Raw genomic sequence first — 71,459 nt, 5'->3', positions numbered from 1 at the left:
AAACGAATCTTAACTTTTAAAAGTGAGTTAAAGAATAGAAAATTTTACTTCTTGAGTCTTCACGTGTTCTCTGTTTCCCTCTGCTGCCCTGACCTTCTCCACTTTGCTTTTTCTGCTCTCCATTTCAGCCAATTTCTGAAAATTTAACAAAATATTTTGAAAGTAAGCATCCCCAAAATATAACTGCTGGAAACTTTACATCTTCATATGCAAAAATTGAGCATGAGAAATTTTCTCTTGAAAAATTATGAAAAAGATGATTGTGCTATACAGGGTGTCTGGAAAAAAAGTGTCGATTGTACCACTTCTATAGGAAGAAAGTTCTTGTGTGTATTTCAATAAAATTTGCAATGTTTATCAAAATTTCTTTCTGTGTCATTTTGTCATAAGACATTTTTCAGAACTTTAAAAAACAATTTTCAATAACTTTAAAGTTTATTCCTTTTAATCATAATGACTGTAAAGAACATCATTAATGTGATAAAAAAATTCAAAAAAATTCATTCCATCGAAAGATACAGTCCAAAGTTTATCTATGATTGACTTTAAGAAATCATAAAAATAAACACAAAACTGTTACTTAATTCAAATTGTATCAAAAGTTATCGAGTTTGAAAAAACACTGCCAGTTAATTTGAAATTGACTTCAGTACCCCTGCTGATTTTTGAATAAATTTTTGCTTTTATGGTATAAATGACTGACTATAGTTACCTCTTCCTTAGTCTTTCCTTAGGTTTCGCTTTCTTTGCGGGTCTCTTCACAGGCTTTTTTCCTCTCTTGCCAATCTTAAAAAAAGGACAAAAAATTCTAATAACATATCCCCACGCACTAACTGATTGAAATTTCTGCTTCCCTTCTTTTAAAGGATCGTAATATGAAGTTATTCGCAAAGTATTCTCGGAGCGGTGTCTAGATTCATTAAAGAGAAAATGAAAGTCTATTCACTGAAACTTGGATTCTTTGCACCAAAAGCTGTGCTGAATCTGAGTGTCAACATTGAATAAATTTGGAAAAAAATTACCTTTCTTGTGTTTTTTTTCTTTTCCTCTTCGTAAGAACTACTACTACTGCTGCCTTCGTCGTTTTCAATGGTGTCTTCTCTGTTGCTGTCCCACTCGTTCAATTCCTTCAATGTCCCTATGGTAATAAAATAATATACTTGAAATTAAAATTGATAGAAGAGGTTTAGGAAATAGACATATACTCTTAGGTGCCAAATAAACGGCCCTCCCCCCACCGTTGATTTATTTTTAAGAATATTTTCAGTTGGTAAAAAAAAGTTGCTCCAAAAACCTGATTTAGCCAATATTTACCTTAATTTTGGGTTTTCAGTAGTACAATTTTCAACCCCCGGCAATTAAGCCCTCCCTGTTTATTAAAATTTTCCAACCACCTCCCGTTTATTTGGCACCCAAAGCAAGACTAGAAATGATGAGAGTAATTTGGGAAATAACCTTTTTAAGTTTTTTTCACGAGCATGTAAATTTTTATCGGTTGTCATAGCAGTCTCGCCATATAAGGAAGAAATCCTTTTTTGTTCTCGATATTATGTAAAGTTGATTTATAGGCCTATCCTTGGGGTAATTCCCCATATTTTTCCTTATCTGGTTAAAATTTCTTTTTAAATCGACATTGAGTTTTTTAGTCCTTATAAAGTGAATGCATTTAGGGGCCGTCCATATAGTACGTACGATTTGTGTTGGTTCAAGTTGGATTGCGTTCATCAAGTCTTCTGTTGGTGAAGACTTATTATATTGGTTTATATTGCATCCAATCAAACAAGGATCAGCAATCACTAGGTTGGTAAATACCTATTTAACAGTACACTTCTTATTAGCCTTAATCCTGTAAATTATTTTTTATTGTACCGCAAGATATCTGTTACAAAGGAACCCCTAAGGTTAAAAAAAATGGACCCTACGTGGGACTTGATTTCTAGCAAAATTAGGTCAACATTACCGAAAAAACAAACCACTGAATGGCACTGAATTTCCTAAATATTCTTAAATTTTTTCCTGATTATTTTAATGATGACAACTGGATACACGCTTTTTTTTTATAAGAATACCTTTTATAAGAATATTAGGGTGAAAATTGGCCAAATCGTAAGAATACCCTAAGAATACCCTCCAGGGTGAGTTTTAGTCAATTGATAAGAATAAGACTGTCATTTTTCAGAAAATGGTAAAACAAAAGTGACACAGATAATTAACAAAAGAGATATTGTACTTTCTTTCGTGTGTGTTACGTTTCGTGTGAAAATAAACATGGATGAAAGATAAACAAATGCTACAAAATAATGCTACCCTAAACTAGTAAATGAAAAATATCAAAGATTCCTTCTCTAGGGTTCTCAATTTCTTGTGGTTCCTGTTGCTCGGGAGAAGATTCCAAGTGATCAACGAATTCGACTTCTTCGTCCTCGGTGATATCTTTCACAGAGTCTTGTTGAGCATCGAACTCGGCAAGTGAGGTAGCCCTTTCTGGATTAATAGTGCTAGGAGTAAGTTGTGCTGGCTCAAGGATGGATGGTGGCGGTACGCTATATTCTTCGAGACCTTCGGGCAAGATCTTGCTATCTTCTGATCCATCAGCCGTCATTAGGCATACGGTTTTCTGCTAAATATTCTCTGGGAATTTGTCATATTTCTCATCCGAAAGCTTATCCCAAGCTTCTCCTGCCCATTGGGTGATCAAGATTCTTATCTCTTTAGCGGTAAAAGACTTCTCATTGCCAAACCAGCGATCTGAATTTTCTTCGACGTCAAGCCAATTTTGCTGCTCTTTAGCAATGAGGCTTTTCAGCACTTGTGCGTAGCCGGCGTCAACGGGCTGCCACAGATCAGTGGCATCAGCCAGGCCAAACCACACAAGACCTTTTAAATCGCTAACAGATTTCTTAAAGCTTTCTTCTGTGTGAGTCGTCAAGTTGTCAAGGAGAAGAACGAATCGTTCAAGTTTTTCACTTTCGATAAAGCCCTTCAAAGTTTTATCTACCCACTTTTCGCAGACATTGATATCCATCCAGGCGTTCGGTTGGAAAAACACGTGAGTGCTTGGATGCCATGCTTTTTGCTCATCTACACTGATTCGAATTCCTTTCCCTCTAAAAATGATTCCAAGGGGTGGTTGCTTGCCTTTTGGACGGGACATGACTTGTAGGGAGCACTGCCGTTTCTCAAGCCCACTTCCTATGAAGATAAGAGGAGAACAATGTTTGAAGTCATACAACAATAACATTTCAGAGTAAGGTAATACAGTAGAGAAGGAATAGAGGAACAAGGAGAGTTCTTCATCATGTACAGAATGATAATAATAATACTGTCTAATAAATGATATAAAAGTAAGAGCAAGGGAAAACGCTCACCTGGTTGGCTAATCCACGTGTTGTGCTCATGCCCTTTACCAGGCTCAACGAACTCATATGTTTTCTTTGAATCTATGACAAACGGCAAAGGTGACTGATCGACGTTGAGTCTTTCTGAAGGTAGAAACCGTCCCCACTTTTCGTCATATCGATCATTTGGCTGTGTGCGGAGACATCGTTCTCGAAAGGTGGCGTGCCATTTTTGTAACGGTTTTACTTTCTCCTTTTTGCTCTTCTTCTTGCTTCTTTGTTTGGCCCTCATTTTGATGTTTCGGCGATTTAGAAAGGCCACAATGACGTGTTTTCCGATGACAGCATCCTTGTCGTTGGTTAGTTCCCTTTGGATGGAAGTTGCTTTAGTCATAAGCCATTGAAAGTTGACGCGATGACCCTTTGATCGTGCGTTGATGAATTTATCCCATAGATGATGGTAGAGAATTTTATACTTTGTTGATGGACGACTCTTCTTGTACAATTTTCGATGAGAATCAGCAGCTTCTTGAAAGATCTTCTCCTTGTTTTTTACCCATTTAGACAGCAATGATTGCGAAATCTTGTACTTCTCTGTGATCTCTACTTGAGAGGATTTAGTGTACCGAATTTCAGTTATGATGTCGGCTTTTTGCGACGCCGAATAAGATTTCCTAGCTCCCTTTCCTTTTCCTTTTTGATTGAGGTTTTTCTCAACCTGGGTAACCAATCCATCAACAACACTTTTAACCACATCTCTGCGAAGTTCTTCTGACAAGTCCTGGGCGCTTTGCTTTTGAACGGCTGACTTGGATTTTGTCTTTCCATGAGTCAACAAGTGAGTGCTAAGACCTTGTTGGTTTTTAAGTTTTTTCCCACAGTAGTCACACAATAAACTTGTTTCCGTTGGCTCGTCGGGAATGTGAACTTTTGCGAACTTTCCTCGGTGTTTGATTGACTTGGTCACACCAAAAAACCCAAGAGTTTTTTGTTTCTTTGGTGGAGATGCCATCACACACGCGTGATCTCTGTTACACAACTGAACATCAAACGATTTTTATAACATATACAGCACTGAAACAAACACATGCCAGAACGAGAGAGTTGAGATTTTTCACTGTGACTTTTAAAACACGAAGGACTTTGATAATAAAACCACCCGTTATATTTGTTTTGGCAGTGCTGCAAATGAGGATTCAGTTAAATAAACTGTGCGAAGGACTTTGATAATAAAACCACCTGTTATATTTGTTTTGGCAGTGCTGCAAATGAGGATTCAGTTAAATATGCAGCTGATATTTTTTTTAGAATTACTCACATAAGCTGTCCAGGAAAGAAATTTTTCTCTGAAATAATAAGAATACGTTAAGAATATTTCACCCTCAATTTTGGCAATTTCTTAAGAATACTTGACCCTCAGTCAAAGTACACTCTTCTTATAAAAAAAAAAGCGTGTAGCATCCTACGACTGACTAATTTTTCTATTTTGGTGTTTTTGGGCCTCGCTTGCTAGGTGTTGAATTTTGCATTACATACAACCTTTTTTCTTGGCTTTTCATGTTTTTTTGATTATTTCAAATGGTTTGAGATGTACACCCCTGTGTCACAGACCCGCTGGGACCCCAGCCTCACTGGAAAATTTGGCAAAAATTTCGTCGCCGGTGGGAAAATACCCTGAAATTTCAGCCCCACTGGGAAAATAACTTTAATTTTATCCTCATTCGAAATTCAATGTTTAAAAATTGCACTAAACCCATTTCCACTGGGTTTTTTAACCTTTGAACAATAAAATTTCTATCCCCATTGGGATTTCAATAAGAGTTTATCCCCACTGAGGAAAAAAGTTTCACCGGGGCTGTGACACAGGGGTGTAGATGGTTATAAGGAAATCTTTAGGAAGTTTTGCTTTTCTTGGTGTAAAGTTTTAAAAATAGGGTTGTGCCACTTTCGCTTTCTAGGTATTATTACTTACTAGGTGTCCTAGCCCAAAAATTTACAAATCATTCCAAGAAATTCTTGTTTGATTTTGAACTTCTTGGATATCAAGACAATCTCTGTCATGTCAAGACTTTCGGTAAAGTTTTGAATATAAATTTAAAATTTAAGGACTTTGCAGGGCTTAGGACTTTGCAGGAAAAGAAAACACGTTTAGAGCCTGAGAATTTCGACAGGATTGATGAGAGCGATTGAATGACCAAAATTTGCGGGTATTTTTTATTTTTCTACACTTTCGATTCGTTTTGTGACCTCGATTCCCAGATAAATACAAAGTTTTTCATACATCAAAATTGTTTCAATGAGAAACAAAAGGCTCAAGACGTTTTAGAATTTAAATTTTGGTCAAAGTATTTTTCTGTTGATGATATCGTACCTTTCTTTTTGGTTCTATTTTGTTGGTGCATAATGAAAATTAATCTTATTGGTAAGGTTTTAATACAAATTCAGTGTCAAATTTTTAGTAAAATCATCTTTTTTCCCCCTTTTTCCTTCAGGAGTCAAGGCACCATAACTTTAAAAGCGTACCTCTGGCTTACTTCTATAAATAGAAATTAAAAGCTTTGCAGAAAGATGACACAAATTTAAATTCTAAAAACTTCAATCAATCAATCCTTAAAAATTTTTGCGTGTACCAAAAAATTTTTGCGTGTACCAAAACAACTGTCTTTTGGCCTTATTTGAGATTTTGAATTTCTTAACACTTTTATCACAAGTGAAAAACTTATTCGACTCTTGAAGTCTATTTGATACTTGTATAAGTGGACTTCTCGAATTCCTAACCATTTTCTTCAATGCTTGCAAAAGGTTCTCGAATGGGAATGCTGAAATTTCATTCAATGTACAATGAAACTGCTCTACATCGTCGGCTATATGTAGAAGGTTATGGACGTTATAGACAGTAAAAGTTGATCCATAAAGCTTACGGCAATTTGTAACAAAGTAACTGAATAAGTCTCTTGAATATTTTATATAACAATTATCCTCTATTGCTTCTGCATTCAGCAAGATTTTAGACTGTGATACTCAATGATAATAAGTGAGCATATAGCACTTTTTAAAGTTCCAATTAAAACAACAGGGCCGGTGTATAATAGAAATTGGCGGAGCTCTGTCGCTTTCCAACGTTTCAGTTCTTTTAACCCTCTTGGCTGACGGGCAAAATCACTAGGAAGCTTTCCATTGAGATTCTCCAAACGATCAGATATCCTGTCCAATTGAGATACTGACAATCGACATCGAAATGGTCCACTTTTAAGAAACGTTAAAACTCTTCTAACAACTCCTAGGCATATCAAATGCATATAATCTAATGGGAACTGAGATATACATCTAACATCGGTACGAATAAGTGGAGTCATGCCGCGTTGACGGTGCTGCTTGTATTTGTATTGTGAGAACATTTCATCAGTACTTTTTTCCGTCTCTCTATTCGAGTTGAAAACTACACGGCCATCGTACGTTCCTTTTATGCAGCACCTTTCACACGAGTAATAACCTAAATAACAATAATATGATGTCAGGATATGGAAGACACCCATTTTGTCATTTTGATTATTACCTGTGAGAAAGGTGCTGTTTTCATTATACCAAAAATAATCACATTCTTAGTTAAAAATCTAAAACTCACTGGGATTTACCTTACACACTACATACAGCTTCATTTCATTAATTTCATAAAATAATGTATTACTAGTGGGTACACCTTGAAACAGGTAGCATGATTTAATGGGTCAAATATTTGCTATATCTACTCCAAAAAAGGAAATTTGTATTTTTCAGGTCCGAAAAAAGATTCTGAATGGTAACTTTATTTAATAACTTAGAGATTACTTTAAAACTTCCATTAAAATTTATAGATATTTCATAAAATAACAATAGGTTTTCTGAAAGCAAATAATATCATGCGAAATTAAAAATGTAAGTTGTTTTAAAGTGCTCGTTTTGATGTATCAGTTGACTGTCTTTAATTCGATTTTCATCGACTACGGGAGCGTATCGACTAGTACGTCTCCTATATTCGATAAACATGAGGCAAGTATCGAATTATAGAGCTGGGAAAGAACAATATAAGCAAAATACTTTGAATGCGAGTCAAGGCAAATATCGAAGGTCTTGCTGAAGACCGAAGTTTTTGTACATGTTTTTAGTTATTTTTTACCTGTATGTAATATAGTCTGTTTGATGAATGATCTTGCAGGTGCGTCGCATATGATACACTTCAGTGTGACCTAGTTAATTCAAAATTAATCAGTTCAAGATCCTTTTTTAGGAAAACTCAAATTACACTCCAAATGCACTAAGCCCCCCTGCTCAGGAAAAAGCAATCTTGAAAAGTGCGAAAACAGGACTTTGTCTGTAGCCCATCTGTAGGCCAGTGGCTATTACCTCAAACACAGAAATATTTGCAGGAAGATTATTTTTGGTATATTTTAATGATGAACATTTTGAGGCAATTAATCAGGGAAAATTCCTGGGTAATAATTAATTTCTAGCAGAAACAATGTAGTGTCTAGAATTTGATCCGGGAGGGGGTACTTTGGTAAAAATGGTTGCTGGGTATGTGCGGACGGTAATGATTGGTTTTTCATCGTTGAAAGTCTCTCTAATGGTAGGGAATTTTTCAAAAATTGAAGAAAATTTTTCAAAAAAGTCTCTCTTAGGGTCACCTTTTCAGCAAAAACCAATCTCTCTAAGGGTTGGTTGTCGGAGGTTCCCTCAGCACATACCCCTCATCCCCGGGACTTTGACTTCCCCCTGATTTCCCAACACAATGTAAGAAACTTTTTTAATAGACTACCTTTACACGTTTTTGCATGAAAAAAATGCCATTCTGAATGAGATACACCAACTCTTCCAGAAAACCACGCAGGAAGTCTGCTAAATTATTCGGTTTTCCTTTACCAAAATACAATGCTATCACAAAAACTGGCGAGTGAGTGAATTTTCCAAGTATTGGCCAAAATTGATGAGGACTAGATTTCCAAAGTGGGATTCCGTCAGTATTAATCATCAGTGCAATAGAGGTTGGGGTTTCCTTTTCGTTCTCTGGTAGGTATTCATATCTTTCAAATAAAATAGATTCATCACTTGATTCAACTCTCGATGATGAAGTAGATACAAACGACGCATCAGAAATTAACTCGTAAAGTTCATTTTGCTCTAAATCGTCAAGAGAACTTCTACTCCTCTGCTCATCAAAAGAACCATCTAAGTCATTTAATGGAGCAAGCTCAAAAAACTTTTTAACTTCTGTATTAATTGTTTTGTACCGCTTCCAGTATTTTTCTTTCATCAAAAACTACGCCATTGAATTTATATCTATGTTTCAGACCTATGAATTCGTGAATATTGTATTCGATTAAAGATGTACATTTTGATTTAGAGAAACACCTAGTTTTGTAGTAGGAATCATAGCCAACAAACAAAGATTTTGTCATAAAGCTGGATATCTCAAGAACTATAAGTGGTCAAGTTGACGTGAAAGCTTGGAAATGGCAAAATATTTTACTATTCCTTTGACCAAAAACAGAAAAAAAATATTTTGGAAATAAACGTTTTTTATAGGAATTGTGTTTTTCCATTTCATCATGAATATTCATCTTAGAAAATACTTGTTAGTGACAAAGTTCAACCCATAGAAGGTTAAAAAATATCTAAAAAATAAATGAAAAATTAATCCTATCCTATGTGAAAAATATTTACATCAATGTAGAAGGGTAGTTTTCTCTGCTTGGCACTGGGCCAACTCTATAATTAGATACTTCAATGCTGGAAATTTGAGTGTAAAAATTATTTGACTTTTCAAAATTCCAAAAACTCAGACAACAAAAAATTTAATTTGTTCTGTTCATTTTCTGGCCATTTTTAAATTTTTTCTAAAATTTTCAAACCTTACAATTTTCTTAAAGGCAGCAATATCAAAAGAACTTTCAAAGAAATAAACTAAATCTCATCAGAAAGTCCAATGACTTTTGGTTATAGCTCACTCACTCATTCTGTGTCAGTAGAAATCTTTTTATTGGCAATAGCGTTTGCTTCTGTATCAACAGCATTTGCTTCTGTGTCGGCAGCTTTTGGGACTGCTTTCATTTCAATTACTGTGCCATTTGCTCTGTAATGTATGTCAAAACGGTTTGAAAGCAAGAAACTTCAACCTGATTGTTGGTCATTTTTGGAACAATATCCAAGGACAGGTCCAATTTAATGCACTGACAAAGATTGACCAATACCTTTACTGGTTGGCTGTCAGATGCCTTAGAATTATCCTTGGAATTAAAAGACTTGATAGAGTTTCCAATCAATAAATCTACGAAGCCACCTCATCATCTCCGCTAATGTCAACTGTCAGAATGCGTCAACTTAAGTTCATTGGCCACATCCTGCGAATGGACAAGAACGAACCAATCAACATTTATGCTCTGTACCTTCCACCACACGGCAAACGACCACCTGGAGGCCAAATGATGTCTTTCGTCGACTCAATTTTAAAATCAATTGACCCAACTGGTGCTCTGACGGCAAACGTCGTATCCCGAGCTGCTTAAAACAAAGATGGATGGAGGAAACTTGCAGTCGCCTGCTTCGCAGCCGAACGATGATGATGACTGGTTGGCTGTGATGATAATTTAAGTGTCACATGTGGATTATGGACATTTATTTGATAGTCGATTTGGTTGCATCCTTGTATGATATAGCAGTCCAGCACAGAAGAAACATTTGGCAATGTGAGTAAGCTTGGCAGCAAGAATTTTGCGTCAGTTTATTGTCTATTTATTTGTTATATATCATGTAATTATGTGACACGTATTCCCTTAGGCTAGCCTGGGAATCCAAGCTCATAATCTTAGAAAAAAAAAACAAAAAATGCCTTACCTCACAAAGCTCTAAGATTATAGAGCCTGGTGTAGGTAGATTAGTCGGACACAGAATGCTGTAAGCAGTCTGTGTGTGAACCCTTGTTGACAGACTTTCTGAACTTTGGAAACTCAGGCAAACACACATAATCAACTTACCATAAAAACTCTTTCACAAGCTCTAAAGACTTTCAAAACTACTAAAAACCACATCAAAACATCAGCCACATGTATTTAGACATCCAGCCAATAGGAATTTTGTTTATAAATGAATCTATGTTTTCATTTTCATTTGTTTTCCTTTTTACTGCAGAGTCAGCTTTTTCCATAAATTATGCGCGCGTATCGAAATTATCAAAATGCGCGCTAAAGTACTGCTAGTTAATACGCCGAAAGCTGGCAAATGACCTCGAACCTGCATTGGAGGGAAAATGACCTTGCAGGTGAGTTACCTGCGCCAAGCGTTAAACAAGCAGCAAAAATATCATAAACTAGACTGTGAACAAAGTTTAAGGCTTGGATTCCCAGGCTACCCTTAGGCTCGCTCTCCTTTGCGTGTTTCTCTTTGTCTAGCGTCTGTCCCACGGGACTTTATGTGCTCTGTTTCTCCCTTTGCGTTCAGATGAACAAAGATCACTCTAGAGTGAACTCAGAGTTAAAATGTCGAAACGGACAACCAGAATGCTGTAAAGCTTATAGTCTGAAGAGACGCCCAGAAGAATAACATAGAATTTTTCTACATATCTCACTGCATTAGAGCTTATGGGACCAACTTATTTTGTAAGTAGTATTTCCTTTATTCTAATGCTGTTTTTTATATTGTATTTTGATTTATTGAGCCTTATATTGACATACTATTCGCCTCTCAGGCTTGATTTGTACTTAAGAACTGTACCTTTATCTATTTTAGCAAAATATATTACCGTCCGAAACCGTAAACTATCACGTCCGGCTCTCCTGCAGTAACATTGTCAATTTATTTAAAGACTGCGGTGGAAGAAGATTGGAGCTCGATTTCATTATTCCCAAGTACCTTTTTCAAGTTAATTAGTGCATACGAATTCTTATTTTCCAAGACAGTGCTGTATTCTCTCCACATAAGTAAATTGACATAACCAAGTAGCATCACAAACTTTTCCACGTTGAACTGGTTTGATCATTTGATTGTAGAACTGTTGGCTTTTCTAAATGGACAACACCTTCAACATTAAGAGCCATTTTCTGTAAGAATCAGACAGGTCGAGGAAGTGATATCCTCAGATTTTGCCAATTTTTGGATATTTTGCTCAAATACATGAAAATAACATCCTGTGAAAATTTTTTTGAAAAATCTTTTTTCGTTCCCAAGATATGGGCCTTTAAAATTTGGGCCAATTTGCCCAAAAAAGTGCATTTTTGATAAATCTTTGACTTCAAGAGTAATTTTAGACATGATCAAGCTTAAGATTCATTTCAAAACATATTTTCCTGGAAGAAATCCATGGGTACTTTGAAAAAATGGCATTTTGAGAAAAGTCTTTTGACCCTATGGCTAGAAATCATTGCCTGAAATCACAACATTTCTAATTTTGAATAGATTTTGAGAGCAATTAGCTGCCTTGGCCACAAGTGTCACATTGATATTTTTGTATATTTCTGAAGTCTTTATGGTCATCTTTAACTTTCAATTAAAATTGTCATGTGACACTTAAGGCCACGCCCTAAAATGGCGGTTAAACATAGCTTTTCGCTCAATTTTTAGTATTTTCAATGAGCTTTTAAAGCCATGGCCCTAAGTTCCACCACTGAAACAAACCATTTTTATTTAGTGTTTTGGCCATATTACCCAATCCTAAAATCAAACCCATGTGTTCTAATACCATTTTTGCACAATTTATCTTTAAAATCTTTTTAAGTCATCAAGACTTAGCCAATTTTTCCCTTAGCAATGCATTGTTTTTCCCTAGCAACCAGGCATCCAGCTTTATCAAAATTTTCCAAACTGTTTCCTAGTGGTTCCAGACCATGGTAAATGTCTTAGATTGCAATATCAAAGTCTTGGACACAATTTTCACTGAATTTTAGGGCAAATTAGGGTCGCAGAGACAGAAATAGCAGACCCCAACAGGTAACGAGGAAGCAACTTTGGCTGATGCTTGTTGCAAAACCCTAAATCAAATCAAATTGATTCTAATGTTTTTAACATTATTGCAGAGGAAATACTAAGAGAAAATTAAGTGGGGGTACTTAGCATAGAAGTTGAAGGTTCTTTTAACAGGTGAAATGAGGCTTTTGACAAGAAATTTCACCACTAAGGAAAAAGCTAAGTCTCTTGTTTTTTCTTTGTTTTCAAATGCTAAAAATTATTTGCAATTGATCTTTGAAGGGAAGTCTCTTCTTGCATTTCATACCTTTGTACTGTTTTATCATTATAGAAACTATACAGACCTAGAAAAGAACTTTGAAGAAAGTTATACTGCCTTACAGATGGACTCTAAGAGGAGGAGAGGATACAGAATTTCATTGCAATACTGAGTTTTTGGAACCACTTTAATTGAGTTTCATCAAGCATGATCATTTCAAGTCAAATTATTTCAATATTTTGATCAAAACTAATATCAAAGAGTCAAAATTCAACTAATGAAATTTGGTGGAATCTAGCATAAATGGTTCTAAAAAATCAATGTTGCACTGAAATTCTGTACGATCCTCTGTAAAGTACTGTAGTTAGAGTTCATCTGTAAGGCAGCATAACTTTCTTCAAAGTTCTTTTCTAGGTCTGTGTAGTATCTATAATGATAAAACAGTACAAAGGTATGAAATGAAAGAAGAGACTTCCCTTCAAAGATCAATTGCAAATAATTTTTAGCATTTGAAAACAAAGAAAAACAAGAGACTTAGCTTTTCCTTAGTGGTGAAATTTCTTGTCAAAAGCCTCATTTCACCTGTTAAAAGAACCTTCAACTTCTATGCTAAGTACCCCCACTTAATTTTCTCTTAGTATTTCCTCTGCAATAATGTAAAAACATTAGAATCAATTTGATTGATTTAGGGTTTTGCAACAAGCATCAGCCAAAGTTGCTTCCTCGTTACCTGTTGGGGTCTGCTATTTCTGTCTCTGCGACCCTAATTTGCCCTAAAATTCAGTGAAAATTGTGTCCAAGACTTTGATATTGCAATCTAAGACATTTACCATGGTCTGGAACCACTAGGAAACAGTTTGGAAAATTTTGATAAAGCTGGATGCCTGGTTGCTAGGGAAAAACAATGCATTGCTAAGGGAAAAATTGGCTAAGTCTTGATGACTTAAAAAGATTTTAAAGATAAATTGTGCAAAAATGGTATTAGAACACATGGGTTTGATTTTAGGATTGGGTAATATGGCCAAAACACTAACTAAAAATGGTTTGTTTCAGTGGTGGAACTTAGGGCCATGGCTTTAAAAGCTCATTGAAAATACTAAAAATTGAGCGAAAAGCTATGTTTAACCGCCATTTTAGGGCGTGGCCTTAAGTGTCACATGACAATTTCAATTGAAAGTTAAAGATGACCATAAAGACTTCAGAAATATACAAAAATATCAATGTGACACTTGTGGCCAAGGCAGCTAATTGCTCTCAAAATCTATTCAAAATTAGAAATGTTGTGATTTCAGGCAATGATTTCTAGCCATAGGGTCAAAAGACTTTTCTCAAAATGCCATTTTTTCAAAGTACCCATGGATCTCTTCCAGGAAAATATGTTTTGAAATGAATCTTGAGCTTGATCATGTCTAAAATTGCTCTTGAAGTCAAAGATTTATCAAAAATGCACTTTTTTGGGCAAATTGGCACAAATTTTAAAGGCCCATATCTTGGGAACGAAAAAAGATTTTTCAAAAAAATTTTCACAGGATGTTATTTTCATGTATTTGAGCAAAATATCCAAAAATTGGCAAAATCTGAGGATATCACTTCCTCGACCTGCCTGATTTTGTCTGATTTTTACAGAAAATGGCTCTTAAATGCAATAGCACTCGTAAAAAACCCTGTGAAGCATACGAAAGCGAAGCATATTGATATCCTACCATTTCATTCGGGAATGTTATGATTTCTAGATGCTAATGTCTGAAGTTTTTGTCTAAATCAACCTCCTTCGAATAGGAATTAAACAGATACTCGAAATCGTACTGTGATAGGAGCCTCAAATTGGAGGATAAAACTGTCTGGAGAGTTTTTTGTCACTCTAATGCCAAACGAAGAATATTGGAGGAAGGAGAACGAAATGAAATGTAGTAGGAGTATACATCACCAATGCAACAGAGTATGATGATAGCACCATTAAGATTGACAACAATTTTTGCGTAAAGCAGCAGAAATTGGGTTGTAAACAAGAGTGTAAAGTTAATGCCACAAAAATAGACACTGCTGTCAATGAAATGGCGTTAAAGTCTTATTTCCTGATTGTCATTTTTGACGATAATTATTGATAAACGACAGACGACTGCTTTTTAGACTTCCAACTGACAGCAGGACCTTCTGGGTTGAGACTGATTGAGTATCCGGTAACGCTTCGGCGGTCTTCCACAGATGTAGCCCAATCGGCGTCGCTAAATGCATGAACACGGAGAGGGGTTGACGACTTTCGGAATGTCAACTTGTGATCAACAGTCTTGTTGATGTACTGGAAGACATGTTTTATCATTGCACAATCTCCAGGATCCGGACAGGAAAGATTTTGAGATAATTTGGTTACGACAAACGATAGATCAGGTCGGGTACAGTTCATCGCATATATTAGGCTTCCAACCATCTGACGATATTGGTGATTGTTGTATGTTTGGTGTGTGGCTTCATCGTACGAATTGATGTTCTGTTCACACGGTGTCGTTTTTGGTCTACAGTGATTAAAACCAAAAATTTTAGAATGTTCTCTAAGTAGTGACTTTGAGACATAGTGATAGTTCCATCTTGGTGTTCAAGATCTTTCATCTCGAATTTCGTAGATAAGCTTTCTTTGATTGATTTCAGGAGCTGCATTGTATTTGTTGCTATAATAATATAATCGACCCAAACTAGTAGAATGACTGTGTCTCTCTCTCGTTACGTTTTGAGAAGAGACATGGATCGGATTCAGACTGTTTGAAGTTAAGTTCATTGACAACATAATCATGTAAGAGTTTGTGCCAGTTGCGGCCACTTTGCTTTAGGCCATATACTCGGGTGAGTTAGGGCATGTCTAGATTTCTAAAAATCACAAATCCCGAATCCGCGACCAATAGCACCCATTCTCAGGGATTCACTTATGGATTTTTAGATGACCTAATCCATAAGGTTTCAGGACCTGGTTGTTAAGTAATTAAATATCAACCTAAAAATTAATCATTAAAGAAAGTGTAAATTATGACGTCATCAAATTATGACATCATAAAGCGTAAATTAGCTCTAACTCTATAAGTACATGTCGAATCTTTGTCAAATTTGGACCAAAGATGCATCTTAATTGTGCCAAACTTTTCATTGAAAATTTTTTTTTTAATTTTGATGACGTCAGCAAAAAATGCAAAAAAAAAGAAAAATGCATTTTTTCGCTGACGTCATCAAATTTTTCCATTTTTCTAAAAGTTACATTTCAGTTAGATGCATGTTTGGTTCAAATTTGGGAAAGATTGGACATGTACTTATAGAGTTAGAGCTAATTTACGATTACTGTTACTGTTAGGTTTTTGAGACTTGCCCTAAGTCACTCGAGTAGCGATTTCTGCAATTTCCAAACTTTGTTTTTGACGGCAAAACCGGTTGGTTGACATACTTAGATGTCTTCATCGGTTGGTGCGTGTAGAAAAGCTGTTTTGACATCTATTTGATGAACGGTGATGAACAAAAATCAATGTGGACGTGGTTGACAAAATCCTTGTCTTCGACTTTGGGTTGCTGCGGTCTGTTCTTTAAAGGATACGACTTTGGTTGTGATGGTTCAGCTCTGACTGGTTCTGCTTTGATTTCATGATTTTCGGCATCGACCTTAAAATCAGCTTGGTTGGCTGGTTCAATATGGAAATCAGGCTCAGATGCATCATCATTGTGCTCGAAACGATCTGTAAAGTCTATGTTTAATGACTGTTCTGTTTTCAGGGTAGTAGACGAGAAAGGATGGGCTGTTTCGATCGTAGCCCACAAAATAACCTTCTTGCAACGTGGATCGAGCTTCTTCACGTAGTTGTGGTTGTATGAGTAACACACGGTACCAAAGATGTGTAGCTGGGAAACAGTTTTCGTCCTGTGATGAGGCTGCGAAGAGTGGTCTTGATGCGTTGAACGTAGCATCGATTTCTGATGTGTGTTGCGGTCATCAATGCGTAGGTCCATAGATATTTTGGTAGGCCTGAATCGATGAGGAGTGCAGGGGCCATCTCGAACAGAGTACGCCAATTTCTTTTGGAGATACCATTTTGGTGCGGAGAGTATGGTGATGTAAGCTCATGTTTTATATTACGAAAAACTGAGCAGTGTTTTAAATTCTTCAGAGATGTACTCCCGTCCATCATCACTTCGAACTTGTTCCGTATCTCCATTGGGAATAATTTCTGTATGAAAGTTCAATGGCTCTATCTTACCATATGGACTGGTGTCTGCAAAGAACTTTTCGGTGGCTTTCATAGCATCTGACTTCTCTTTGAGAAAGTAGGTAAATGAACAGCTTGAGTAATCATCGACGAAGATCAAGGCATATCAGTATCCCTCTTTGGTGACTGGGTCCACAGCAAGAACAGTGTGGGTTTGGTTGCTCTGATGTCTGGATTAACATTTCGAGTGTTTGTTTGTTTAGATAAAGCACATGTTTCACAATGGAATGGCTTTGACTCTGTAATGGTCATTCCTTGAACCACATTTTCTAGACTTTTGATATCAGATAAATTACAATGTCCCAAAATTCTGTGCCATGTTTCAAGACTTTCTTTACGACTGGTATTTTCTGACGATTTGCATAAGTAGTAGAGGCGAGCATGCTGTACAAAGGGAAAAGACATTCCATTGCAAATAAGGGTTGATTTGTCACCATTAAAAATTACTTTGGCTCCTTTTTCAAGTGCTCGTCTAACTGAAAATATGGATTGTGGAAGTGAAGGTACATAAAGGGTATTTTCCAGTGTTGCTTAAACAATCTTATTGTCAAATGTACGCAAAAAGATTAACACTGTCCCTCTTATTTTTGCTAAATTATTGACAAGAGATCCATCTGAAAGCTCGATGTAATGGTTTTCTGGCTTGAAATTGTCATCGGTAGATATAAAATTTGCATCGGTTTTGACCATGTGTGATATGGCACCACAATCCACTAAAAAGGTATCAATATCAGACATAAGTTTCAAATTATTGTTGTCGTTATCACATTTAAATGCAAAACTATGATCGGCTTTGTCAAGATTTCCTGCTTTCTTGGATGAATGCTTTTTAATTTTTCGACAATTTGATTCGGAATGCGTTGAAGACTTGCAGTGGGAACAATATTTTTCATTCTGCTTTGCAATTTGGTGATTTGTGTCCTGGGATTCCACAACTGTAACATGTAACTTTAGAACGATGATACTGGTCGTTGATTTTCGTGACAGAGTTTTTATCAGGTGCTTGTCCAGAAGCAGAACGTTGAGATCCGGCATTTTCAGTGTTTATGTCCCGGGGGGGGGGTACTAGGGTTGGCGAATGAGGGGTGTGTGCGGACGGGACCTCTGAAAACCGACCCATAGAGAGACTGATTTTTGCTGAAAAGGTGACCCTTAGAAAGACTTTTTGAATTTTTTTTTTCGATTTTTGAAAAAAGTCATACCCTTACAGAGACTTTATTACAATTTTTTCTCTGAAAATCAAAAAATTTTCTTAAAATCTTGAATTTTCTGATTTTTCCGACCCTTAGAGAGACTTTGAAAGGTGAAAAAACCGACCCTAACCGTCCGCACATACCCATCATCCATTTTTGCCTAAGTGCCCCCCCCCCCGGGGTTTGTGTTTGTTTAAATTTTCGAACATTTTAGATGATTTCTTCGGATTGGGTTGTGATTGCTATGAATGATTGGTTCTCGTCTGGTAGCCCTTTAACGACCATGGCAACAAGAAGGCCATCGCTTACCGTCTCTTTTGACATACGTAGTGCATTTGCTGCAGATTCTGCTCGTAAAACGTAGTCGGTAATGGTTTCAGTAGGTTTTTTCTTCAGAAAAGTGAGCTGGGTATAAAGTGTGATAATTCGAGGCTTACCACTGCCTGCATAATGTTCTCGAAGTATTTGGAATGATTTACGTCCATCATCTCTCATTATCAAGGATATAAAACGTTTATCAAGTACTTGAATATGCTCAGCAAAAGCAAGTTCTTTGTTCAGAAATCGTGCTTATATTAACTAGAATATTCTGCGCAGTTAATATGCTATTATGGAAATAAAATACGGAACAAAAACTTGAAAGATATATTAAACAACGTAGATACGGTGTAACCTGGTATATATTAACAGTATCTTGACAATTTGACTGGTGAAAAGGTCATCGATATATCCTTTGAGTGTAACACCTGAAAAAGTAATAATATTTGTAAATTACCAATATTATGCCAGAAGCCCTTATCTTACTCCCTTATCTTTAAACCTGGGTCAGATGAAGCAGAAGTTCTAAATATAAGGATTTCCTTTGTGAATAAGCAACAGATGATGATAATAATAGAATAGAAATATACTGTAACTTTGAGTTGTTTTGTGAAATACACAATATTTAAGATTGAAACTCTTGTCCATTCTGAAAAATGTACACTGTCATAGAAGTCAAAATGCCCAATTTTTCAAAGTCAAACTGCAGCAATTTTCCTAGGAGGGGGGGGGGGGTCTTTTAATTTTCAATTTCCTTTGAAGGCTGCAATTTAGGGGGTTTCTACAGATACCAGCAAAGTTTAACTGCGACCGCCATTTAACAATGCAAATTGTAAAATTTTTGAATGTGGCGCAATTTTTCCACCTTTTTCGCTGTAAATTTGTTAAACTTTTGCCTGTGATACTGCTATTAAGCAGATTTATGCCTTGAAAATTGCTTACCATGTACAAACTTTTTTTGTGGCAATGTTTAAAACGGCAGTAAGAGTTTAGCTTAGCCCTATCCGTACTTAGTGGGGGGGGGGGGGCTGTTTCTGTTTGGGATGATAATGTTATAAGGTCCTGAAATAATAGACCTTTTTTGGCATGAAATTCTCTGTAAATTCCTAACTTTTATCAAGCTTCAAAATTAAAAGAAATTGACACCTAAAAACTTTAACACCTTAAGCATGATGACATTTCTGACAGTAAGTTGTCACTAAAATTGACACATTTCTAATACAAGTTTATTTTTCATGTCAACTCATGGAGGTAATAAGAATATAGATAGAGATACCACTCCTACTATTCTATTGTATTGTATCATTGATAGCAAACTGTTGCTTTGGGAGAAAGCCATTAATTTTGCTTTCACTTATGGGAATACTTAAGTCGAAGAGAATTTTGATAAAATCATGCTACACTTTTAATTTGTTCATGGTGTGGTGACAGTTTTGTTGAGAAAACATTAGAAAACCTTGCATGAACATCGCACAGAACATCGAATTTGAAATGTTCGCTGCTCAGGGAATCCTCGGCGAATTTTATTAATTTATAAGAATTTACTAATGCCAACCTTTCCACTTTATTCTATTAAAATTTTGAGGCAGCTGTTATTTTAGATATTAAGATATTTATAGCAAAGAAACTTCCACAAACAACAAAGAATTCGCAAAATTTTAAGAAGTTTACCTCTCGAAAGTTTACTGATAAAATGTCAAACTTCTTTTAAAACTATAAAGAAATTGTTACTCGAAAAAAATTCGGTTTCGTTGGACAGAATAACTTTACTACAGTTCTTATAATCTATATCCTGACTGATTTTTGCTATCAATGATTAGTAATCAAAGAAGGCCGATTTTAAAGAAATTTCTATAGAGTTTGGTTAGCTATTACAGAAAAGTTTTATTTCATCTAACTTTTTATTACTTCTGTGGTCAAATATATCGTTTAAACCGTAATTTATTGAATATTTAGGATAAAATAAGCATTTTAGACTCAGGGAACTTTTTTCTAAAGCCTTTGATAGAATGTAATAGCTATTCAAAAGAACAAAGGAAACTTTCTGTTTTTGTTCACTTTGGGGATGATTAGTGATGTCATCAAAGGAATTTTTTCTCAAAAGTAACCTAATATGACAAGGATGTCCAAAGGAGATACCATTTTTGAGCAAACAATTTCTTACCGTCTAATTTACCAAGATAAACGTGGTCTTTCCAACCAGGGTTGGTGTAAGTTATATCCAGTCTTTCAAAAAAATCGTCAAGGTACTTAAGTTATTCGTCACTAAGGACCTTTTCTTTCCGGCCCCTTTTCTTGTTCGGCTGGATACGCATGATTTTTTGCGAGGGCTTTCGGCAAAGCCTCTCGACTTTCTTGGCACTTCTTTGTAGTGATTGCTTGATGCGGAAAGCTGGCGGACTGCTAGAAGATGAGGAAGCTTCATCATTCTGCGGTTGTGCTTTCTCTTGTTCACGCGCTTGTTCACGTTTTTTCTTCTCCCGATATTCTTGTTTCCTTTGTCTGTCCTTTACCAGATGTTCTTTGTACTTTCCAGGCTCCACGTATGACGTAATTTTAATTTTTTTCGTTCGTTGTCATGTTTCTTGTATTTCTCTGCGTTCTTTTCACGATAGCGCTTCAAATACTCCTTACTTTAATGGGATAAACTTTTGCGGGGACTTATTTCGCGGTCGGCAATATTATCACGATTTTGTTACTTTTACTGTCAAATCATGCATGTTGGTTGTTGAAATACATATGTTTGGCGCTTCTTTGATGCCAGTAAACATTCAAAAAGTATCTATTGGACATATTTTGAGTTTTGTTTGGAAATATTTCGCGGATGATGCCCTTCCAAATTTCCATTGGGTCTTAATTTCGCGGATGACACCCAAATACGCGAAATACGCGAAATTTATCCCCGCTAAGGTTTATCCCATTGAAGAATTCAATTCGGATTTGGATTTACTTGACTTTGGTCGACCCATATCGACACTCTGTTTTACCAAAAGTTTGCATGAGTTTGCAACCTAACATTTGGAAGATTATGAATTAAAAAAGTGCAACTTAGTTTTAAACACGTAGAAAACATTCGAATTTTAGATCGAATGTTTTGAATGATTGACTGTCCCATTTGATGTTAAAGCCCTGAAGACATCGATACAAAAAATATATTGGATTGCCACAGCTTTTTCGAATAAATCAAGGCGTAATACTTCAGTTGCCATATGCTTGTCATTTGCTATCTGAAAGTGATAGATAAATGCTAAAAATACCCGGTGGTCCAACAAAAACGCAACGTAAATTGAATTTAATTTGAAGTTTTGAAAAAGAAGAGTTTACCTATGAAATTTTAGCCAATAAATCCTTACCGTATTTCTAAGATAATTTTAATGAGTTGAGTTCATTATCATCAGATTTTATAGCTAGCATGAATTGCAAAAAAAATTGACGTCATACCAAATAAAATTACAAACTTTTCTTCTTTTTATTAACCCTTTAAGTGCCAATGTCGTATATATCAGACATAGGCTATGTAGGAAGGCGAAGCCTTCCTGTAATGTCCAGTTTGAGTTTAGAAATCTTCATTTTTGGTTTAACTCATAGGAATCGTATTGGGCTTCAGGGTCAAGCAAAAAAAATCAAAAGTGAGTCTTTTCGGCAAGATTTTAAGCTAAAAAGTCAAAAAAATGCAAAAATTTGACAATTATCCACTTTTTTAAGATTTTGATCGTTATGACGATTTTTGGTCAACGAGTGATCCAAGAACCTCCAAATTTGGCCCTGATTAACTTGATTCTGTCTTCCAGCGAATTAGTTTAAAGTTTTACCACTCGGCACCTTTCTATCATTCAGTCAGGTCCCCCCCCCCTTAGCCACCGCCCACCCCGCCCTTCCTAAATCTAGCGGCGTCTAAAAGAAAGGGGAGACTCTAAGCTATCCAACGGACTATAAACGAGTTTCTAACTCCTTCTAGATCTGGAGATATAAGCCTTTAAAGTTTGAACTAGCGATTTTCTTTAAAAAACTTAGAAAAAAATTAACGTGGCACTTTAAGGGTTAAGAAGCCAATGATTTTACTGTTTAAATAAAAAAGATATATTTCTTTTGGATACACAATTGAAAAATAATATCGTAAGTAAACAATTCAGCCAAAATGCATCTTGATACATTCACCATTCATTTCATGTACAGTATTCAAACGTGGGGTGAACTGCTTCAAAGCCTTACGAATTTTTTTCACATTACGGGCACACTCGGGCCAAACATTTTTAATTCTCTTCTTTAATTCATCCTCACTGGCGAATGGGTTATCAAATCGATCCTCGTAGCCTTTATCCTTGACAAGATTCGAAAAGTGATAGTCAAGTGGACTACAGTCTAGGGATGCGGGTGGCCATTTAGGAGACTTGACTAACTTTTTGCTTGGCTTTTCTTCCAAAAAGTGTTGGACTAGGTTCGATCTATGAGACGGGACACTTTTTTTGATGAAAATCCACGATTTATTACCAACGAGGCGATCAGTTTCAGGAAAGAGTTTTTTCTCAAGATGTTTTTTGTAACAGGTGGCATTGACTTTCAGACCTTTCTCATTTCACGAATATATATTAGCCTAGTTGCACCATTCCACACATGCGGATACCAATGACCTTTATGGACATATTGTTTCAATGACGCGAAAGGCGTTTGGCTGATATCTATTTTCTTTTCCACCAGCATCGTAGACGCGGTCTTTTTGGTGATTCAGGGGTACCTGTAGGGTGTAATCTTTCGCATCTATCGACCAATCTTTTGTGAGAGAATCGCTTAGCTAACTCACCAGCCTGCTGTGTTCTTCGTTCTTTGTAGCAGCATTCATTTGTGGCGTCGCAAGTTTTATTTCCGTCAGCGGACTTGATTTAGCGGCCGAAGACCTGATTTTACATTTCTTCACGATTTAGCGGCTGAAGACCTGCGCTAACGGCCAAAGACCTTAAAATTTTTTATTCACAGATTTTCTTACCGGCCGAAGACCTAATTTAGCGGTCGAAGACCTGTACTTTTTTCAAACAAGTATGTTATTAGCAGTCGAAGACCTTTTTAGAAATTTTTCGATTCCCGCGGAAATTCTTCCGAACCAAATTGTTTTTCAAACTAAAAAGGTTTGTTGAAGCTACTGCATTGCGACTTTTTCAATCGAATGTTTTGAAAGACATATGCAGAAAAAAAAAACACTCACACCATCCTTTCTCTCGCTTTTTTTTATTCATACAGTGAAGATGTTGTCTGCAAAGGTAAGGAGTTTTAAATAGTCTTTCTGGAATACTTTCATAAAATTTTTTAGAGAGCTTCTCAAAATCCACACATTTTTAATAGTTAGTTAATGTTTTCTTCTATTATGATGTTGGGAAAGATCTTCCGGCTTTCACCATAGATATCATATCGGAATAATTTCAGCTGTATGATCAATGATTCGGAAACATCTGCAAGAAGTGACGCTTTGGTACAGTGGCCACGTTTACCACATCCACCATAGGGTTGGTCTAAAAAGCAGGGTAGCCAATGGGGTAGCCAATTGGGCTAGGTTATGGGGTACCTCTTTTTGCCTAAACTTTTGAAATCTGAAACCTGTTTAATGTGGAAATAACTATTACAACATCTTGTTAATGATTCCATGTAATAAAATTTAAGATTCCTTTCGAACTTCAGCCACAATAGCCTTTTTTCCAAATGTACTGAACTTTGTTACTTCTCAAGAGACCTGGCGCCATTTTGTCTTCCTTCTTGGCTTCGATTGAAAATTTACAGACCCGAATAAAAAATATATACAAAGCAGTTTTTAATATTTTAGATTTAGATTTTATTTATGTTTTTAATTGTTATTTCCGTGGAGCTGTAATTCGATGATAATAGCTTTGGAATCGCCTTTAGGCCATATGATCTCTAATCTTGTCATATCTTAACAATCCTTTGTTATTGAATCTATTGTTTAATTTAAATCATGTTTAGATGTTTCAAACAATTAATTCCTTTCAAAATTTTTAAATATGGCAGCTTATAATAGGTACAAGAGGTCTTTTGAAATAGCTCTATTATAATGAAGCTCTATTTCTTACTCCTCGTGCATTAACACGTGGTAATTTATATCTTTGTTTATCTTTGGAATCATACATGATCAATCTAAGTATCAATCAGATTCATGCTCCCTGGTCAGTAAAATGTGGTTCTATGCATTCATTTTCGGTATTTCTATTCTGGTCTGTAAAATATTTAGGTACCCCACAACCTAGCCCAATTGGCTACCCTGCTTTTTAGACCAACCCTCCACCATATCGCATGTCACAAAAATAATCTTCTTGTGGAAGTCCGTATGGGTTGAAATGGATGTCCAGTAACTCTTGCACGGATTGCTGTTTGTTGGTATCATTCGGAATTAATTATAAAATGTTCTCCTTCTCGTCTCTCTCAACTCTTTTGTTACACCCTGTATCCAAAAATGCCAGGCCTGCTTTCACATACAATAGATTCCTTGATGGTGAAATCAAACATGCTAGGTAACGGGAAGAAAGAGGTAATTAAGGCACTTCGGAACGTCACACTGAGTTCCAAATGTGTAGTTCCCAAGATTTAAGCTCCTAATGTGCACATATGTTTTGATGATTGTTTGTGTTTTCATCTTGTTGTCCAAATCTTTTATTGTTCTTGTGATGTGATTTTCATTGACACTTTGCTCCAGGTAATCACGAAACCCCTTTATCGACACAAGTCCTTGAAGAATTGCGTTTAAAAAACAAACATTGACTCCCTCGTTCATCAATTTTACTGGCACGTTTGGAATTGATGAGTGGCAGGGGACTCTACTCTCTTATCCAGTTGTCGATTGTTCTTGAACAGGCTGCTGATGATTGAAACCGATTTCTTTTGAACGCTTCTTTTTTATATCAGTGAGTTGGTGTAACTTGAAGTTATTGATTTTTCTTTTCCTGCTTGGCGTAACCATTGTGGAGGTCTCGCCTTATGTGAACTCCTAGGAAAAGTTTGCCATTATTTCAAGTATTGGTATGGTTTGGGGGAAAATAGACAATCTACAGGTAAAAATGTCTGGAGTGGCATTCTTAGGGTTCAGTTACCAAATTTCATGATGGTGATGTTATTACCAATTTTTTAAGAGAAATAACCTAAAAACTATTTTTTTTGCTGCGAAAAGGGTCATCGTCTGTTATTGTATTAGCAAAACATTGGGTATTTGGAACAAGTATGCATTTCTTGATTCAAAAACGTTCCATACCAAAACTCATAGATTTTAGTTTATCTTGACTCAAATTGACTCAATTTCTTTGTTGACTTGTAAATTGTCAAAACATTTAAAAGTTTAGGTTCGGTGAAATATACGTACAGGGTGGACAATAAAAAGAATCAAAGAAAAATTCTTCTAACTCACAGAGCAATTGGTGCTATAGATTTAATATATGTAGAGATTCTCTTTTCCTTTTCGCGTCATTTCATGATTGCCCAGTGTAATGCATGGCATATAAAAATTGGCATGACGTAAAAAATCCATTGTTCAAGATATTTTTGAAAACCATTCTTGAGAATAGAAAGATTTAAACTTGCAAGGGCGTCAAACAGAACAACGAACAATGGTTTGGTTCTTAAGGGTACATTTAAACCTTTAGACTATCCAAACAGATTCTTTTTTGAGTCTTTTTTCTTTTGCTAAAACGATTTATATGATTGGATAGCAGAAGAACTTAGCAAAAGGATGATATAGTTATTTTTTCAAAATGACGCCGAAAATAATAGATGTGACGCTTTCTACAAAAAGTACAATAAAACTTTGTGGAGTTAACATGCCAAATTGAATAAACTTCGTAGAATGAAATTCATGTTTTCTTGAAGCGCCCTCCTTCTGAGGAGCAAAACGGTACTTCATTTTGTTGAATTAGTGCCCCGTTCAATAATTATGCCTATTTCAATTTTTAGAAGATAAAAGGCTGTTTCAGCTGTGAATATTTTATCAATTTTAGCGACAATGTAAAATTTTTTCCATTTAACACTATATATCATTGGAAAGAGCGTCAAATTTTACATTTAAATCAAATCAAAAAAAATCTTAATTAAATTTTTTTCAGCAAAATTCTTCCAAAAGACCTAGTGTATCCTTAAATGACAAAAATACTTCAGGAATACATTGTCACTGAACATTAAACAAGCAACATGCTGAATGGACCTACCTAATGATTAACATCAGATGAAAATAAGAAAAAAGTGACAATAATTGTACAAAAATTCAGAATGGAAAAATAAAGCTTGTGTGTTGAATAATGTAAAATGGTAAAAAGGAATTTCCCCAAATACGAAAATCACTTAAACCATTCAGGCTCAAAAACCTTTTAAGCTGTTTTTGGCCCAAATTTGCCCAAAATAATTTTCCTTAAAAATCTGGCTCCGTCACATTTTGAGCATTGCCATTTTGCATCATTGTGCAAAAAATCAGAAAAAAATAATGAGTCAACATTGAGAAAAGCTATATTTTCTTATTTGGTCAAAGGGAATTTCCCCAAAATACGAAAATCTTTTAAGTCGAATAAGAATTTCCCGGGAAAAACCACTTCAGTCATTCTTTAGAGAATCTTGCACCCCATCTTTGTACAAAAAATCAGAAAAAAGTAATAACAGGATTTTGCACAAAGTCCAAAAAACCCTATTTTAGGCAGTTTTTGGCCCAAATTTGCCCAAATATATTTTTTTTCGAAAATCTGGCTTCGTCACATTTTAGGCATTGCCATTTTGCATCATTGTGCAAAAAATCAGAAAAAACTAATGAGCCAATCCTGAGAAAAGCTATATTTTCTTATTTGGTTAAAGGGAATTTCCCCCAAAATACGAAAATCCGTTTTTTAAGGCGAATAAGAATTTTCCGGGAAAAAACACTTCAGCCATTCTTTAGAGAATCTTGCCCTCCATCTTTGTACAAAAAATCAGAAAAAAGTAATGACAGGATTTTGCACAAAGTCCAAAAAACCCTATTTTTAGGTAGTTTTTGGCCCAAATTTGCCCAAATAAATTTTTTCTCAAAAATCGGGCTCCGTCACGTTCTGGGCATTGCCATTTTGCATCATTGTGCAAAAAATCAGAAAAAACTAATGAGCCAATCCTGAGAAAAGCTGGTAACAGACGGACGAACGAACGAACGGACGAACGGACATGGGTTAATTTATAGAACCTCCACCGGGGCACCCGGAGGTAGGTCCAAAAATGCAATTTGAAGACAAAGACAAACTGGTATTTTCAAACTTTCTATGAACAGTGTTTTGTGACATTATTTTTGTCCACCCTGTAGTTCTAAGAAATTAAAGACAAACTGAAATCAGAAACATTTAATTACAGTAGTAAATGTATATTTTCAAAATAACAAAAAAGTGTTATGTATAAAAATGTGCTTAATTAAGTGTACATGTTAAATGAAAACAAACACAAGGAAAGAAGTCTATCTAGGAAAATATTGACCGAGGGCACTTGTGCCGGAGACCAGGTGAAGACCAGTCTAGAAGGTTAATAATCCATGTACGGCCATGTAAATATAAAATGATTAAAAGCAATTAACAAATATATCTTATTGTTTACATTGTTAAAAACTGTATTGTCAATTTCATAATCGGTCTTTTTGATAAAATATTGACCACCTACATGGCATTAATCATCAAATCAATTTTCTGTGAAGTGATTGACAATTGTATTACAGGGTTGTGATTAAAGATCAAGAAAAAAGGTTATGAAAGCAGACTACAAAGAATTGGAATCCCAAGTCTAAAATATAGGCGTGCGGTAAGTGATATGGTTGAGATCTTTAAACATTTAAATCACTATGAAAAATCGTGTGTTCCTAAGAAATTTAACCAACGAATAAGACCAATGAGAACACATAATTCTGAGCTGGTAAGAATTTTCGGGAACGATGGTGTCCGTGGACCACAGAGCAACTCCCTTTACTATCGGGGCATTGAACAGTGGAATAGCCTACCTGAAAAAGTAGTTAAATCATCTACAATACAAGAGTTTAAAGAAAACCTCGGTCTAGCTTGGAAAGAGAAAATGTTTGAGTATGATTGAAACTGTCACTATTGTTGCATATCTGTTTGAAGTTAACCTTTGTAATAAACCAAACCAATGTATGAGCGATTTATAGAGGCCCATGTGCTTGCACGGTGGCCTGGAAATCTGTAAAACATTATTATTATTATTATAAAAAATCAACGAGAGGGTTGGACACGACGTTAGCCTTGACAATTGACCTCAAGTCCGAAGTCATTTACCCTATACTAGCCCACCGCACGATTTTTCATCACTTAGGGTGACTTGCATACACCAAATTTGTCTACTTGCGCAACAATACTGCAACAGCCTCAAAATTAAAAGTGACGTCAATGTTCCCACTGGAGGGTCTGTGAGAAAAAAATCTAAAAAGTTAAAGACTAAATTGCGCATGAATCTACTACAGGCTGAAAGTTATTGTTACAATTATCTAGGCTAAATTCGCATCCAACCCTCTCGCTGTTTTTATCTTGACAGGATATATTTGTAGAGAAAATTAAACTTAGGAGAATGACAATATTCCAGAAGATTGCATTAAAGTACTCGCAGGAAGAAAAAAAAAAGTTGAAAACACATGCCTTTGCTCATATAACTATAGCGTGTCAATTATCATTTTGGTTATCGTCTATGACAAAAGATCTGGAAATAGACAATGTAAAGGCGCGAAAAAAGCCTGTTCACGATAAGATATAAAGACCCTCCAAACAGCATTCATAGATATTTGACATGATTTAACCGATCAACTTTTCCCCAAGGTAGTTTGATTGCTCAGCAAAGACCCTCCCTACCAAGATATCCCCTATAATTTTCTAAAAGATACGGTCCAAGTAAAAAGAAATCTTCATTTAAAATATTCGCAATCACTAATATCTTTCCAACGATACCAAATTTCTTACGATTGAAAAATCGCTTCAAAAGTTATAAGCACAAGAAAAAGAGTGCGTACTTATCGTGAACCAACTTATAATGGTACTTTTCTAAATACTAAGAGAACCAATTTCGCAGAGATCTACTAGTAAGACCTAATTTTTGCGCTTGACAACTCCTTTTTTGTCAAAATTCTTTTATCGTTCGTGGTATGTTAAAAATTGTTTGAGAAAAAAAAGACAGAAAAATACGCAAAAATTAGCTCCCATTGAAATTAGTTCTCTTGCCATAGTACTCAATGTCATCAACTGGAATATTTTCAGCTTTTTCCCAAGTTTCATTCTTATAGCCGACCCATCTGACCAAATACTCCATCCCAGCAGAGGTTTCCCGATGTTTATTGATTGTCTTCACCATATAATCTCCATTGGAGGCTTTTTCCAAAAGTTCTTTCTTTGTCACTTTCCACCCTCCATTGTTCGGAACTTGTTCATCTGGTAGCAAGTTCAAAAAGTAGTCATCGAAGGGTTCTTGTTGCTGATACTCATTTTCTTTATTTTTCTTTGCCTCCGGTTTATTCCGGGTTTTGTATTTTCTTTTTCTTTTGTTCAAGTTTGAGTCAGGAGCTAAGTTAAAGTTAGATTCCGAGGTCTCATCCAACACCTCGAATGTTATCGATGTTAATTCCGAGGTCTGTACTTGGTGGTTGTTTGATGTTCTTTCATTTGACGAAGCATTTGACGAAACAATTGACGACACAATTGACGATACATTTTCTGTAGCATCACTTGATGGTCGTTTGATGATACATTAGCAGGTCGGCCTAGAAAACAAATAAAAATATACATTGGGTAAGGCTAATTCGATAGTTTTTTCTAATGAATTCAAGGACTTTATTTATTTAAAAAGAAACTAGTAGCAGATGCATTGGTAATGCTGGAATTCTTTATGAGTAATATTATTCTGTGCTTTGCAATTCAAAATGAGCTTTCTAAGTTCTTTAGTCATACCATTACTATGGGCATGCATTTATCTCAGTTTTTAAGTATGCGGTAAAATCGAATTGAGGTTCAATTTGCTATTTATATGCCTTCAGTAACCTTCAATAATAGAACTTGAAAATAAATTTATATAAAATGAAAACGGGTTTATGAAAAGAAAAGCATACAAAAACTTTAAAATAAATTTATTTTCATAACCTACCAGCAGTAAATGTTTTAACTTCCCTGATAATTTTTATGCATGTTGTTTAATAACTGAAGATATGCAACTTGAAAACAACCACACAGAATACACTTACATTTCATGAAAGTTATGTCATCCATGTGCTGCTTCAATAAATCCAGTTCCCAGATGGCACAGGCAGAGGGTTTTTTGAAGTAAAATCCATTGGGAAGACCACGCACCTCGAACAGCCCCTCCGAAATCTGCTTATACGGTACGGTGGATCTTGTGGCAATTTTCATGCAACCTGAAAAGGAATTCAACTGGTTAAGTGTGTGAAATTAAGAGTCAAAACCGACGAAAAGTTTTACTTAGATTGTGAAATTTCCAGAAAATCTGTTTTTAGATTCCAAAGTCCATTTTTCGATAAAGGTGTAAAACAATAGAAGTCTTGAAAATTGAAATATTCTTTTTCGTTAAATTTATTTCTTCTTCAATGAAATTTAGGTTGCAATATTCAAATCTTTGAGATGCAGAATTGATTGGCCTAACGGAAAATGTACAACATTCAATGCCATCTATATAAACTAATTTTGGTGCAAATTTAAAAGCATACATTACTGTATGCAATTAAATATAGTATTGACTTACGGAATCTATTGTTAAGAAGGTTTGCAACTTCCTTTCGCTCACTTAGAAGAGGTCGATTTTCTTTTGTTGATACTCCTGAAAATACAAGAGTTTGATAATAAACCTGGATTGACTGTTATATTTTTCAATAAATATAATAAATAATTAGAAACGTCAAAAACGCAAGAACTTTCCCGTGAAGGAAGAGAAAGGTATCAGTTAAACAAGGGTGAATTTTTTGTCTATACACGAAGACCGGAATAAAAGGCACTAACCATTCATAAAACAAGAAAATTCCCATTCCAAATCGTCATGATTGTCCCAAAAATCGTATGCCTTTTCACTGCCATATGCAGTGATGTTTTTGCCTCTGCGCTCTTTATCTGCCTCAAGCACAAGGAGATCAACTCCGTACGATTCCATTTCTTTGCACTGAAATGAAACAAAGAATTTCAGCAGGGAAACGGGTACACTACGGGACACTAGTATGGTTTCTACCAAATTTCCTTAGCAACTTCTCCCTTTCCCTTAAAACTGTAGGTTTAGATTGATGCCCCCTTGAACAAAATTTCCACAGAATACTCTACATCTTGTTCACCCCTCTGCAGCTTTTTCACTCCTAACTTGCTATTAGTGAGTTTTGAAACTATTGGAAATAGATCAACCAGTTATTAACAATTGAAAACTATCAGCTGAATTCTCCCTTCAAGGTTTTGAAGTATCAAAGGGCTCATGAAAACTAACCCCTTATTTTAAATTCTTTTAAAATTTAAAGGCATTTTTGCCTTCCCTAATTCTAAGGGGCAGAAACTGTGTGCCATGGACTTTGGTATGACTTGATGGGTGGCACGATTCGAATCTCACTTCAGTCCTCAGTTTAGTAGTTTGCTATTAAACTGAGGTCAATGCACATATATACGTGTTGGCACAATTGGCACCATTAAGACCCGGTTTATATTGGTAGTGTTTTCCACTAGCCTGTATGTAGAATTATAGATCGATCCAGACTTGGATTTGAGTAGAGCTGATTTAGGACTCCCGGTTAATTATTTTTGAAAAAAGTCTAGACTTTACAGGGAAAGTCCTTGCTTGGCTCTAACTAGCCATATCTCAGCCTAAATTTACTAGATTGAAGGGCTTCGATCCATTCCCCCGGCAATTACTCCCCGTTCATTGAATTTGAAATTATCAATTCCTATAGTGTGCAACGGTGTCTGTACCCGTCCCTTTTAAAATTTACTCCTCCTTTATTGAATACCCCTCCTTTTTCCAAAAAAACCTCTACCCCCATATGAAATCAAAATTAAAGCAATTTTAAAGACAGCTTCCAAAGTTTTACGAAATTCTAACGCTTTTTATTAAGGCTAAAATGAAGCAATCAAGTCAATTTTATCATTGCTTTCCATAGAATTGAGTATTATTGGATGACATTTGTTACATTTCATCAGACTATGTACAGTTTGTCATTTGACTTTGAAGTCTTATTGTGATAAGATTGATCTAAAATCATACAAAAAATTATTTAGGTCAGTTACATACCAACGCGATAATCTTCCTCCTCGTCATTGAAATTTTAACCTTTTGAGCCTCGGCTGAAAGTTCATCAAACTTAGGAGGTATGATATCAACTGCACGGGAATTATAATTTTCCTTTTCATCGCTCGACAGTAGATTCCACTCGATGGTAGCTCTAGTGAGAGCTTCGTTAGGGTTATACATTTCTTCATTTTCTAAAATAGAGGAGAAAAGAGTATTATTACCAAAAGTTCTCATTCTCAATGGAACAATGTATTAACTATTAAAATGTCAATTGGAGGGAGAGATAGAGGGAGGGATAGATAGAGGGAGGGATAGATAGAGGGAGGGAAAGAGGGAGAGTGAGATAGAGGGGGAGTGAGATAGAGGGAGGGTGTCCCTCATCGAAAGATTTTATCATATGAATAAGCTCTAATTAATCCAGCTTCTTATTCTGGGATTCAGTTACCAAAATAAATATAAAGTTAATGTTAAATAAAACCAAAGCTCGTGCAGCTCGTGTAGGATTTGCAAATACATAAAAAAGACAATTTAGTAATGTTATACTTTTGGCATCCTGCATGTATTCTGATTTGAATATATCAACACCTCTAGCCTTCCTCGTCCTGATCTTAACTTTCTCAGTTGGTTTCTTCTTTTTACTGTCGATCCAATGCTAGAAAACAGTAATACAAAATTTGATTAACAGATACAATTACAAAATCAGGCAAATAGACATAGGAAGGTCATCTTCTCATGTGTAAATGAAATGTGTAGAGACAGATTAAAGGACTCTGACTGTGATGAATTTTCAAAATTTGGTATCCCCAAATGCTAATTTGTGCGTTATATTTTGAAAGCATATCATGTTATATATTTTCTGTACGGTCAATCAATTCTGCATCAAGATAATTAAAAGTCTAATGAACTTAAACTTGACATGATGAAAGAATTTTGTTTTGATAGAATCAAGCTTCCTACATACCTTCACTTGACTTTCAGATAACGAAGTCTTGATGACTGCCTCTGATAACAGACTTCTCGCCTCCAAGTTGTCCGTTCGGTAATTCGTCATTCCTTGATCATAATATGATTGTAAAATCTCAAGTTGTTCTGGTGTTTTTTTATAATTTTTTTTTTGTTTTTCAGACATTTTCTCAACAATGAACTAAAAATAGAATAATGAAGGATATCTATCACCCCTTTGCAATTCTGTACTGTGAAAAAAGTGAATCGATCCCATTGTAAAGTATAAATTGGAGATCCAAAATGCTTAAACTAAGTTTTGTGAACTTTAGTAATCGAAGTCCTTAATAAGAGATTTCGGTTGCAAAAAGTTCCACTTTTCATCAATTGAAATGTAGCTAGCCTTTTCATAAATTATTTTGAGTACAACGACTGCCTCGCTTTGAAACGATTACCAAGGTGATTAAATCCCTTGATTATTTAGTGTTTCTTTGATACATAGAGTAAACTTTTTTTGAGCACCTCTGGAAATAAATTACAATAGGAATCAATATCTCGAAAATGAGGCAAGCGTTCCTCGTGACATAATTTATGAGAAGGCTTATTATAACCTGGTATTTACTTTATAATTCACTTTGGTATATAGATTAAATTCCTTTAATTTTTTTAGAATTTGAGTATTGAAATACCTTTTTTATATTTATAAGAACAACTTAATAAGAACACAAGGCTGAAAATTAGCCAAAACTGAAGAACAATTTAAGAACAAGCTCAGCCTCAGAACTTTCTGAACATGTTTTAGAATAAACTAATTCTGGTTCTGAATGAATCAAGAAATGCATATCTCTTTCAAAATACCCAATATTTTGCCAATTACAATCGAAGTTATTGTTTATTTATTGCAGCAAAAAAGTACTTCTCACATCTCAGTTTATTTCTCTTCAAAAATTGAAGTTCGGAATTGGGACTGATCAGGGTTACAAAGTTGAAGACAAGAAATTCCAGATCTTAAAAACAGCTAAAGAATATTTAAGCCTGAAAACTTTGAAAAATTAAGAACAAGTGAGCCTCAGCCAAAATTTACTGGTTCTTATTAAAAGAAAACGCGTAAGTTCTTAAATTTCAAAATTTTTTGCTGGTCACTTAAACTAGTTTGTGCTAAAATAAGTTCCTTTAATATACTTTATAAACTCCTTGATTTCAGTGGAATAAGGTTGAAAAATTGCTTAACGAAAAAAAAATCAAAAATTGCGTCAAACTCACACTTAAAGTTCCCAAAAAATATAAATAGTTTAGTGATTTTAGCCTGAAAAATGAAATACTTGGTGTTATGTAGAAATGATCCTAAATGTGTAAGTATGATTCTTACAAAAAACAAGTTACTAAATCTTATAGTACAGCATTTGTTTCGTTTTTGAAGCTAAAAATTTGTGCGGTGGTCTCAAGTCTGCAGTATACATACAGCTATCAGCATAGCAATCTACCCTTGATCTGAAGAATGTGTTCATGGTGAAGGCAAATTTCATTTCTAACATCTTCATCAGCAACATACCAAATGCATAAACATCCGAATAAAAGCTCACAGGTGAACCATGATATAATTCTGGGGCCAAGTGATTCGCATCTTCGAACTTGCAGAGCACATTTTGAATGTTTTTTTTACAAGAATATACCCTACAAGCAAAAGTGAATCCAATGATTTTAGAAAATCCTTCCCTGACAATCACATTTTCAGGGACAAGATGGTTGTGTATAACACCTTTTTCGAATAAAAAGTTCAGTCCATTTGCAACACCTTCAATAATGGATTTGAATTCTGCAAGCGAACTGACTGAAATAGATTTTTGAGTCATTTCAAACAAAGTCATACCAATCTCAAAACTCATAACATGAGAGAACGACCCATTTGAATTTACCAAACCAAGTGTTGAAACTATATTTGAGTGAGTTCCAACAAATTTCAAGAGACGATGTTCATGACTCAAAACAGCTAAGCTTTGGAGACCAAAACTATCTGGTTTCAGAGTTTTCAATATTACAGATTCTTTGGTTGAAAAGGATAATTTTTTGATGGAAGAAAAAGTACCACAGGGTAATATTTTTACTGCTAAATCCTGAAAAGTCGAAGGGTCAAGAATATCTGAACTTTGCTGCTGTAAGATGGCATCACCAGAATGAAAGGAGTTGGAGAAAAGGGAGGCGTCTACCATTAACGAAGAGCGTGTTTCTCCTAACTGCTCGAGCATTCTCAAATGCGTGTAATTAGCATTTCGCAGAGTCAAAGAAGCATTTTTTTCTTTGAGTAAGTCGATTGTATAAGCTTGGCTTGCATTTACTCTTTTGAGCCTGTCAATTTGTTTTTGTTTGCCGTCTTTTGAAGGATCCTCTTTGATTGTCCATCTGAATCTTTTTCGTGCTCCAGTGGTCTTAAAAATGCAAAATTAATTAATGCTTTTGTATGTGCATGAGATATTGAACTCAAATTGCCTGCCTCTTGTCAACATAAAATATGCCTCTAAAGCATGAAACATGAGATTAATTATTTTTTGCTTTTTTATGTCAGTTCTCATTGAGTGCTAGATGTTTAGTTCACCAAGCTCATGGTCAGCCATATCTTCCTCAACGCGATGATAGAAATATTGCCTATTTCTAAACAATAAATAACTTTGACAAGAAAAGAATAATAGGTGGGTAATAACCTCGATGTCTTCAATTTCTTCATCTGGAGTTATCTCACTTTCACTTTCTTGGTCCATTTGGTGATCAGTCATCTTAGATAAAAAAGGCTCAAAATTCAATAAATAAGACAAAGAATGCCTTTGAATGCATGGAAAAGAAACAGATTGTTTGTTAATAAAAACTTTTTTTGCTAAACATTATCAAATGAAATTTTTTAAAAGAGAATAAAACCAATAAGCTTAGATATAACCTGGATGTTTTCATCTGCATTTATCCAATTTTCCTTTCCTCCACTCATTTGATGTTCAGCTCTCTTTAAAAAAAGGGCTCAAAGTTAAAGTTTTTTCATAAATGATTAAAATAAGTATGAAAAATGCCTTGAAAGCATATAAGCAAATATCTTAGATTTGTCTAAATTTAGTTTTGGCAAAGTGTATTTGTAATAGTTTTGTTTAAAGGAGAATAGAACTATTTCAACCTTTGTTGTAACCTCAATATCTTTATATTCTTCATCAACTTTGTCTGCACTTATCTTATTTTCATTTCCCTCGTCTATTTTGTGTGTGATTGTCTTAAAAATAGGAAAGAAACCAAATGATCAAATTGTGTAAATGTATCAAAACATTGCCTCAAGGCATTTTGAGTGTCATTTGTATTCAATCTATATGTAAGCAAAGTTTATTAAGAAAAGATCATCCCTTGCTTTATATTCAATCAAATTCTTTTGTTCAACATCTGATATCAATAACCTTGAAATTATTAACCAACCTAATATTTAGCACTTGAGCCTGATTGTTATTATTAAGTGCTCCATAGACACCTTCATCAATGTGTTTTACACAAGTTATTTTAGTAACAAGGTAACAAAAAAGTGAAAAGAATATCCATTTACCTTCTGATTTGAATCTTTTATGAAATCAAGCTTAGGTATTTCAAGACTCAAAGTAACCTATAATGAAGGAATTCAAAAGTCTGTACTTTTTTCCTTCTATCAAAATGACCAAATAGTTTTAGTACTAGAGACAAAGAAAATTTGAAGCAAACTGATAAATATTATGTAAGATAATATTCTAAGAATTTCATGAATTCTGCAAATTTCAAGAAATAGGAATAACAAATTTGTTATTTGTAATAAATTAATAAGTAATAAACCTTAAACGTTTTTGATAGATCTTCTTCAATTGCTTTCAAAGTAGCCTCCATGTCATAGATTTTGACATACCCTTCGAACTTATTCTAATTAATATAACAAAAAAATCATGATTGAAAATGATCATACTTATTAAATTAAGGTAACATTAAAGGAGGATTTATTTGAAGAATACCAGAAAAGTATACAAAATATTGCAAACCATTGATGTTCAATCAAATTTCCATCTACAAGCATCTTAGCTCCAGTATCATTATTATCATCAAATCATAATAAACACAAATTTTGCATGGCTAGATTTGCTTGTCTTTCAAAACTCACCTGTTGTTTTGTTTTGATTCTTTTAAGTTTCTTCCTACGTGTGGCAGCATCTTTTGCTTCTATTTTAGGAATGATTGCTGCACAAATTTGTTCAGACCACAGCGCTGAGAAAAAAAAATTCTTTGTAAACTTGAAGCAAAGATAATTATGTGGTGATGTATTGAAGTAATTTCATTACAAAAGGAAAATTGTCTTTTTATAGAATTGTAACAAGTACCCTTTTTGTTACTGTTAATTCAAATATTCCAATTATTCCAAACTTTCAAACAATAAATTGAGACGTAAATATTTTCGGGGTTCGCTTATACTTTTAATTAATCTTTTCCTAGACTCTTTTCTTATTTCTTTTCACAGTCGTACATACAATAAAATATTTCTTCTTTAGTTTCTTTCTAATTTGTTTTCCTTCCCATTCCAATGTTGACTCGTCTTGTGATATATCTCTCCTGTTGCTCCTCCAATTCAGATCTGCCTTCTTCTTGATTTGCTTCGTTATTTATACTTTTCTGAGATTTGATTATTCGTCGATTTTCGAATCGTCTTGGTCACGTTTTTTGCAAGGGAAAGTACTTTTTCTTTCTGAAGGTAAATTCCTGAAGAGATCACGTTTCTTGCAGGGAAAGTACTTTTCTTTGTGAAGGTAAATTCCTGAAGGAATTATTGATCAAAGTCCGAAACGTTTTGGCTACGTTTTTGCTGGGAAAGTACTTTTCGTTGTGGAGGTAAAATCCTGAAGGAATTATTGATCCGAAACGTTTTGGTTGCGTTTTCTCTAGGTTTTTCTTAATAGAAAGATGTCTATATTACAGAATCCTAAAAATGAGCATAACAGCTCATCAAGTTTCCCAAGACCATAAAAGTATGTCATCCAATTGACTCTAGGAGGGGTAAAGCCCCCAGCATTTTTCATTTTTTATTTGCAGCACTGTAAAAATACAGGGCCAACTATGTAGTTACTGATCCAATTTCATTAAACCCTAAAAGCAAAGTTTAAGCCTGAAAATTCAAATCTGAAGAGTGATAAATGCACAATGAAAGCGCTGTGAAAAATAAAATTTTCAAATAAGCTCTGCCTTCTGATAACGACCGCACCTCTGTCAAAATTTTCAAGTGTAAAGATCAAAATAAATAAATTGAGATTATATGACACGAAAGATGGCAATATTTTGTAAAGTTCCTTTTACCCGATAATGAGGTAAGTGACTTAATTTGAAGTATAATCAATTTTCTTCTATTTTTTCAAAATTGTGAATGGCCCGTAGGTTATGAAAAGGGCTATCACCTAGCAGACTGTAGTTCCATCTTTCCTGCTTTCTTTGCAAAAAACTGCAAGTCTAATATATCTCATCCAGCTCATTCGCGATCTTCATGGGATCATCCCCCCCAGAAAGATGGGGGGAATCAGATTTTGGTGCCAGGGGGGAGTGAAATTTTCAAGTTTGATGGGGGGGAGAAAGGCGAATAGGGGGTATATTCAGTCCCCTACCTAGTGGGGGGAGTAATAGGATAAATACAGACCTTCCTGGTGTGTTTGGGCATTCAGACTTATGAGCCTGTCTTTTTAGGGAAAGTCTTTTTTTTGCTATAGTAGCTTGCGAATTGAGGCGAGTCTGGATCATCACTTCGAAACCCTTTTATACAATACGGTTAGGGGGATTTCCCAATTGGGGGGAGCACAAATTTTAAAGACAGGTGGGGGGGAGGCCAGATGGGGGATTTTAGCTCTTATTAGGGGGGGCCAAAAAGCTGGAGGACGCCATGATCTTGGGTGTTGAAAATTTACATGTCGCGATCATCGGATTTTCATTTTTTTGACATTGCGTCAAAAAAGTGATATATCTTGAACTACCTAAAAGAGGAAACTTGATGCAGTTTTTTTGTGTATTTTCTCTGATAAAATTTAAGTATTGTGAAAAAAACAATGAGCATTTTTGTGAGTGATGATCTGTTGAATCTTCCCATTTGATTTTGTTCCTATATTTTCCGTGCCAAAAGTCCCAACGAACAACCTCCCTATCACACTAGGAAATCTAGCTTTCAGATAAAACAACATCAGTCATCTACAGGATACATTTCAACAACAAGGATGAGAGTTACCTGAATCAAGTTCGCAAGACAATATTAATTAAAACTTGAAAGTTGGAAACAAAATAAAACGTGCAGCAGCCAAAATCAACCAACCAAAATTTGTCATTCAATTCCCGAGACAGCGCTTCGATCTTTAAGGCCTTGTTTATACGCTAAAGTAAAAACAATTACGCACATGTAAATGGGTCATTGTTTGAGGTCCGGCAAAATTTCCGGGAGATAGCCTATCCGGCAGTGCGCGGATCTAGGTGGGTTCCGCCTCCCCCGTAGATCTTTTTCTTGGTAAGTTGATCTTCAAATTAGTTTTCAAGGTTGGCTTGGCTCAAATTTTTCCATCTATGGCTCAAATTTTTCCATCTATGGCTCAAATTTTAGGCAATTTCTCAAAGTTTTTGAAAATGTTAATTTCATTAAAAAGCGCCGGGTTATTTTTTCATGAATCCCTTTAGAAGTTTTGCGGTGCATTTTTTTGCTTGAGAGTCAAGTAAACGATATAGCGCTTTTGCAGCATTAATCTTTGATACGCATTTTGGCGGGACGCTAGTGTGGCTAACTGCCTATTTGCCCTAGAAATGCCAGAAAGGCTGTCAGGTGTAAAACAATTGACTTTTCTTGGCTCTGCACTACTTTGAATTATGGAATTTTTTCCTATAAATATATGCCCAGAAGGATTCTGTATGTACCAGACGCCTGCGCTCGATAGGATCGATCATCGAAACGGCTCGATGACGGATCGATATGTGATCGATAGATTTTCTCTAACAAGGTACTGTCTCCTTGATACTCAGTGTGTACTCAATTTGAAAAACATTAGCATTCATTGTAAAGCAGCACATCTGCTAACTAACCCACCCTTCACACATTACATGGCACCACACCCCTTCATCCCTGTTTGTGCCCCCATCCATTCCAGCAGCCATAGAGAAAGCAAGTGATTAGAACCCAAAAAATCGACCGAAAAGAAAAACATAGAACATAGAATTCAGTGCTTTGTTACCAATGACAGTCTCAATACTAAAATGAAATCCAAACTGAAAAGAAACTCACAAACCTTCAAAGAATCCTTTCTCCATGCTTGGCAAAACGAAATTTGAGTCCGCCATCTTGTTCGGTTTGAAAGATTCAAGCATGTCAAGTAATCCACGATTGATGAACTCAATACTGGTCCATCAAAATCAGATCCGATAAGCTTCGGTTACGCTGCGAAATAGCGAAAGAGAAAAAGAAAGTAGACCGTTCGTGATCGGCTTACTTTCAAAAACGTAAACCGTTAACCATCGAATACTAATCACATAGACGGGTGGTTCACCAGGTGTGATTTTAGTGTCTTTTATGGAAGAACTCCTAAGTAAAAGTTAATCTGAAAATATTTTTGTTGCGTTTTTCCCTTTGACTCCCAAGTCAGTTTCTCCGAAAGTCAGTTCTTTTCGGCTGGTTTGTTTTTATTTTTCTCCCGTCACTTACCCAGTCCCCCAAAAGTCAACGCAGTTATATTTCCACACTAGAGAAATATGAAATATCGCAAATATTTCGATGGTCTCGACCAATCAAAATGCTTATATTTTTTTGGGTCGGCAATAAGATGGAAATGTTAAGTTTACAGTTAAGTTTTACAATTTCATGTAACAAGCACTTTATAACTATTTTGCCTTTTTCTTCTTTTGAGGGTATTTTTTATTACTCAACATTGGTCGTCTTGCCTTTTTCGCTGATGCAACTTTTGCATTGACAGCTTCAGAAAGATTTGTTTTCTTTTCAAAGTATTTTTTTCGATGAGGCAATGGTTTGGTTTTATTGCTACTTTGCCTTTGATGGCTTCCAATTTTCGACACTCGTCTAGACACAGCGGTCGGTTGAACTTTGATTTTCCCCTTACGTTTACCGACAATAACTGTTCCGAAACTTTGAAAGGCCGAATTACGCGGCGTACTGTATAACCCGGACCCGGACCGGACCCTGGACCCCGAGAAAACCCGGACCCCGGACTTTTACGAAAACCTGGACCTCTCGTAATTTTTCGAGAAAACCTGGACCCCATTCAAATTTACGAGAAAACTCGGACCCCATCTAAATTTAAGAGAAAACCCGGACCCTACCCAAATTTACGAGAAAACCCGGACACCATCCGTGTCATGTGTTCTTTAGCTTAATCAAGGCCGAAAACTACAGTATTGTTGTCAAGATACTGCAACATCATTCGACGTCACTAACATTTAACTGTCTCTTGGGAAAACATGATAAATTCATAAATGTCAGTTGAAAGACAATGCTCGCAATGATTTCATGCATCGCAAGAAAAGTGTATTGGCAAAAATCATGAGCATTTAATTTGTTGGATTTCAGGGGCGTATCTAGGATTCTAAGGATACCAATCAAAAAAGATTGAGTTACATATAGTGATTCAGCTATATATAGTGTATAAGCCCACCAATATTTGAATTTCGACCCTCTAGATTGGCTGAAACAGCCACTTTTTTATGCCCAATGTACCATGAACAAGAGATAAAGAATTAAAATCTATTCCAATTAAACACAAAATGAAGCTGGTAAAACTAAGATGGTTTTTTGGGTTAAAGTGTTTTAAGAACCTAAAAAAGAGTGGCCTCTAAAATATGGAAAAAATGAAGGAGAAGGAAAGAGAAAGAAGGAGTATAACATTGGCAATTCATTATATCAATGACATGTTGGACGGCGAAAAAGAATGCGGCTATTATGTTTTGATTTTTCCCGACACGTTTCGGACTCTGTCCGTTCTCAAGGGAATGATGTTTCTATAGAAAAAAAGTGTTTTTATACAAAACAATTTGACGTCAAATTGAACAATTACGTCATTTTAGGCAATTTCGGCTTGAAAATGGGCTGGTGTAAATGGGGCCATCTGATAAGTTGAATTTGGTCTAAAATGAACGTGTAAATTAGACTTAGGCGCTCGATTGGAGAAGATTGAGCTCTTGGTTCAATCCATGAGATGTGAGGGTTCTCAGATCTTTGATCCAGAAGTTTTCTCTCTGTAGTATTATCATTTTCATTATTTCTATATCTCTCCCGTTGATCTGTTCGATGATGGTGAACTTTGCGTCTCTGTTGAAATCGTGGTTAGTTTGGTGGAAATGTTTACACGCTGGGATTGTCTCTTGCCGTGGTCTGTATGCATTATTTCTATGGTTATTGAGTCTTTGATTGAATTGGGTCTCGCTTTTTCCAATATATCGGATGTGACATTTGTTGAATTCCAGGAGGTAGATGATACGAGTGCTTTTGCAGTTAACGTTGTGGAAAATCTTGTATGTCCTATTGGTTTGTTGGCTGGTGAAGGTTGATGCTGACATCATTTGTTTACAGCAAAGGTTTCCTGTCCTTGTTAAGCAAGGCTGGCACTTTCCTTTCAGTTTTTGTTGTTTTCTTGAGATTTTGCTATTGGATATTGATGTTAGTCCAAGTAGATCTTTCAATAACAATATCATAACTATCATGAATTTTTTTAAAGAACTTTTTGAACTTTACACAACCAAGAGAAAAATGATTGCAAAATAATATAATAGCACACAAAAGTAAACATAAAAAATATACAAAACTCGATCGTGATAATAGCAATAACAATACAATATTTAATAACTGTCTTAAATTTTGGAATATAATTTTGATTCTTATTATGTCCAATTTATTTATCTTATTGCTGCCAAAAGGTGACTTAGATAATTTCAAGCAGATTAATAATAATAGCCTTTTGCCTTCTGAAATGAAAATGTAGAGAAAAAGAACAAAGCAATTTTAGTCAGACTGCTCAAGAAAAGAGTATTTCATTAAAAAATTAATTTTAGTTCAATGTCCAACTAGAATTTGTACGGAAGCTGAAATCTCTATAGTTGGTTCATATTGAAATTGTAGTCTAGCCCCATTCTGGTGTCTTGTTTGCAAGTGTTTGCCAAATCAAGCAGGGAATCCTCGGAAAACAGGGGTAAAAAGCCCCCAATATGTCATCAAAAACTCATCTGTACATAATGCAGCATGTTTTATGTTTGATATCAAAATTCAGTTGTCACGTCATAAAATTTGTGCTATATACATTATCATTTGCATTGGTAATTACATGTCAAAATCAAACAAATCAAGATGTACTTTTCAGAGAGGATTTACATGGCAAATATTGATCTCCAGTTTACAGGGAAAATTTTGAATCCAAATCTTCCAAGAAACTAAATGTTAGGTACACATCATAAATTTCATTGAATTATTCCATTATTTTGTTTCCTATAAGTTAATATTGTTTTCACTCGTCTTATTAGCAGACTTTATAAGCGTTTACAAAGATTTTGTACCAACCACTTGAAGGTGCAAAATAAACCATTGATCTATTGGACATTATGATGGTAACTAACCTGAAAGTATATTATGGAAATGGGAATTACGATCTTTGCAAGCTACACCTACATTAACAAATACAAAACACAAACAACAAAATTTAAGTCAAATGACAACTGGACAACCAATGAAATTAATCTTATATAATACCCCGGCTGACTGGGTAACAGCCAACCGCAATGCTTCATGAGCCAATCTACTAACTCCTTGGGTTTTTTTGGTTCTGAGAATATAACTTACAATTCAGGAAAAGTTCTGCACACGTGCGAGACATTTAAGTGTATCCGTCAAAGAATTGTTGCCCACAAAATGGAGAGAAATGGAACTGTACAGGCATTTCAATTTGGAAGAGAACTAAAACAAAAAAGAGAAATCATTTTTAAGATTGTCGTGCAGTTTTTATGGCCAGTATTTGACTGGCAGATGCTGGCCCGCAAACTAAACGTAGTCAAATACAATCTGTTTGCGCACCTCAAAATAAGTGTGCCAAAAACCCACACAGTTCATTCTCTCCCCAGAAAAATTTTTAAACCGACCAAAATATATTAAAAACATTACAGGGTGTCATGGTCAGAATCACAAATTTTCACTGTAATTTGTTCTCTTAATTCAAAATAAAATCACAATAGATTGGTTTGTCCCTTTGCCTGTTAAATTGCCACAAATTCATCTCCTGTCAACCTTCATAGCCAGAGTAAACTGACAACATTGAGTGATTGGTCAAACAAACAGTAACTACCTACGTACCCCGATTGATCAAACAAACAAACAAACAAAATTGTGAAATTCTAACTCAACTGAAGTTATTAAGAATAGATTCTAATCGATAACTAATCTATACATTAACATTGATTACTGTAACCAGTGTCTAATATCGTCAGCCCACATTGGAGGAAGGAAAAGAGAAAAATATCACATGGCAGAATTGCTGTTAGAAATTTTACAACAAAAGCATATTAACCACCAAACCACCTGACAAGAGCAAAACATGTTATTGTCGCAACAAAGATTCCTGCCCGTCGAAAGGTAACTGCTTACAAGAACAAGTTATTTATCAATGTACCATTACTTCAAAGAAAAGTGAGGAAGAAGCAAAGTACATTGGGCTTACCGAAAACAGCTTTAAAACACGTTGGAACCAACACAATTTTACGTTCAGACATGAAGATAAGGCAAATTCGACTGAATTATCGAAACACATCTGGAGCCTCCAAAAACAAGACATTCAACCCATAGTATCATGGGAAATAATCGATCATGCTCGACCATTTGCAATTCTAAACAAAAACTCTCAAATAAAAGATCCGAACTGATTTCCACACGTGTAGGCACGTTAATAAACATTTGTTGAAAAGCATAAAAAGTGTCCCAACGGAGACTATAGTTTTTATCGCCAAATTTGTCATAGTTGCTTTTAATCATTTTTTACGATTTTTTACGTTTTTTTCCACACTTTTCCACACTTCAAATCTGTACATAAGACGGTTTTTTTGAAATGTTTTTAGAATGTTTTTACACATCTGATGATTGCAATAAGCATGAAACTTCAAGTAATGTATTTTTTAACCTTGTGAATTTTCGAAAGATATAATTTATGATTCGCTCTACGAAGTATTGAGCACTATTTTAATGGTTGTCCAACCAAAATGCTAGACTTTTTATCAATTTCTTTTAAATAATTGAGATACTAACAAAAGAATTCATTTTCAAAAAGCTATTCTGCAAACTTTGTGTCTTTCTCTTCACTTCCAATCTCTCAATTTGGGTGACAGAATTAAAACGTCGACATTAGACCATGTCACGGTAGTTATCGATCAAAATCGATAATTGATATTATTGATTACAACCGCCTGGTTACCACAGCAACCAATCTGGAAAAAAGAAAACATGCACGCCAGATGTTTTTTTGAGCAAAACTTTGGGCTAAGCCTGTGAAATGCAAAAGTCTATGCCGGATATCTATCGATCATACATGCCTTACTTTCTAGACTGTCATAGCGACCCTCGTAATTTTTGAAAATTAGGTACCCCACCCCGACCTGGGTATATCATTGGGTGTATAATAATAAAGTACCACTGCAGGCAAAAGAATTTTAAATTAGAAGAGACTTTGGAGATTCTAGAGTCTTATAAAAAGTTATATGGGGTGTTAGCTAGTCTAGTGTTATGCTAGGCGGGAGTTACTTGAAAACTGAAGTATGATCCATTGATATGCTTATTAGGTATTGATTGGTTCACTCTATCGATGAAAGCCAGCAGCTAGAGAAAAAGATTTGTGGAGAGAATGGAACAGATTAGCTAACAAAGTAAGGCCCAGAAGTAACTAATTTCACATTCTTCTCAATTCAAATTTCTAGGCATAAACAGAAAGTTAAAAAGTGTCTACCTACCTTCTTCTTTATATAGATTGAAGTTTCCAAAACTTTTCAGGAATACAACCACAGTTCCTTGCATACATCTGATACATACCCCTACTAACCACTAACCAGCAACAGAAGAACAACAAAAAAATGCACTTGTGCATATGCAGTCAAAAAATGTTTTTTACTTCGTCAATTTTACAGACTTATAGCACCCTATAGTCCACTGCATAAAGCCGCGTTAAACAACTGCACTTAGCTTGCCTAGCCCAGATTCATTTCTTGGAATTTTCTCTACGAGAAAAATTAGGAGGGGTCCGGGTTTTCTCGAAAAATTATGAGGGGTCCGGGTTTTCGTAAAAGTCCGGGGTCCAGGTTTTCTCGGGGTCCAGGGTCCGGTCCGGATCCGGATTACACAGTACGCCGAACTACGCTGATTTGATGAGAATTTGTTGTAACGAGTGAGAAACTTGTCAACAGATTTTTGAAATTCTTTATTTCCTTCTTGCAAACCTTCAACCACACTGTCATAAAACTGATCAAATCTTTCTTTTATCTTAAACAGTCTTCATTAGAATCCGAAGTGTTATTGATTCCATCATCATCAGAGGCGAGTGTTTCTTCTCCTTGGAAAGCATTTGAGCTGCCCTCCGTATTCGCTCTTTTGATAGAAATTTTGGCAGTAGACTGAGAATGAATAGATTCGTAAAAATGAGAATCGAGAGATGATTCAATGGCAATTTCTGTTAGCCTTTTCTTTTCCTCAGGATCATTTACGGGAAGAAATTTAAAGGAGGTCTCCTTAAACTTCACCCACAGTAAAACTGATACCAGCATGTTGAACCGTTGATTCCTTTAGGACATTCACATCTACCAATCGATGTGTCGACACAATATGTTACTTGAGTGTTTTGCCTGCTAGCAACAGTGTAAAGCTTGTCTGCAACCCTACGAACATTTTCAGTTAAATTGTAGTCATCTGAAAAAAGAGAAGAAAAGACATTAAGGGTAATTAGTCTACAATAATTGCCTATAATCGACCTAAAGGTATCATGTTTACATGGACAACCTGTATAAACACCTAGTTAGTATCTCATTGCAAATATGGGTCTATAGAATAATTGCTGGTTTTCCGATTTTGACGAATTTTCTTTTCTTCTGTCCTTGAGTTTGCTAACACCTATTACATCGTCAAAGCTTATATTTATGTGAAATCTAGCGCCTTTCGATTCTAAATTCTGGGGTATAATCTAAAAGCCTACCTGGTATAACGTATTTGCCTCCGCCATATCGACGACTATATATACCATCAAAAGACCCATCATCAACAACTTTATTTTGAAATATTGCTCAAATTCACTAATAAGCTTGTCTAATAACATGCTGACATTAAACTGGCGTTGACGTTGCAGTATTTCGTCCTTAATGACACCAAATTGTGCTTCGACATAGTTGTTTGTATTGGATCCACGTGTCAAAGAATCTTTACGATAACATATTGCCCATGACTTATCTATTTTCCATAAATCTTCGAAATTGCAAGAAGGATTTCACTCGATCGAATCTAATTCCATGAACTCTTCTAACTTTCCATTCATCTCTTCAATTGTATATGCATAAAGAATAGATCTAAATGATTTCATGATTGCCACCATGTTATTTACTTACACTATGTTCCTTTTCAAATAGTTATCTCCAAACTTGTTGAAACTGATTTTGGCCACGCCCTGTGAAGACAGTTTCTTAGCTCGGTGCAATTATATGTCATTATTATACCAGGACTAGAGGAACCATAGACAGAATTTTCATGCAAGATACTTTTGAATATGGAGAACGCTTCATCTAAAGTTTGCTCCTGTTATCACTCGTTATCAGGACATCAGCCCATAAGGAGATGAAATTTGGTATATAAAGTCTCTTTATAGCAATGTAAAAGTAGGAAAACAAGTCTTTTGATACATCAAACTGTTCACTAGTTATTAAGCACTTTCGTTTTCGAGAGATCCCTCTAAATCGGAATCAAGATAATTCCGGTTAGGAAAGTGCTAGAGACTTGAAGTTTTCACAGAATGTACTTATATTTGTCCTCTAAAGGATAAAAGAAAAAGAAAGCATTTCTTCTCAGTTAATTTCCTAAAGTTTGGCTAAAACAAGGAAATTTCAATCCGATTAATCCAATTAAAAATCGACGTGAGATACCTGAGAAAAAAAGGTAAAAAAACGTTTTTGATTGGGGCAGGAAAACTATTAGCTCTCACCTCAAAAGAAAACATTGAAATTCTTGGACCTCCTCAATGCAATGGAAAGGTAAAAGGATTTCATTTAACGAAAAGACCTACATTTACGCTAAAAGTAATAATAGCAATGATCAAGGATGAACCGTCTTTGTCGTATATCTTATACTCGATACGCATGTTCTCCTTTTCTTTTCTCGATACATGGACAGTATGTGTTCCTGAATTTCTTTGTGGGTTTTCTTTCGAGAATGGATTGTGAATCTCTTGTTCGTTCATATCTTGTGTCATGATGTCAACGATACGTGACTCGTTCAAAGTACAGACCTTTTTCAGTTTGTTTTTTCTTTACCTTCACTTTTAAAGTTTCGTTTGAGAACTTTTCATAAACCCCACCAAATTTACTAGTTTCATTGAAATTGGATAGGTTGCATTCAACTTCAATTTCTGACTGTCCGAATTCATCCAATGAATAATACTTAATTTCATGATTAGTTTATAGCTCTTTAAAAATATCCGCAATCAAATCAGCATCCATCTTCTTTTGTTTTCCTAGCTGTTTAGCATTTTGTTTTGTTGTATCATCTTCACGAACTTGTCCAGATTTCAGTTTGAAAAACAAATTGGTTCGGAAAATTTCTGTGGGAATCAAAAGATTTCTGAAAAGGTCTTCGACCGCTAAAAACATATTTGTTTGAAAAAAATGGCTAAGTTCTACAAGTCTTCGGCCGGTGAAAAAATCTAGGAATTAAAAATCTTAAGGTCTTTGGCCGTTAGCGCAGGTCTTCGGCCGCTAAATCGTGAAGAAATGTAAAATCTGGTCTTTGGGCGCTAAATCAGGTCCGTGTCCACTGACGGAAAAAACATTTGCTGTGACGTCTTCAATCTCCGAAATTGTTTCAAACTACAACGTTTCACCATTCTTTTTTTCTTAGTTTCAGACAAGCGACTTATTTCTGTATGCTTTTCAATCTCTCGCGGAGACAGTGCAACCAAAACCTGGCTGGTTATTCAGTTTATACTTTTCAAGAAGTCCGTAGACTGATGTTCGATTCCATTTTTTCATTAGTGCTCTTTCTATATGCGGTATGCATTCCATCCTTTCTCCTTGTAATCACTCTTTATCACTGCTTATCCTATCTTTATCATCAGAAAATTTAAATTCACGTCGTGACTCCTTTAGATCCCAATTGGAATTAATGCAAAGCCGTTGTTTGCAGTGTAACAGCTTCATTTTTAAAAGAAGACATTACACTGCATTTTCCATCAAAAGAGCTGCAAGTTTAAGCGCAAACATAAAGCTGAAAAAATCTATTAAAAAAATTTTTGACGTTATTTTCTTAACAGATTTAAACGGCGGACTTTTTCTAAAATACAACAACTCTTTCTCAAAATGTTCCACATTTCTGATTTTCAGCATATGTGTAGTGAATAGTCGAAATATTAAGTTTATAAAATTTGGCATTCTTTGTATCAATGATTTTTGCGCTGTTGCCGATTTCATTTACGTTGCGTTTTTGTTGGACCACCTGGTAGCATGCTTATTTGCAGTGAGATAAATCTGTCAGATGGACTTTTACTTTGTTCCTAAGGCGAGCAAAAGGATTACGATGAATCTTTAGCTGTTCTAGCTTCATTATTAATAGCCTTAGTCTGTATGTCTGTTTTCTGTTTGTGTGTCACTTTCGTTTTCGCAAGCAATTTTTTTTGTTCTCGATAAGTTTGTTTTGATTGACAGGTCTGATAAAGCTTGGTTTAGACTTTATTCAGCCTTTGTTTTGAAATTTAAGGCTCATCTACATTTAGTAATTTTAATTTCTGCCCAGACTTGCCTTTTTCTCTCTTCTTTTGTTATTCTTTTCAAAACAAAACAATTTCATTTCATAGAAAAGAAAATTTCAAATAACTGATAACTGATGATGGCGTAAGCTGAAAAGCTTTATATCCAATTTTTCAAATATATTTTACTTAGTTGAGAATGGAATCGAATTATTTGTTGTGAACAAAATGGAACATTTTAATGTTATTTGTTTTATGGTTGCTGATCTATGTTTTGTAAAAGATGTCATCGGGCAGTGTGCTTGTACCTCTTTATATGGCTGTTGTCAATGCCACCAGAAAAATACTGAATGGAAACGCCTGAATCGTATGAAAGAAAATGAGTATAAAACCAAAACAATGAGCGAGTTAAATACAAATGGCGTCAACGCACTTGCAACACTGAGCAAAGAACCTGATCGAGGAAGTTCCAAGTTTACAAAGTTTCAACACAGTCATGCTGGTCAATGGGTATTTCTTTTTATTTTTATTTATGAATTTCTATGAATTATTGCTACATTTTTGGTAGCCTGGATATCCAAGCTCAAAATTTTAGAAAAAACAAAGTTTACCTAACATGCAAAGTTCTAAAATTATAGAGCTTGGTCTCCCTAGAGAATGAAAGTGAAAACCCATGTTTCCTAGCCAACCCAGGGCAGCAAAACAGAAATTAATAAAAAGCAGTCTTCCAAGATCTAAAACTATTAAAAACATCCAAAGATTACACCAAAGTCCATAAAAAAGTTTGCAAGCATTATCATGACCAACCATGTTTTCTTGGAAAATGAACTTGCCTCTGTTTTCTTCTTTTTCATGTTTTCATGTAACAGAAAGCCCTATCTTCACTAGCAACTAGAGGACTATCCTATTTTTGCTTTAGAATTGCTCAACGCCGTGTAGATTGGCCCTTACGGTTTTAGCGAAGTGAGCGCAAGCAAGCGGACTGCATTCTCTTAAAGAGAATGCAAATCGCTTTAGGCAGATCAGGCTGTAAACCAGAACATAAAATATCAATATGGTCTGGATATCCAGGCTACATTTTTGGTGCAGTTTATAACCACTTTGTTCATTTCTAATAATTTAAGACAAATTTGGGTTTCATATGTAAATTATCAAAAAGTTTTGTTGCATATTAAAACATTTCTTTTTTCCCTTTTCTAAATAGTTTAGTAGTTCAAAGATTTAACTTATTCATTCTAATTCAGGTACAAAGTGTATTTTCAATAAAGCATTTGGGTTTATATACTTACGCAATATTCAAATTTTCAAAATAACGCAAGCAAAGTACACTTTTGTTTTTAATGAATTCAATTGTATTTAAACTTATTATTTTTCTCTATCCTTCCCTTCAGACTACAAACCTCTTCAAAGGTTTCACCACTGAGCTTATGCCACCGTGCGGATTGCACCTAATTCTTGCAAATCACCGATACATCGGGAAGTTTCTATTTGATGTTGTTAGCAAACGCAAAATGGAACATTTGATACCTAGTGTGCTCAGGAAGATTGGATGTGGTTATTTAGCTTATCAATTGGAACAGTACCACAAAAGGTCATTTTTTTTCAATTTCTTGACAAATTTCCACATTACACAGTTGACAAAAAAATTGAAATTAATATACTAGATAAAAACTTATTTCTCTGACTGCATGATAGCCAAATTTATTTTTCTACGTTTTGAATCGATTTTTATTCATAACAATATCGTCGCATGAGAAATAAAGAGATTTTTCTCCATTTTCCTTGTTTTGAGATATTAGCATTTAAAAATTTAGAAATGAAAAGACTTATCTCCAGAAAATGGAGATAAATCTTTTTACTTCTCAAAATTGTGAATTTTGTTACCTATTACTTTACATATAAAAAATGAATTTAAGTCTTTTTACTTTGGATTTAGGGCTGTCTTTTATATATAATTTGTTCAAGTCTGCAAACCATTAAAAAATAGAGATAATATCCAAATTTAAGGCCAAAAAGTCAAACCTCATGGATTTAGGTCCGTTTATCTCCAAGAATTTTTTCTGAAGAATATGAATCAATCATTGTCTCATTTTTCGAAAGATTGGAGTTAAGTCTCTTTATTTCTCATGCGACGATATTTTTCTCACCAGCAACAAAAAGCAGTATGATGGGTCCGACAAGTTGAAAATGATCGGCAATGATTGCAAGTTGTTGGAAGAAAACGTGGACGCCTTGTTAGATACATTCATTCGAGCTGAATAAGGTGAAACATGGAAATCCGATTCAACTGTGAAACTCAGACAGATCCTCTCTTTGTACAAGTCATTTGCAGACCTTGCAAGGTTTAAAAAATTGATCAAGATTTTTCATTCTTCCTTTTCTTATTTCCTAGTCTTCAATCAAATATTTTTTGCCTTTTACCTTACCGGATTTTCAACTTTTCAACTATGGAACTTAATTATCAAGAAAAACCATACACGTTTTTTTTTTATAAGGAACCTTAACTTTGCTCTGAGCCTGGAGTTCCTTATTTTTACAGAGAATTTCAGTCTCAAAGTTCCTTATCGAGTTCCTTACTACATAGGAAATTTTGAACTTTTTGCCCCTTGAAAGATCAAAATTTGGTCAAATTAGTCCCAATAAGGTACATTATTTTCAAATCCACTTATTCTCAGCCTGAGCAGTTCCTTAACAATTCCTTATTTTTTGAACCATTTTCAGCCTCGAGTTCCTTATAAACGTGTTCCTTATAAAAAAAAACGTGTATTTCCTTAGTTAATATTCATCGTTACCATTACTTTTTGTAACATTTGTCAGAAAATAGCATTTTAACTACTGATTTTATGTACAACCGATGGATTTATTAAAGAAAAAAATGCTTAAAGGGACCCCTCGCTTGTTTGTGATCTTTAGGAAATCAAACTATATTGGCCCAAAAACCCCTAACAACATATTTAAAGAACATAAAATTTACTGCTAGTTCCTGTAGAGATATCGAAAAATTCCTTTGAAAACAGTATGGCGTCTCCGTCTGACTGAAACCAACACAACCGGGGCTCATTGGGAGTTCTGAAGCCGATAAGGATTCTCCTTAAACCCGCAACTCGACTCCAAGCAAATCCACTTATTCTCAGCCTGAGCAGTTCCTTAACAATTCCTTATTTTTTGAACCATTTTCAGCCTCGAGTTCCTTATAAACGTGTTCCTTATAAAAAAAAACGTGTATTTCCTTAGTTAATATTCATCGTTACCATTACTTTTTGTAACATTTGTCAGAAAATAGCATTTTAACTACTGATTTTATGTACAACCGATGGATTTATTAAAGAAAAAAATGCTTAAAGGGACCCCTCGCTTGTTTGTGATCTTTAGGAAATCAAACTATATTGGCCCAAAAACCCCTAACAACATATTTAAAGAACATAAAATTTACTGCTAGTTCCTGTAGAGATATCGAAAAATTCCTTTGAAAACAGTATGGCGTCTCCGTCTGACTGAAACCAACACAACCGGGGCTCATTGGGAGTTCTGAAGCCGATAAGGATTCTCCTTAAACCCGCAACTCGACTCCAAGCAAATCCACTTATTCTCAGCCTGAGCAGTTCCTTAACAATTCCTTATTTTTTGAACCATTTTCAGCCTCGAGTTCCTTATAAACGTGTTCCTTATAAAAAAAAAACGTGTATTTCCTTAGTTAATATTCATCGTTACCATTACTTTTTGTAACATTTGTCAGAAAATAGCATTTTTAACTACTGATTTTATGTACAACCGATGGATTTATTAAAGAAAAAAATGCTTAAAGGGACCCCTCGCTTGTTTGTGATCTTTAGGAAATCAAACTATATTGGCCCAAAAACCCCTAACAACATATTTAAAGAACATAAAATTTACTGCTAGTTCCTGTAGAGATATCGAAAAATTCCTTTGAAAACAGTATGGCGTCTCCGTCTGACTGAAACCAACACAACCGGGGCTCATTGGGAGTTCTGAAGCCGATAAGGATTCTCCTTAAACCCGCAACTCGACTCCAAGCAAATAGTTTTACTTAGGAGAAGAGCGCGGATTCTAGACTGTTCGAACCGGAGCTGGCCTCTACACTTGTACTGTAATTTTGCGCCCCATTTGTGTCAACAACTTGGTGCGACAAGAGCGCGAGAAAATTTGAAGGCCTTCAGAAGCCAGTTGAAATTTCTGAAAGTTGAGTGCACATCAAAATTCAAAATTTGTAATTATGGAGCGAAAAAAGAGTTTTGCATGCTAATACTTGGGGAAGTTGCTTTTCATATGATTATGAAGTGAGTGTCTTATTATCATTTTTAAGCGAGGGGTCCCTTTAACATAATTTTTGTTTATTTTACTGCAGATATGTCAGATCTGTTACACCAAACACGGAACGCATAGCAACATTTAACATCAGAGCCGAACAATATTTCAAGAAGTTTGTTTCGAATGCCAGCAGTTCAGCAGTTGACAAGTTACCCTACCTTCACTACTTACGATACCATGTAGGTGACTTAATGAAATTCCATTCCGACTACTTTGGTTTTGGGTATGCTGTCATGCTGGTGAATATTTGAACAAAGTCATCAAAACCAGTGAAATTACTGATACCAACTTGAATAAAAGTAGATTTCACAAAATTATCCATTTGATCCGAGTAAAACAATTAATCTTTACTGACATAATTTTGCGTAAGGTACCATCCATTAAATGTGATGCCTGTAGTGAATTTGGGCACAACCAAAAGAATAAAATTTGTCGAATACACCCAATTCATCCGGAATTTGATGATTTGGAAAAAGAAAACTAATATAAGTAAAAACAAAAATAAAACAAAAGAAAGATTCTTAGAAACTTTCATATAACGTTCAAATTTCTTTGTTATTGATTTTTTATATATTTGGTTATTTTCGTTTATTTGGAGACTATTATTGTTTGGCTTAGGCCTTTTAAACTGCCAAACGCAAAATGGATTTCTCTTTAATATGTACACGCCACGTGAAATTAATTCAGTACTAGTCCTTTTTTCCTGGGTTAGCACTATTTAGCACTTTAGAAAGATCAGACTTCGTCGGGGTTTTTTCCCGACTTGAGGTTTCCATTATTCTTCACTCGAATTTTACACCGGGCGAATCTGACTTGGCCACTGATACAGGGGTGTTTTTATGATACTTTAGTATATGCGAAGTTATATCGACTGGTTTTATTGTAGTAAATTTTCTATTTCTTAGTATTGTTATTCCTCGAATTCTCAGAATTCGTTAGTTTTCCGGTTTGTGTAAACCGCAGGTTACAGGTCACAGGTCAACAAAGTGCAGACCGGAAAAAAGATAATAAGATCATAACATATACATAACATAACATCAATACATAACGGATTAAATTACAAAAAAGTAATACATGTTATTTAGATATTATAAAATGACAATTGAATAGAATAACAACCTAGTGACGCTTACTTACAAAAATATTAACAGAATCATAAAATCTGATGAAAGAAAAGACAAAAACACGAAAAATATTTATAATACAGAATGTGATGTTGATAGTGTGAATGGATATAAAACGGCACCAATCAGAAGCTTGTGAGGTCCCTAAGAGAGTGGTTTTCGAAGGATGAAACTAATTAATCATTCAATTGTTATTTTAATGACTTAATGACAATTTTTGACAAAAATATTGACATAATCACAAAATATCATGTGTTACAAGAGAAAACCACCAAAAATATTTAGCATACCGAATGTGATGATAACAATATGGCTGGATATAAAATTACACCAATCAGAAGCTCGTGAGTTCTCTGAGAAGGTAGTTTTAGAGTGATGTGTTTTATTATATGTAACCATCATATAACATTACAAACATTACAATATGTAATATACCTGTTATACGTATAATATGGTTTCAAATATTTTCTGGTCTGCGTTATACACGGCGCAAGCTGCGAAAGATCGATAAAAGCACATGGTTAAATTTTGATGTTTGAAATGGTTTTATATGGATGAAATTGCTTGAGAATTGTGTTTTTGATAATTTTTTGTGTTTTCCAAACATTTTCCTCTGCAATGACATTGATTAGAGTCAACCTGTCATCACTGACCTGTAACCTGTGACCTGTAACCTGCGGTTTACACAAACCGTTAGTTCTCTGAAAATATTTGTAGTAAATTTTCTATTTCTTAGTATTGTTTTTTTCTTGAATTCTCAGAATTCGTCAGTTTTCTGAAAATATTTTTTTCATCAGTATTCAAAAGATGCAGAACCAATAAAAATATTTCAAGTATGGATTCCGTTTAATTCCCCCCCTTGACCAAAATCTTTTTTTTTATGTACTTAAACGCCACGTTAGTTTGAAGTCTCAGGCTCGAACCCTGAGTGTGGCAATTACCCTGAATGTGGCAATTTTCTTTTAATAGCTTATTCGTTCGGGGCCTATTCATAGAAGCTTAAATTCGACTAGTGATGACTAGATTTTGACCGACATATTGCCTTTGTTGGGTATGAACACCGCTTGCCCTGGCCTGCCTCATTTTTAAACGATAGTGATTAAATTGTACGGGAATTCAAGACATTTTTACAAATACAAAACAATCACTCAGAAATGAATGTGAATTTACTGCAGAAAGTAACGATTTGAAAAAGAGGCAAATGGCATGAGTGACGTAATTTACATAAAGCTCTACCATATCGAGGGGAAAAAGTAGGGGACAACTAAGTCACTTGAGAAGGTTTTAAACATCTCCCAAAAATCCCCATAAAAAGTTTTGTCAAATAAAAAAATTGGGGATTACTTCTGGTCGGGATAAAAAATCAAGAAAACAATTTTGCGGTCGCCCGCGCTTTAAGAGTAGAAATGACCGGGTGGGAAATCTCGTTAAACAGTAATTACTATCCACTATGTGGACTTTTAATGTCATAGGCTTAAAACTTAAAAAGACAAATGAGTAAACATTTTTTTTATACCGTGAAATCTAATAAGTTTCCGGTTTCTACGTTAAGATTCCTATGCTAGTTCACAACGAAAAACGGTTAGGTGAAAAAAAAGAAAAAAGTGAACCAGGCTGACCGTTCATAAATTTGCCCTTTTAACTAATTTCATACTGATTTGCCAGCATGGTGTCACTTTTTGGTGTTCTTTTTTGGCCGGTGAGCCCGGGAAAAATAGCGGAAAGATTCCGGAACAGGGTCAGGAATCTTAACGCAGAAGCCAGAAACTTATTAGATTTTACGGTAAGCAACCAGGTTGCTAAGGCTTATTTGCCAATTTTTTTTCGCTATTTCGTAAAATATTAGATATTCCAAGCATGGCAAACGATATAGCCCCTGACCCAATAGGCCTAAATATATCACGGCTGGGTCACAGTAGATTTTTCAGAAAAATAACCTAATGCTAAGCAACCCCAGCCCTGACCTAAAAATTGGAGTTGCTTATAAAAATAAAATGTGTATTTATAACATTGATCTCCACTTTATTTTGATTATTAAAAACAATTTTTTTGTCCGAAATTGAAAACGGTTTTTTGCCTCAGAAAACAACAGAAAAAGAAAATAAAACTATTTATTTCATTGATAATGTTAAACTCGTTTCTTTTTTAATATATACGAATAGAAAATCTAAAAATCTCATACTGTCATAAACATAGTGTACCTTTCTTTTTTGATAAAACAAATATATCTCGAGGCCAGATCTCTGATCTTCACCATATAAAATAAGAAATATATATCCTCTAGGGTGTCATATGGTAAATAGGATAAAAATCAAACTATATGCAAACAAAATCTTAAAAACTTATCCCCCGTTTATTTCTCCTCAAAAAGCAAATATATATACCAATTCATTGAAGATTGCATGTTTTATTTTAAATAAATAACTTTCTGCTCAAGAGGAAATATATGACAAATATATGACATAATTGTTTTCCTTTTATTGAATAAAGCACTCAAAAATTCAAAGCACCCCTTGTAAGCTATAAGGCAACTTTGCTCCCCTTTCTCCTGTAAAATCGGCAAAAATGAACCGCAAATTTGCTTATGAATGTATTTAATTGAGGAGTAGTATTTTAAAGGTATCTATAAAATTATATAAATTTTTGTAGTACTCTCCATAATTCTTGTTTTTTGCTGATTTGACAGTATTTATCCTAAAGAAACATGAACAGCTGCAGGAAAAATTTGAACAATCATGATAAGTTGATTTTTTCTGGTCTTTAAAAATAGACTTACCTCACTGACAATCAGTGATTCTAGACGAGATAAATCAATTTTAGAGGCCAGGAAAAAAAATTGTTTTTACATTCAACTTTATATTCATGTTCCCTTTTTTGGTGCATTGCTACTAAAGCCATTGCGAAATTCCAAATCATGACTGACTGTTTCAGTAAATTAGATGTTGCGAAAGATACCCGAGAATGATTGAAAATACAAAATAAATACCATCTTTCACGGTATATTAATAATCGCTATGGGGGTACGCGACGTTCTTTTGGATAACTCATTACTCCACAGCAGTTACCTAGAGACAGGATCATTTATCACATTTTTACTGGCTGAGGGCAGATAATTTATGTGGAGTAATTTGTTATTCAATAGTGTTGCATTCATCTAAACAACTCAAAAGAGCAAATCAGCAGAACTCAACCTAATCTATCATAAGCAAAGACTAAATAATATATATATTTCAAAAAGTTAACATAATCAAACTCTTTGTTAGACCTAGATCCAACAACTTTATATAAAATAACTGAAAGAAAGAGTATCATGTGTCATAAAACCAAAATAATTGATAACTTATTTTCAAGGCTCCAAAGTTCCTATCTGATATTTTTGTCAACATAAAGCTGACGTTTTCGTGATTGACAGTGTCATCTATTTTTATGTTGGCAATTTTGCCGTGACAGGCCATTTTCTTATATCAAATTTCTGACGGTTGACATTTTTGGATAAATCTTTTGTGAAGCGCAATGAATTGCGTAAGTCTTCTGGGAAAAAGGCATCATCAGAAACTGCAAAAACTTCAAGCATTTGGCCACGTACATATATGAGATCTCCAACGTTAACCTGTCCACTTTTTATTGAAGCAAATGACGTGTCCCTGAAACCGGTTAAGGTACCCTCCCCACGCTTTCGTAAAGGAAACAATTCATCCGGTTCAATACCAGCAGGCACCAGGTCCCTTAAATTGTAGCTTGAGCACCAATTTGGTGTGGTATCGGTGTCTGGATCGAGACCAGCACATGGAATAAAACATTTCATCATGGCATTGTCAACATATTCAATGGTCAAAACCAATTGTCCAGACGTAAAATTGAATGGATTTTTCAACTTTTTCCATGGCGTAACAAGGGAGACATCTTCAGAAGGATGAATTTTAACAGTTCTAGGAAAAATTCTATTGACACTTTAAAGTGTGTCCAAAGTAAACAAGTAAGAAGATCTGGCAAGGTTGGTCTTTGTACTTTTACCAAGTTCTTCATCAGTTAAATTGCTACATAAAACTGACTTGAATACGAGATCATGGACGTCTGGAATGATGATCGTTCGGAAATGAGGATCAAGAGAATTTGATTTCATTCGGTTGGAGCCATGTATTTTTGTCCTACATAACTTTTCAAAAGTTTGTCATTCTGAACGAACCAAGGTTGAAGTTTTCCCTGTAATTCTGTGTTTCTGCTTTGCTTCAGTCGTCTTCACTTCAGCCAGCCACTGCTTTGCACTAAATAGTGAGCGCGGGAAAAGGTTGGAAAACGAAAGTAGAAAATATTTCCGTTTGTATAATTTGCAGAACGTATCTATGCGATATCGAAAGTGAAGATTTATACTTCCGCGCAACAGATTGCCGTGTGATTTTGGGACCAATTTCAGAGACTAACTTTTGAATTTGTACCCCTTTGAGAGACTTTTGCTTTTAAGGAATGAGAAAAGGTACCCTTATGGCTCGCACATACCCGGTACCCATTTTGCCTAAGTACCCCGGGTCAATTTCATATATCCCAGTACCTTTATCTCCCAAAGTTCAAACTTCTTCTCGTTGCCATCGAAAAATAAGTTCTGCCATAGATTGCTGGGCCCATAAACTGTTGATCTGTTAGAGGACATAGCAGTGGAGAACATGATGGATAAGAAATATGGAGACAGTAATTGTACAATATTTTGATAAATATTCTTTCAGCTAACTACGTTTGATGTTGAATTTTAGAGTTCGTAACTAGTGCCCCATGGATAGAACGAGAAAAAAAAAGGCCATTTCACGGTCGCGGTGCATCTTGGGTAATCAGGTCCAAAGTTTGAATTTACCGCCCCGACGATTCGAAAAAAAATCAAAACAAAACAAAAAAAAATTTTTATGGAGTTGCTGACGACGACTAAAAACTTGTAAACAAACTTATTTTGCAAAGTTGGGGAAATGGTGGCTTCTACTGTTTGCTGTCTTTCAGCCTTTTTGAATATTTAGTTAACTTTAAGACCTTCAAAGTGCACTTTGATTGCATAGGTGTTTCTATGTTTTTATGGTTGAAATTGCATCGCTTCTATGAAGTTGCACTTCATTTTATTTACCCTACACCCTTATTATTCCAGGATGTGAACACTTTGAAAATATATCATTTGCTTTATATTTTTAGATTTAAAAATTCAAAACTTTTGAGACGTAAAACAGGTTTGTTTTGAATGCTTGGTATAAATTTTCAACTTTTCTTTACCCTGTCTTAAATTTGGCTAAATTACAATAAAGTGCTTATGATAAAGCAAATGGCATGCTGCTGTTACATCTTACATATTTGCTCTGTAATAAAATTGGAATTTCATACTTACAAGAAGAAGGCAAGAATAAAAGCAGATAGAAATATTTTTGCAAAATAGAACAATGTTTTCGTAAAGCCGGGTCATGATATAGCTATTTTGTATTCTTATGCTAATGAGAGAATGTGCCAATAAAAAGTTTCTTTTCTATGTGATCTCCTAGGTTTTTTCTGTTGTTTTTTTTCAGTTTTTCCCGGTTTTTTTTCTTTCAGTTCCAACTTTTTACATCCCAGGAATTCACCAGTATTTTCAGATTCAATAACAGGAACAGCGAAGAAAACAGTGCTCAATATCAAGTAGAGCTTAAATTCATATTCATATTCATTTGAAGTGAAAATATATGAACTATTTAGATTCAGAATATTTCTGGGATCTAAAAATTTGACTTGATTACTAATTTTGCCCTTCAGGCTTATAACTCAATGGTTTCTCTGCATAAGTATATCAAATAGCAGGGGCGGTGTGACACCCCTGCAAAACATGCACTCGCAGGGTATGCTCCGGAGTCTTTTTTGTCCCAGCTTGTTTTTAGCCTACCCGGAGTTGTTTTTCCGGATCATTCGTTAGTGAAATGATGAGGTCAAAATGCAGGGTTTGCCCGGGATTTGATGGCTGTTAGTGTCAAAACGTTAAAAGTCAAGACTCGTCAAATGGCTTTAGATGCTTGGAGAAGAAAAAACAGAATAGACAGTCCTGATTTTATCTATTTTGTCGCAAATTCTGAAGAATTTGAAGCCTGCACATTTTTGATATTCTCCAAATTCGTCATCTGAGGGCTGCCATCAAGGTCATCTCAATGTTTGTTTTTCTTCTTATGGTTATCTTCTGAAATCCATTGCAACAAGGAAAGTCAAATCTGTAACTGTAAGGTATGTGGTATTTTTTTCTATTATTTTTCATGCCTGCATGTTATCAATTATAATCTGATAAGTGCAGGAAAAACTGCTTCCCTTCCCCCTCTTTCTCTACTTATCTGCCTATGGCCTATGACTTGTCATAATTTTTGGTAATCAACAAAACCACTTGTGTGTGGTGAGTGAGTGGTGAGTGAGTGGCCAATCATGAAATATTTATAAGATATTTGATCAATCGGGGTACGTACTTACTGTTTGTTTGGCCAATCACTCTGGCTAAGAAAATGTTGACGACAGGAGATGAATTTGTGGCAATTTAAGAGGCAAAGGGACAACCAACCTATTGTGGTTTTATTTTGAAATAAGAGAAAAAAAAATAACATTGAAAATTTTGTGATTCTGACCTTGACACCCTAATGTTTTTAATATGTTTTGGCCTGTTAAAAATTTTTTTTGGGGAGAGAAAAAGATCTGTGTGGGTTTTTCGCACACTATTTTGAGGTACACAAACAGATTGTATTTGACTATGTTTAGTTTGCGGGCCAGCACCTGCCAGTCAAGTACTGGTCATAAAAACTGCACGACAATCTTAAAGATGATTTTTCTATTTTGTTTCAGTTCTCTTCCAATTAGAAACTGCCTGTACAGTTCCATTTCTCTCCATCTTGTGGGCAACAATTCTTTGATGGATACACTTCGATGCCTTGCACGTGTGCAGAACTTTTCCTGAATTGTAAGTATTATTCTCAGAACCAAAAAAACCCATCCAATAAGTTTACTAGATTGGCTCAGTCATGAAGCATTACGGTTGGCGGTTATCCACAGTCAGCCGGTTATTATATAAGATTAATTTCATTGGTTGTCCAGTTGTCGTTTGACTTAAATTTTGTTGTTTTGTGTTTGTTAAATATGTAGGTGTAGCTTGCAAAAATCCTAATTCCCTCTTCATTATATACTTTCAGGTTAGTTGCCATCATACTGTCCAGTAGCCCCTAGATCAATGGATTATTTTGCACCTTCACGTGGTTGGTACGAAATCTTTGTAAACACTGACAAAGTCTGCTAATAAGATGAGTGAAACCATATTTAATTTAAAGGAAACAACAGAATGGAATAATTCAATCAAAATGATGATGTGTCAGTGTGTACCTAACATTTAGTTTCTTGGAAGTTTTTGGATTCAAAATTTTCCCTGTAAACTGGATATCAATATTTGTCATGTAATATCTCTGGAAAGTACATCTTGATTTGATTTTGACATGTAATTGCCAATGCAAATGAATTTGGATGCATAATGTATATATAAAGTATAAAATTTATAACACAACAACTGAATTTATATACCAAACATAAACTCGGGTGAAACAAGGCATGTCCCAAATATATTTTGCGTGACGCGCACCGCTTCCAATTATTCCTTAACGTTCATATATAGCTCAAAAGAATCATATGAACGAGCGGATTTCGAAAAGTGCTGGGTCAAAAATTTGCATTAAGTCAATCTCAAGATATCGGTCAAAAACTGATTTTGACGTTATAAAATACATCGAAAAAACACGTCATAAGTGAGATTCAAATGACGTCATTATTGAAAAACAGCGATAACTTCAATTTTATTAATGCAATCAACACCAAATTTTAACTGGAGTTGTAAATTAATGATTCTGAAATATTTGTTCAAAAATTTTCAGAAAATTTGAATGACGTCATTTGTTGTCGGGAAAAATAAAAATACGTTAAAAAATGCTGACGTCATCATGAATTTTCAAATTTTTTTTCATGAAATATTTTAGAATCGTTAATTTACATCTCCAGTCAAAATTTTGCTTTGATTGTAGTAAGTTAATTGGAATTATCGCCTTTTTTCAATAATGACGTCATTTAAATTGTCTTTTTGACGTGTTTTTTCGATGTACCGGGTGACCCACGAAAAAGTTCGGACGTTTCTCGGCGTCTTGAGGCCGAACAAATGTCCCAAAGTGCTTGGAGTTTTATTATTTAGAAAGTAGATATCCTAACTTAAAATCCGAGCCATTACTTTTTAAATTTGACGCACAAGTTCCCTAGTTATGAGCTTTTAAACTCAAAGTTCACTTTTCGGAAAGTGTAAAAAACAGGTAAAAAAGGGGTATCAAATTAGGTATTTTTAGACGTTTTTGATATACAGTTTTTGAGAAAATTCCTCGAAAGTGCCAATTTTGATAAAACCTAGTCTTGTTTTAAACAAAAACTACTTTCAAAGGTGTTTTTAATAATTATTAATGTCATAAAACTCGTTAAATAAGTCAATTTATAAGAGATTTTCTAATTGATTGCATTAATTTAATACCTCTTTTTTTACGTGTTTTTTACACTTTCCGAAAAGTGAATTTTGAGTTTAAAAGGTCATAAGTAGAGAACTAGTTCGTCAAATTTAAAAAGTGATAGCTCAAATTTTAAGTTAGGATATCTACTTTTTAAATACCAAAACTCCGAGCACTTTGGGACATTTGTTCGGCCTCAAGACGCCGAGAAAGGTCCGAACTTTTTCGTGGGTCACCCGGTATTTTATAACGTCAAAATCAGTTTTTGGCCGATATCTTGAGATTGGCTTGATGTAAATTTTTGACCCAGCACTTTTCGAAATTCTCTCGTTGATACGATTCTTTTGAGCTATATATGAAAGTTAATGAATAGTGGGAAGCGGTGTGCGTCACACTAAATATATTTGGGACATGCCTTGTTTCACCCGAGAAACATGCTGCATTATGTACATAATGAATAAATGAGTTTCTGATGATATATGGTTTGTTTTCAATTCAGATCGGGGGCTTTTTACCCCTGGTACAGGATTCTCTGCTTGATTTGGCAAACAGTTCCAAACGAGACACCAGAATGGGGCTAGACTACAACTTCAAGATGAACCAACTATAGAGATTTCAGCTTCAGTACAAATTCTAGTTTTGGATACTTTAATGCATCACATTAATCAATTTTCTAATGAAATACTCTTTTCTTGAGCAGTCTGAATAGAATAGTTTTGCTCTTTTTCTCTAAATTTTCATTTGAAATGGCAAAAGGCTTTTATTATTAATCTGCTTGAAATTATTTAAGTCACCTTTTGGCAGCTATAAGATGAATAAATTTGACACAATAAGAATCAAAATTATATTAAAATTTTTTAGACAGTTTGGTAAATATTATTATTATTGTTATTGCTATCATCACGATCAGATAAAGATTTTTGTATAATTTATAATCTTTTGTGTGCTATTGTATTATTTTGCTATCATTTTTCACTTTTTTGTGTAAAGTTCAAAAAGTTCTTTAAAAAATTCATGATAGTTATTGTTATTCCATATTTTAGAGGCAGAGGCAGATTTTAGTGTTTAAATGAAATGAATTTTAATTCTTTATCTCTGGTTCATGGTACATTGGGCATAAAAAGGTGGCGGTTTTAGCCAATCTAGAGGGTCGAAATTCAAAAAGGGCCCTCCTTAGACACTATATATAGCTGAATTACTATATATAACTCAATCTTTTTTGCAGGGTATCCTAAAAATCCTATATACGCCCCTGAATAGAGTAAATAGAAATAAATCTAAAAGCTCACCTTCTATTCCACGGTCATCACGACACTCACTTGTAATGGAACAGAAATTTTTCACAGAATTGTACTTTTTTGGCGTCTTTCTCTTCATTAGTCGTGAGATCCCAAGTTTCATTGTCAATAAGGTAGTGTTCAAAACCTGGAGCAAGTTTGTATGTATCTGAACAAAAAGAAAAACAGAAAAGGATGTCAGAGAGGGAGAGAGAGGTAGTAGAGTTTCACTTTCTACTTGTTGGCAACTGATTTTGACAATTGTAGCTACACCTGGCTACACACTTTTTTCATAAGAATAGTGTACTTTGGTGGTGCCTAGTCAATTTATACTTTGAATCAAAATAGAATTTTCTACTTTTTTCTTTCAGCAAAAAGTCCAGTATTCGACCAGCAAAAATGTTAGCTATATTTTAATTTGAAATCATTCCTAACCTACCCGTATGATTTCAAAAGCTTAAAAAATTTTTGAAGGGTTTTGTTCGTTTCATGCAAACTAGTACGAGAAAGCAATACAATTGTTGCATATTGCCAACAGAAAATATCTAGCATTTTTTCTCTAAAGCCAAATCTGCATTTAAAAAATTAGGTCCCTGAACATAAAAGCAAAAAAACCATAGTAATAAAAAATGTCCTACCTGTTTCAATTCAGGCTTTCAACCAAGCAGCAAGATGTCTTTGGGTGCTGGAAATAAAGAAGGTAAGGTATATTTGTAATTGAGGCTGCGTGAGACTTTTGAGTAAATTTAGCATCATAATAAATAAGTGTTTGTATTTACTTCATTACAATGTTAGAATCAGTGAGTAACACAGAAACCTTTCTTAGGTGGCTCGTGTACAAATTGCAGAAAGATGCAAAGACAGCTTCAATTAGCAAACGAAAAGCTTAAAGAATACGGTGAGATTATAAATTTTCCAATTCTGCTCTAAAACAAAATTGTTTGGAAACCAAAAACTGAGCCTGTGTATGCTCATAACATAACATTTATATAGAAAAAAACATGGGGAAATCTGTAACCATGTTACTCTTTAAAGACCCTACATATATCCACACAACGCCCAGCCTTGTTCACCATAACCTCTTTTCTTCTAGAGTCAACTTTCAGTAATTTGGGCAGGCTAGTTCCTGATTTAGTGACAGTCACGCAACAAAATCAGCCATTCCTTCCCAAATGGCAAAAAAAAAACACAGTAAGTTGAATTTGCCACTATATACTCACATCTTATGAATAACTCAATCAAAATGCACTTGTAAATAATAAAAAAAAACACCATTATCGAATTAGAAAATTCAGGTTATACCCTGTCAAGAAAAAAGCTTTAATGAAAACAAGTTTTATAAGGACTTGTAAGAATAAGAATATCCTTTTCTCATAGATTATTCCTGAGAGTATGACCCTTGACCAGCACGAGGAAGTGCTTCCTGGAACAGACCAAGTGAGTAGTGTATTTATTAAAGTTGGTTAAGTGATAAATTTAGGAGAGAAATTTTCATAAAGTGAGAATATCTAAAATAAACTTGTTTTACGAAAACAACGAGGCTGAAAAACTCGTAAAGTAAGTGAAGCCTGTAACGGCTGAGTTTAAAGTAAACTTAGGATCAAATTGGTGGAAAATTAGAGTTTTAACCCAACATACATCTGTTTTCAAAGGGTTAAAAACAGCACCAGCAGCAAGAAAAAATTACTTGAATGTGTATAAGAAACTGAAAACTGTGTTACTTTCTATATAGATGAACTCAACTCCTGTAATGACGGACAGAAGTATGAACTTTGAGAGTAGTCCAATAACAACAGACAGAAAACATTAGACGTCAGCACTGGTTATCTTAGCAGTTCAGAATGCAGGTAGGTACCAGTAAAAGTTTATTTCTCATGAAAATATTAGATCCCCCTTAAGTACCTTGATTAATAATTGCGAAAATTTTTAAAACCTTTGGATTTGCGAAATTCGCAAAATATAATCCTTGCGAAAAATTTAAGATCATGATTTTTGCCTGAACCCCTAGGAAAATGAAAGAAATTCGGTCAAAAAGGGGCTGATTCGTGAAATGTTAATTTTTATATGTCTCGCGAAAATAAGTTCCTTCAAAAATTAATCCCCTTAAGGTATCTCAAACACTTACCGGAACCAAGCACTCAGTCTAACTACAGTTCTATTTTCAAAACTTTACAAACCTTTAGCAAGAAATGATACTCCCAATGACTAACCATGTTAATTTGACGGTGGCAAAAATAAAGGTGTTGAAAAGGAAGAGCGATAAGTACCAAAAATGGACATCGGTTTTCAATACCATCGTCAAGAAATACTTCGACTAGAAAACTTTGAGGAAGTAAGAAAACAATTTCTTCTTTATAAAAAATAGACTCTTCCAGTTTAAATCTGTTACAAGTCAAACAAGGAAACATTTATTCCTGTTTTCCGTCACATTGGGCCATTCCAGAAAATTTTTGTTACCCGGCGTCAGACGATATGCATTTTTTAATTTTTTCTGGTTTCGGAAATAATTTTTATTTTCAAGTGATGGTCGAGAATTCCGATAAGAACCCATGTATATACTTTTGCAAAAAGCATCCGAAATTCCACATTTTTTAATTCAATGGCCTTGGAAATCTGAATTTTATTAGTTACACGGTCTGATAAAAAACTTTTACCCTCAAAAATCCTGTGTTGTCCGCCCCCCCCTGGTTACAGACAAATTCTGGAATGGCCCATTGATTTCGAGTGCCATTTTGTAAATTCAGCCTAATGTTTTGAAATCAAAAAATCAAAACATCCCATCATGAACATCAAGCATTTAGGAGAAATTAGTAAAACAAAGAAAGTGCTAAATGTTCCACTTAAAACTTTAAGGTCGTCAGCACAAGGCAAGGGAAACAAAAAGACTAGAAAGTCAAAGCCAGCTTTGAACAAAAAAATTGTTGCCGATCTTTTAGGTAAGTAGAATAAGACTTCTTTATCTTTTATACCATACTTATTTTGGCAAAATTGGAGAGCGAACTCGAAATTTGCCAAATTTAGTTCCCACTTAGTATATAGACTAGCCGTCACCCGCCGAGTAGAGTGTTGTTGAACACATTAAAAGCCCTTTGGATGGTAGGGGAGGGTAATAAGGTTGAATTCTAAGCCCAAAGAACGAAATATTCCCACTTATCACTGATCGAAGTTTGAAAAATCGCATATTTTATGTTTGGTGACGTCATTTGCGCCCTAAATGACGTCATCGAAAGGGTAATAAAAGATAACTTCACTGAAATCAATTAGTCATTTACCCAAAAGATTCTCTCGATGATTTCCGATCCAATGAGGGGTCAATCATTGCTTAAATCGTTCTCAAACTCCAAATATTGGATTTTCAGGCTTTGATGACGTCATCGGACCCAAAATGCCTCAATTTCAATATATTCATTTTCGAAAGTCTCTATATACCCCTCCCAAATTATTCTCCATTAAATTTCCAATCCAATGAGGGGTCAATGACCTCCCAACCCCTTTCCAATCTCGAGATATCGCATTTTTCATGTTTTGATGACGTCATCAACTGAAAACGCCTGAAAATTCAGCCAAATTTCTAAGTCATTTCCAAGCTTTATAACCCCTCCCATCTTATTCGCCATAAAATTCTCAATCCAATGAGGGGTCAACGACTTCCCAACTTCTTTTCAAACTCGGAATATCGCATTTTGAAGTTTTTCCCAAATCTGTGACGTCATTGGGTCCCTTTACCCCCTAATGTTGTCAACGGTCAATTCGTGAATTTTGAATTTTTTTTCTCAAGACCTGGTAGGTATTAGACTATTATAAAATTTGGAGAAATAAACTATAGACAAACAAAACTAATAAACTGACAATAAATAGATATATAGTTAAATAAAAGCAAATTAGATTCTTGAAAAACTCTCAGAAATACTCGGACAAAAAACTATGTCCTGTTCTGGAGTCCGACTCACAGTACGCGAACCCCGAAAACACGCATGAATGGATTTTATCAGCGAAAAGTTTATCTTTCTTGTTATCCAAGACATTGTCTCGGAGTATGAAGAATGTCTCTTTTCGGAAATCATAGAGGCAAGCCGTCGAATAGCTTTGCCGCATTCTCGACCGTAACCACCAGTCGCAGAAAATACCATTGGTGTTAGTGAGCCATGTTCAATTTCGATCACTATATTGTTGTAGTGATGTTTCTTTTCGTTTTCGTTTTCGTTTATCATGTAGCAGCGTTGTGGTTCGAGGGAGACATACCTTTTAGAAATTTTTGCGGTCAACGGGTAGCTTAAAAAACCAAAAACGTCAATTATTTCCACGGGAAAGTGGGTTTTTAAATTTGCGAAAGATTTGCACTGCAACGACTTCTTTAAAAAAACGCTAAATTTTCACACTCTTCCCCTGACCACATTCGCTTTCCATCCATCCAACCAACCAAAAAATCGGTCACGTAACTCGCGAACCCCCATCTCAAAAATCCATAATGGCTCCCCCACGGCTCATTTGCACACTTCTATGGTGGTGCATGAGTGCCAAGTTAAATTGTTTTGACATTTCTATAAAAAAAACTCAAAATAATTTACTTTTCACATTCATTTTTGCAATAGCTTGTAATTTTGATTTTGAACTAAATTTTGATTTCAAAATTGATTTACTTTCTATTTTCGTTTCAAATTTAAAACGGGTTTGTTTTCAAAAACGATTTCTAACTCAGCCCATCGAGGCCATGTAATTTTAAAATCAATTTTAAATGAATTGATCCGACAGCCCATTGAGGCCATTCATAGAAATGAGTAAATTTCAACAGATAAGATTTATTTTGATAATAGAACGAACCATTTGTTTGTTTTAGGGGGGGGGGTCACATTGGGGTTTCCTCGAAGCCAAAAATATTAAAGCATATGGCGGCAATATCAAAGGGGTTGGAAGTAAATAAAACTTCCCTCCTATTTCTTCTCAACATTTTTCCTTTCATGCTCGCATGCTGCATATTAAGAAAAAATTCGACTCTTTATTTACACATCAAAACAATGGGCCTATTATAAAAAATGATATTAAAGACGGGTTTAAACTGTTGCTATAGATTTTGATTTTTAAGAAATAGCTAAAGGGTAGCCCTTGAAGCAAAATTTTATTCTGTTGCAATCTCAAATTATTTCCGGTCTCAAAAGTTTTGAAATTTTATCACAGCCAGACACAAAATTTCAAACAGTTTTCGAGGAGGTCAGGACATAAACATGAAAGAAGAAATGTTTTTAAACAATGTGCCTCTCAGAATAAACATAATAGTGTCTGGATAGTGTGGTACATGAAGCGGTCACACTTATTTTTATGACAACCAAATAAAGCATGCTTTAAAGGGACAATCAGATGAAAAATGAAATATTGCTGTAGACATATTTCATCGTGATCCAGACTAAAATCCCAAAATCTTTTAGTAAAATCGTTTTTGAACTCTAGATATTATGATTTAAAGTTTTCAAATTTTGCTCAAAAACAATAGGTACTGTACGTAAAATGTACGATTTTAAAGATTTGATAATGTTATATCTTCTCTTGAACATCATCTCACTTTGAAAAAAATATTTTGGGATTTCATTTAGGCCAGTAAGACATGAGATATTTGTACACTATGTCGAAGGGTTCATACACAGCTTGGTTGCTAAGGGTTCAACATTGAAGACTGCCAAAAATCGCCCAAAATCTAAGCCATGGATTTGATAACACAACGTTCATGGAGTTGCTAAGGATTTTTTTTTCACATCTCATTTTTCACATTCATA

General features: G+C 34.9%; 5 protein-coding genes across 9 annotated transcripts; 1 reads left to right on the top strand and 4 right to left on the bottom strand.

Annotated features, from left to right (window-relative positions):
- Window positions 1–2,620: 2,620 nt before the first annotated feature.
- LOC136821237 (uncharacterized) lies at window positions 2,621–4,350 on the bottom strand. Its single transcript, XM_067077467.1, has 2 exons — window positions 3,369–4,350; window positions 2,621–3,192 (listed from the first exon to the last, which is right to left on the bottom strand). Exons 1-2 carry the CDS (start codon window positions 4,348–4,350, stop codon window positions 2,621–2,623), a joined length of 1,554 nt encoding a protein of 517 aa, XP_066933568.1.
- A 10,279-nt stretch (window positions 4,351–14,629) lies between these two features.
- LOC136821236 (uncharacterized) lies at window positions 14,630–16,005 on the bottom strand. Its single transcript, XM_067077466.1, has 2 exons — window positions 15,959–16,005; window positions 14,630–15,044 (listed from the first exon to the last, which is right to left on the bottom strand). Exons 1-2 carry the CDS (start codon window positions 16,003–16,005, stop codon window positions 14,630–14,632), a joined length of 462 nt encoding a protein of 153 aa, XP_066933567.1.
- Window positions 16,006–29,183: 13,178 nt separating this feature from the next.
- Window positions 29,184–33,785, bottom strand: LOC136821174 (uncharacterized). The gene is made up of 7 exons (XM_067077406.1): window positions 33,501–33,785; window positions 33,083–33,191; window positions 32,540–32,730; window positions 31,276–31,432; window positions 31,022–31,096; window positions 30,507–30,677; window positions 29,184–30,029 (listed from the first exon to the last, which is right to left on the bottom strand). The coding sequence occupies exons 1-7, from the start codon at window positions 33,666–33,668 to the stop codon at window positions 29,887–29,889; spliced, it is 1,014 nt and encodes a 337-aa protein (XP_066933507.1). The 5' UTR covers window positions 33,669–33,785; the 3' UTR covers window positions 29,184–29,886.
- Window positions 33,786–34,310: 525 nt separating this feature from the next.
- Window positions 34,311–40,829, bottom strand: LOC136821190 (uncharacterized). 5 transcript variants are annotated; one of them, XM_067077420.1, is made up of 8 exons: window positions 40,771–40,829; window positions 37,632–37,735; window positions 37,313–37,396; window positions 37,053–37,109; window positions 36,639–36,731; window positions 36,411–36,473; window positions 36,181–36,252; window positions 34,311–35,907 (listed from the first exon to the last, which is right to left on the bottom strand). In XM_067077420.1, exons 1-8 carry the CDS (start codon window positions 40,820–40,822, stop codon window positions 34,864–34,866), a joined length of 1,569 nt encoding a protein of 522 aa, XP_066933521.1. In that variant the 5' UTR covers window positions 40,823–40,829; the 3' UTR covers window positions 34,311–34,863. The 5 variants fall into 5 exon arrangements, with proteins under 5 accessions (XP_066933521.1, XP_066933525.1, XP_066933526.1 ...); XM_067077424.1 differs by lacking the exon at window positions 40,771–40,829 and adding an exon at window positions 37,940–39,007; XM_067077425.1 differs by lacking the exon at window positions 40,771–40,829 and adding an exon at window positions 37,996–39,007.
- Window positions 40,830–50,647: 9,818 nt separating this feature from the next.
- LOC136821178 (uncharacterized) lies at window positions 50,648–55,266 on the top strand. Its single transcript, XM_067077410.1, has 4 exons — window positions 50,648–50,964; window positions 51,846–52,045; window positions 52,605–52,796; window positions 54,821–55,266. The coding sequence occupies exons 1-3, from the start codon at window positions 50,683–50,685 to the stop codon at window positions 52,714–52,716; spliced, it is 594 nt and encodes a 197-aa protein (XP_066933511.1). The 5' UTR covers window positions 50,648–50,682; the 3' UTR covers window positions 52,717–52,796; window positions 54,821–55,266.
- The last annotated feature ends 16,193 nt before the right edge of the window (window positions 55,267–71,459 follow it).

The sequence above is a fragment of the Clytia hemisphaerica genome, unplaced genomic scaffold (assembly GCF_902728285.1).
Source record: "Clytia hemisphaerica strain Z4C2 unplaced genomic scaffold, Clytia hemisphaerica genome assembly, whole genome shotgun sequence".
Taxonomy (NCBI): Eukaryota; Metazoa; Cnidaria; class Hydrozoa; order Leptothecata; family Clytiidae; genus Clytia; species Clytia hemisphaerica.
Note: the sequence above shows the minus strand (reverse complement) of the source record. Positions and strands in the feature narration are given on the sequence as shown.

What these genes read in the sequence shown, in the direction of transcription:
- LOC136821190 (XM_067077420.1), bottom strand. Translation starts at nt 40,822, where the DNA reads ATGGCGGACTCAAATTTCGTTTTGCCAAGCATGGAGAAAGGATTCTTT. An exon ending in GAATCAAAACAAAACAACAG is followed by an intron (nt 37,397 to 37,631) that starts GTGAGTTTTGAA and finishes TATATTAATTAG; the next exon opens with AATAAGTTCGAAGGGTATGT. An exon ending in ATATTGAGGTTACAACAAAG is followed by an intron (nt 36,474 to 36,638) that starts GTTGAAATAGTT and finishes CTTTTTTTAAAG; the next exon opens with AGAGCTGAACATCAAATGAG.
- LOC136821236 (XM_067077466.1), bottom strand. Translation starts at nt 16,005, where the DNA reads ATGTCAAAACAGCTTTTCTACACGCACCAACCGATGAAGACATCTAA. An exon ending in CAACCGATGAAGACATCTAA is followed by an intron (nt 15,045 to 15,958) that starts GTATGTCAACCA and finishes TAATCACTGTAG; the next exon opens with ACCAAAAACGACACCGTGTG.
- LOC136821174 (XM_067077406.1), bottom strand. Translation starts at nt 33,668, where the DNA reads ATGTCTGAAAAACAAAAAAAAAATTATAAAAAAACACCAGAACAACTT. An exon ending in TATCTGAAAGTCAAGTGAAG is followed by an intron (nt 33,192 to 33,500) that starts GTATGTAGGAAG and finishes ACTGTTTTCTAG; the next exon opens with CATTGGATCGACAGTAAAAA. An exon ending in TGACATAACTTTCATGAAAT is followed by an intron (nt 30,030 to 30,506) that starts GTAAGTGTATTC and finishes TTTGTTTTCTAG; the next exon opens with GCCGACCTGCTAATGTATCA.
- LOC136821178 (XM_067077410.1), top strand. Translation starts at nt 50,683, where the DNA reads ATGGAACATTTTAATGTTATTTGTTTTATGGTTGCTGATCTATGTTTT. An exon ending in ACAGTCATGCTGGTCAATGG is followed by an intron (nt 50,965 to 51,845) that starts GTATTTCTTTTT and finishes CCTTCCCTTCAG; the next exon opens with ACTACAAACCTCTTCAAAGG. An exon ending in TTGGAACAGTACCACAAAAG is followed by an intron (nt 52,046 to 52,604) that starts GTCATTTTTTTT and finishes TTTTCTCACCAG; the next exon opens with CAACAAAAAGCAGTATGATG.
- LOC136821237 (XM_067077467.1), bottom strand. Translation starts at nt 4,350, where the DNA reads ATGGCATCTCCACCAAAGAAACAAAAAACTCTTGGGTTTTTTGGTGTG. An exon ending in CACGTGGATTAGCCAACCAG is followed by an intron (nt 3,193 to 3,368) that starts GTGAGCGTTTTC and finishes TTATCTTCATAG; the next exon opens with GAAGTGGGCTTGAGAAACGG.